General features: G+C 40.3%; 1 protein-coding gene across 1 annotated transcript; it reads left to right on the forward strand.

Annotated features, from left to right (window-relative positions):
- The first annotated feature begins 20555 nt into the window (after window positions 1-20555).
- On the forward strand, window positions 20556-60294 carry FHIP1A (FHF complex subunit HOOK interacting protein 1A). Its single transcript, XM_075420127.1, has 11 exons — window positions 20556-20657; window positions 22067-22693; window positions 28019-28177; window positions 30185-30271; window positions 43465-43632; window positions 47288-47367; window positions 48825-49012; window positions 49525-50565; window positions 54597-54775; window positions 55066-55204; window positions 59300-60294. Exons 1-11 carry the CDS (start codon window positions 20556-20558, stop codon window positions 59548-59550), a joined length of 3021 nt encoding a protein of 1006 aa, XP_075276242.1. The 3' UTR covers window positions 59551-60294.
- Window positions 60295-65724: the final 5430 nt, after the last annotated feature.

The following is a 65724-nucleotide window of genomic DNA, read 5'->3' on the forward strand; positions in this document are numbered from 1 at the left end:
GGATTTCTTTCACGTGACAGTGAGATATGCAATATCACTCGTTTGAATCAGTTAAAAACAATAAGTTATGTGTGTCACACTGTCTTACGGTACAGAATATATAGTAGAGCGTAGAAAGTAATCTAGATTTTATCAATAGGTCCCGTGAGGCTACTTTCTAAAACTGCTTTCAAACCATGGTGCTGTTTCTCCATACTTTGCTGATGTTCTCCGAGCATCAAGTCAGTTCTTGAATAGTTCTTAATTAAAATAACTTGCTTAAGAAAAGCAGACCCTTGTTATTTAAGCAGTAGTCTCTCTGGAGAGCAGCATGGCCCAAACACTGTGATATTTTGCAAAGCTGGTCTCTCAAGATCAAATTCCACATGAGCCTCTATTATGGTAATCTGTTGTTTTGAGGTTAGATTTGACTATTGCTAGTACTATTAAAATGTTTTTAAGTAAGACTTTGTGGCATTTCCATGCAGGTGAAGAATAATAATACAAGCATGAGGGTGGAGAAAAGTGTCTGCCAGACTTATTTTCCATTAAAATTTAGTAGAAGTAATTAGTTAAAGCTTTCTCTTCCATTGAATTTATGTAAAATGAGCCTATGTAGAATTAAAAAGATCAGAGAGAACAGGAGTTAGTTACACCTGGGCTGGGTTAGTTTTGTGCCTGGATCTTTGTGCTATGACTCTTAGGTTTCCTCTTGGTTGTTTTGAGTTCAGAGAGAGATGTGAAAAAACTTTGTGTCCAACAAATGAAGGGGCTGCAGCTGCCAAAAATTAGGAAGAAATCCATCTGGTTGCAGGAGGTGACCTGAGCTGTCTCTTCATTTTCTTGACCTGTCATTGATTCTGCCATTGGACATGATGAAGGGGAAACATCCATAGTGCAGAAAGTCATGATGTTTCCGAACTGAATCGGTTGAGGATAGCGACTTACACAAACCACTAAGATCTCTGCCGTCATCTGCCACTTGGAGGATGTGGCAGACCGTCACCCAGAATTGCGTCTCTCTCCTAACTGTAAATGTGTTGACTGTCAAAGAACTACAGATTTCTGACAGTGTGTCATATTACTTCTGAATATTTCATGTGCACTATGTCTTACAATCCCACAAAGCAAAATACTATTTTGGGAACGTAAGACGCATATTAAATGAATTTAATCATTATCCCAAAAATGTAATGTGGAAAGTAACTAATATCTCAGTTTGTTCTAGGCACAGCAGGTCAGCCTTATGTCCCATAAATGGGATTATATTTTGTGCTTCTTTGCACAGGGATGGGGATGTGGACATGTTTTTTAAACGAAACTTTTCAGGGTGCATTGTTCTGCTACAGGCTGTAGCCGCCTTCTATGCTCCTCTGCTTTTTTTTTTTCAGTGCTGGTGCCATTAGTTTTTTTCATGGTAATAAATATAGCTGTCTAACATTAAGTTTTTCAGCACATACTCTGCTCTTAATGAATGTGATCATTTACACAGTGTCACTGTAGTATTGGCATGCTAAATAATTTAGTGAGCTGTGGCAGGTAGATAGCTCTGTGGTGTCTGTGTTACTATGGCAATACATTTGCTTAATGTAAATATTAGTCATTCTGACCACATGAATCTCAGGGCTTCTGACATTATTACCTGTGTTTGGGAGGTGGGAATCTGTGTATCTGAAAGAAAAGTTGTTCTGGAAATATTAATAGTTTAAAGATTGCTTTCTTTTTTTCATAATTCCATCTGCTTTCTGACTGAGCTACATAATCTATTGATTGTAATGAACAGCACAGAACTTTTCTCCCATTTCTTTATCATGGTTGTAATGCAACTCTATTATAAAGAAATATATAACTGCGTTCTGATGCTCTAAAAATTCAGCCAACTGAAATGAAAGAAAATAGAATCTTGAGGTCCATCAACTTTGCTCTCAGTCGTAGACTCAACGCGGTTCTAGAAGCACAAGAAATAAAATCAAACTTCGAAGAAAAATTCTTGGGGTATTAGATCTAGTTCCATGGCTTCAAAATGAATCCAAGCGTGGGAGGCTCTTCTGCCCGCTTTATGGGTACTACCAGGTATAGAATTACTTCAGAAATCTGTCATTAGCCAGAAAATTAATGCATAAACAATGTTAATTAAGTTTGTTTCTTAAATGTTTATGTAGATCGTTTTCTAGTCCATTTTTGTGGACTATTTCCAGGGAAAAGGAACTACCTTCTACAAAGTCTTGTCTCAAAGTCCAGCTTATTCCTGACCGTTCTTTGTTAAAATCTGCCAGCATTTCTGAGGCAACAGATAGAAGTGGTAAAAGAATTAGATCATTCACCTTTTCAAAGTGTGATATGGCATCATGATTCATCAGTTGATAGTCTATGTAAAACATCAGTCACTTCAAAACACAGATATTGAATGGAATGTACACCAGTACTATTTGTAACATTTTATGTACTGTTTTAAACCTTTATGTGCTAAACTGCTAAACGTAACATCAATGTTGAAAAGAAGGTTTGGCTGGAATGTGCTACCCTCCATGTTTAGAATTGTCCCCAGCCTTCCTGCTAAACATTTGTAACGCAGGAGAAAAAAGCATGGTAAGCCATTGAATGAAATCTTCAGTTATTTGTGGGGTAGATGATACTGGAGGGTTCTGTGTGCTGTAGTCTGACATGAGTGCTGAGCACCTGTCTATGTTTGGCCCATTAACTGTCAAAAATGGAGATGATAAAAAATACAGCAGTAGCCAAGCACAGACTTCAGAGCTCTTTGTATTTCATGGAAGAGTCTTTGCTAGACTTGCATAAGAGTTCCTTATTTTTCCTATCTTTGAGGTGATAAGACTTCTGCTGTCAGTGCTTGCATGTAAAGTAAAACTCCTTACTGGACAGGAATGCAAACTAGAGTTGTTAGTTGCCTTTCCACGGCAATGTTGCTCACAAATGCTAGTCTGGAATTCAAGTTAACCTAGGAAAATTAATTATTTACCACTTATATCTTTTCTTGACAAGGCTGCCTGTGGGAATACTGTGCTCCTGGCTGTTTCTCTTTTAAAAATATAGTGTGTTTTAGATGCATATATTGTTTGTAGATGCAGGGAAGTATTGAAGCATTTAGATTCAGAAGAGCTACCAAGTATTAGCATAGTAGAAAGAGTAATTGGAGCTGCTTCTCTGATTATTCTTTCAGTAAACAAACCATACTCATAAAATGGCTTGGGCAAAAGCTGCATCTACTGCAGTGTATTGAAGGAAAAAGACTGCAGAGTCGTTCTCTCCTCTGTGGAAAGAACCTGTGTAGAGAGAGGAGCTCCTGTGGGATCAGGCTGGCAGGATTTTCCCTGAGGGAAAGAGGCTTGATGGTTCTGCTTCTCAAAATTAGCAGGTATCCATTTTGAAGACAGATTGTTGGGAGGGATCCACTGAGCGCTCAGCAAACACTCCTTTCCTAGGTTTGGTTTCAGGGCCTGATGTGTGCAGTAGAAGTTGTGTGAAGAGCACGGGGAGTTCTTTTGACGTAACTCACAGTACCAGTAGCTGAAAGGGTCTGGTGGAGCTCATCTGGCTTCATGGTTTTGTGGCACTAGAACCTACCACTGAAGTAAGACTGCTCTTATTTTTTTTATGTGCCTGGCTACAGCTTGGACTTGTGAGATACCAGTGTATACCCATGGATTCCTATAACCAAAGATGCAGTGGAATGCTTCACATCAAGCCATACACCTAATCTTCTGTTTCTGAGCTCCACTGCATTGCTTTGCTTCTACTGCTGCAATATGGCATGCCTGTATTTTAAAGCCAGGCTAAAGAAAGTGGAATGGATTGTGTTACAAGCTGAATGTTTAAATTGGGTGATAAATTGAAAGGAACAAAAGCGCATTCCTAAAAGCAGTTGCATTTAATGCTTCACACATGATTTGCTCAGCTAGTCTCTTTTATTGTCACACTCTTAAGTGCCTTTTCAGTTTTCCCCACAGAAGAAAAAATTCTGGTAGTTCTGCAATGCCTTTTTTATGTACGTAATGAATGTTTGCTTTTGAGTATTATCTTACAAATAAGAAGTGGACTTGTTTTATCTGTAGTGTTTTTATGCTTTTTGTTGTTATTATTTTTGTATATTTTACTTTGAAAAGGTAATGATGGCTGCTGTGCAGTCCTGTGCCTTCCCATGGCCCTCCTCATGGAAGGAGGGCTGGTGCTGCTCTTGTGTTGGATGGGGAACTCCCAGAGGAACTGTGCATCGTAAGCTTGTGCTTACCAGAAATTCTACTTGGACTAGCACATGTGAGTCTTGACACTGGTTACTGTTGATCCACGGATAGCTGACACTTAATTATCCCCTGTCTTTCCTTCTTTCCATAGCTGTCGCAGGAGAGATGGATTGCGGAGATTAAAATGGAAAGAATGGTATAGCCCTTGTCCACTTGTGTTATCCTTAAAAATGATCGTTTTACATTTAAGTGTTTACATTAGATAGGAATGGCATAAAAATATATCGGGTAGTGTAAGGCCTAAATTGTATTTTCAGTATCCTTTTCAGTAAATGATGGTTGTTTTGTAGTAATATGTGTAGTTTTGACAGAAGACGGTGAAAAAGGTGAGTGAAAACAAACAAGTATGGTCTCCAGGCTTTTGTTGTTAGTTTTGTCAGTACCTCTGTGCTTTTTCTGTTAGGGATTAGAGAGTATGTGCCAAGTGTAATGTAATATATTGTAGATACGAAAATAGTTGTCACTTAATCCTTACTGTTACTGCAGTAAGACAGATGCTGTTGAAATCACAGTAACTAGCAATGTTTACCTGCCTGTTGCAGTGTTAGAACATGGCTTTGAGCTTTCAGAAAGGTCAGGAAAAAGGCGCAGAAGGCTAGTGCTTTCTCACAGCCTGAGCTCGACAGGTGTGGGTTTCCAGATGCAGAACACAACTTCAGAGGTACAGTAATGCTAAAGGATGTGATTCTATCATGCTGCTTGGTTATTATAGTTGAATACCACTCAGCATTATAATTGGCTTTACTAGACATTAATAAGTGGGTTTAATATTCAAACCATGGTATTGGAGATGTGTGCCAATGAACCTTATCAGTGGAGCAAAATGTAAATTTTAACTCGTTTATCTCATTAGTCTTTCATAAGGCTGTGCTTCGCAAATCATGGCTGCATCATCTGCTGATTATATTCTCTGATCTGCTAAGCAAAATAGCACTCTAGTAATAGCCATACATTGCATGAAATTCTCCCACTGGTGTTCTGAAACACTTATATTTTAATTCACTTAGAGGGCCTTGATTATGTCTTATCTTTTCTGCGCAATGCCAAAATACAGAAATGAAGGTAAGATGAGAATTCATTACTTGTAGGCCCTTGGCTTAGAAACGTTTTGCCAAGCTGGAGTTTCTGACGGGGGCCAGAAGTCGAAGCGTGTTGTCTAAGTGTGGTGCGTAGGCACTCTGAGAGTTTTTTATTGGCAGTTAAAACAGCTAGACTGTCAACTGAATAATGATGACTTGCTCCTTTAATAATAATCAGAGCTCTCCAAAAGTCTGTTTCACTCATCTGATGGGAGAAACTGAGCTGAGTGATTAGCCTTAGGCTCACATAACAGGGAGGAGAATTGGGAGAGAACACAGTCTTCTGGCCTGAACTCTTGCATGTAGGCAGTTACCACTGTGGCTTGTGGTGATGATTGTGTCCCCAGCATGTAGAGCAAGCAAGAGGGAATTTAAGAGATTTGAAGGAATTCTTGTGGCAAGTCCAGTTAATACTTTTTTCCCATCAAATTTCTCAGTCTTGTCTAAATCCAAAGAAACTTGTTCAATCCATCTAGAAACATTCAGGCTTTGAAGGTTTCCCAATAAATATTTGTAAGATTCAGTGATTGTGAGTGAATATGATTGGCTCTGGTGTCTGAGGCAACAAAACCAATCACTCCACTTGTAACCCAGTTTGGTTCAGGTTTGCTTCTGTGTGGTCTTTATTTTGAAAATTTTACTCTCATCTTCTCCGGTTGAGTTCTTTAATGATTGCACCTCTTTCTAGAGCAATGTTAAAATAATACTTTAGATATCTCTGAAACAGTCTATCAGGAGAGACTCCAGTGTTTAAATGGTTGCTAGAGGTCCATGGTAAATCTCTGTTCTTTTCGTCCTGTGTGACATTGATATTTAAAACCCTTTGTAGTACACTGAGGGATATGAGGTGGGACAGGTGCTGTAGCACTGTATTTTAATAGCAGTAGTTACAGCCCTTGTGGGTCCATAGAGCCTAATGGCGGCTTGTAGTGGTAGGTTTACTATGCTAGTAGTCATCCATCACAGTACTGTGTTTTGTTTTTTGCATTGATGCTATTGATGGTTGAGTTGGTAGATGGATACACTGTCACAGGGAAAACTCAGTTTTTTGCTTCTCAGAGAAGACTGTGGATCTTGGCGCCCAGTCCTGCTGAGTTAGAGGATGGAGAGGCATTGCCACAACCCCATCTGTATATGCTGAATCTAGCAGGTTTGAGTTTTGAAGTGTTGGCAACTTTGGGGACTGGTTCTTTCCAATTAGGTTGATTGTTGCGGTATGTGTAATTGCAGGCAGATGCACTTTTTGTACTGGCACTCCTCAAGAGAGGTCTTCTACCATCTTTCATTAATTTGTCGTTAGTCATATATGTTTGGTTTGGTGCTGACTTACTAATAACACCATTTATTTTCAGTTAGTTTTTCAGCACAGACATTTGATTGTATGCAAATTCTCCCATACAGTCAATGAAGGACCTCCTGAGATGTTCTGTGACACTCAGCAGTGGAGGTTAATGTCCTTCAGAGTACAAGGATGCTTGAGAACAGCAGGGATATCTGAATGCTGACTAGCGGAGAGATGACATATTCTGAAACAGTGTTGAAGTGCTTTATTATTTGAGTGCCCATGGCATGAATTACGATGCAAGTAAAATGGTGTCTGTAGGGAGAGCTGGACTTGAGCATAACACAGAGTAAAATGTGGAAAAACATAAAACAGACTACAGAGATGGCAATATTTGTGGCGACAGTAGAAATACTGTAAGTTTTTTTTCAGCGGAAGGATAACTGGTAAACGATGTAATAGTTTTGCAGGTACTAAAGTACTTTCATAACTGATAGATCAAAACAAAAAAAAAAGATTTGACACATGCTTTCTAATTCTCATAGCCTATTTTCCCTTTTAAATGAGAGGTAGGAAAAAACTCATAAATTTGTATATCAGTGTCAAGAACCATATCCTCAGGAATAAAGTTGGAGGTCTTAATTCTAAACATGCTGTGGTTAAAACCGACCAACGTTCAAGGACTGGGCATACAGACAGACTTTCTCATGCCTCTTCACACTGTTCCTGCCTTTAGTTTGTGCTTCTCCTTTGGACCTCTGTGACACTTGGTATGTTGTATGTGACTTTGCACAAGGCTCAGTTTGCAATTTTGAGTAGCACATCTAGTGCCAATCTATTCTTCCTTCTTTTCAGGAAGATTGTAAAGGTGAGTTGAAAAATTTGGGATGAGGGGAAGGGAGAGGAGAGGTGCTGGATTTCAGGCATGGGACATAAGAGTATGCCCCAATTACTTTTATTAAAAAAAAAACAAAAACAAAAACATGTATTGGTGTACTGTAGCTTCTGCAGTTCCAACAGCCTCAGACAGAAGGGCGGTAGTAGAGGTGAGAAGCAGCAGGGTTTCTGGAGACCTACACAGACACTCCCCACTTTTGGAGGTGTGCAGGCAGGAATGAGAACAACCTGTTGATGGGTGGAACCTGTGCTTTCCCACATCTGTAGAACTCTCCTTACATGTTACAAAATCAGATGGGAGGGGTTCTGGTTTGACTTTTGGTTATCTGCACTGAGAAGCATTCAAGTCAGCCATGCTAGGGCTGACGTCCAACTGTCGTCTTTACTAGGCTTTCAGTATCAATCAGTCCAAGTGTTAAAAAGTTTAAATAGTAATTAAATTTTATTTTTACTAGCTTCTAATATTTACCCCATGTTTTAGTGGATATTGTTCTCCCTCAAAATTTGTGAGGTTCCATGTTTTTCGGAGCACTGCCTTTATAATATATACAGTCTGCATTTGCGATTTAGAAAGGGCTATTATATACCTTCTTTTACCCCCCAGGGCATAAAAGTTGCTAGTTTATCTGTATTCCTCCCCGGACTGGAAAGACACCTCTATTTCTGTTCATTTTTTCCCAAAGGTTCAAAGGCAAGACTTAAAAAAATTACACAGAGTTGTTATGAAAGTGTCAGATTACCTGGATCTTTTTTTAATTGTTCCTATGATTATTTAGCAGTTTCTTTTTTGCATGCTGGTTATATGTCTCGAGACAAGTGTTCTGTAGACTATATACGTTTATTTTTTGCCAGTGCATTGGTATGTCTTATTCAGGCAAAGGTAGTCACAAGAGTGGAAGATGCTGTAACATCATTGAGTTTCCAGCTGCAGAAAATTAAGTCTAAAAGTGTAAACGTATTTCCATAGTAGAGTACACTTGTGTTATGAGATTGGATATTAGGAAAAATTTCTTTACTGAAAGAGTGGTCAGACATTGGAACAGGCTGCCCAGGGAGGTGGTTGAGTCACCATCCCTGGAGGTGTTCAAGAAGCGTGTAGATGTGGCACTTCGGGATATGGTTTAGTAGACATGGCAGTGTTGGGTTGATGGTTGGACTTGATCTTAAAGGTCTTTTCCAACCTGTGATTCTACGAAGAATTAATTTCTACTCTCCATAATGGACAACTTAACACTGTTTACATAACACAATTTTATTCCTGAGAAAGCTGGAGAAGCTTAGAGGGAAAAACATCTACCACCTGTATAAAATGCAGTGAAACTAAATAGACATGGAAATACAAATTTAATAACATAGGAATTTTTCTTTGATTTGGCTTTATACACTAAACATCATAAAAATGCCAAAAATCCACTTTGGATTTTGCTGTTTACTACCATGAGTATTAAAAGAAAGAAAAAAATCAATGTACATATAGAAAGCCATAGTCTGTCAAAGCCCACTCAACTTGCAAATCTGCACTAATATTTTTAAATAAGGGTGTCACTGCAGGAGGAGAGGTTGGTTTTTCATGGATCTGTGCTCACAGTGTTATTTTTTGAGGTTCTTGACTTTGCGATAGGAACTGATATAAAATGAATCTTCAACTTCTGCTTGTCTGCTCTGAGTTGGAATGGAAAGAGAGAGGGATAGCAGCATTTCTGTGCAGTTTCCTATGAGACCAAATACATGAGGGTTTGTGTTCTAGGATTGGGGAGCTGCAGGGATGGGATAGGATTTTGTAAGGAGTGTCTGGTTTGCTTTTTTTTTCCTTTTATTCTTCCTCATCCTTGTTCTTCAATGAACAGTATGCTATACTGATTTGTGAGTTTCATCTTAAATATTAACATTTATTCAGTGATCTTCCCAAATTTGGCAATTGATAGTCATAAAAAGGAAATGAAAAAGGATTTTGCAAGTACTTTTCTCTTTGCCAAGCCTGGAACGTTATTTAGGACAAAGGGAGTTCACTGGATTCTGAAGCTTTCTCCAAGCTAAATTGCAAAAATCTGATGCAAACAATGTTGGTTCACACAGTGTTCTGTTCTTTCTGTTCTTTTTATTTTTTAAAAGGAGGAAAGAAAGACCACAGAAGTATATTTACATTCCAAAGTGTCAGTCCACTAAATATAACATGTTATCACAACCCCCTACCTAATGCCAGGCAATACATAGTACATAGGGTGAGATACGAAAATGACCTTTCAGTCTCATTAGTTTACTAGGTTTGAGAAGTAATTTGTGATGGGCTTCTGCCAGCCTACAGGGCAATGAAACAGTCGTCCTGAAGCTTGGTATGCTTTTGCTCGTTTGCTTCTTTCATCAGTTCATCATGTCACTAACAGGTTATCACTTCAGAGTGTAGGAAATAATGTTGACTTGGTGGATAAATATCTTGGGGTAGTAATTCTCTCTAAAATTTGTAGCTTCAGTTAATTATGTACAAAAAGATAAATGACAGATTCAAATCATCTAGTCAATTATTATAGTCCATATACTATAATGAACATATTGAGAAGTGTGAGAGGCTTTCATTGTGTCATAGACAACTGTACATAAATTTAGGTAGTTAAAACCCTGTTGGTTTTTTCAGGGAAAAAAAACAACTTTGTATTGTGAGTGAAGCCCTGGGAGAAGAAATAAATATGCTTCTAGAGTAAGTATTATGTTAACAACTATGCAATATCTATTCTATACCTAATAGTTTTGATTTTAGGACATATTCTGTCCTCTTCTGGAGCTTTTAATTTGAAAGAGACAGATAAAGAGAAGTAACGTGCATGTGGACAAGAGAGGGGAATTCCATCTGCAAAGTGGAAGTTCTTTTCACAGTGAAAACTTGGTGACAATCCTCTGGGGAAGCTTGTCAGTTGGTTTGTTGGCTTATTGATCAAGTAATCAGGATACTCTTAATGGTGTTTTACTACTGATTCTTGTGATTGAACTATATTTAGAACCTGCAGAATCATCTGAGAGTTTGGAAATTAAAAAAATATGTTTATGGCTTCTTTGTCATGAAACATGGAATGTTTAGAATATATGTGTATTTGCATTTTATTGTGTATTAGTGCTGAAAGCATACATGTCTTCTTTAATGGCACTTTGTAGACTTGAGAACATTATTCTTGGGCTTCTTACACCTACTATAATGAGTAGTTTGACAAGCTATACAAATCACTTGAAAAGTTGTCTTACATATTATTGCTGTAGCCATAAAATATATAGCTTAATCTTGTTTTCTGTAATCTACATATGATAATTACAGGTATATTGATAACTTTTTGCTAGATCATCTTTCTCTCGGGAAGGTAATATTTTCTATCCTGTATGCTAGTGTTCTGAAAATAGGTTTAAAACTTCAGAGTATAGAATCTTCTAGTGCTTTGCTGGTCTCGTTAATCTTTCTGTCAGGAAGGTTTTCTAGATGGGCACCTTAATAATTTTGTATGAATTTATTTTAAACTTTTAGCTATAGATACTGTTTTACCTTTCTCAAAAAAAAACTTTAAAGAAGTTACATTCACTTCAGCATCACAACTTCAAGAAGCCTGTGTTTTTCCTAAATTATGAGTGTGTTGGGGCCAAGTTTGTATGTCACACAGATGTCAGAATTATCTTGAAAAGCAAAATCAATGTTGCAGATTGCATGGATCATTTTGATTTCTTTCTTCCACTAGTGTAACCAGAACATAAAGTAAGTTGTGTTGAATACCTGCTTGCTGATGTGTTGCTCCCTCCCACTCCTGGATAGTGATAAATTTTGAAATAAACCCTGTACAAATTCTCAGTAGAGATGGGGAGGTTGGCAACAACTATTTTTTCACAATAATTCACTTCAATTATGACAAAACAAAATTATTAGTGTAGGCACAGCAGCTGATAACTGCAATTCCCCTACAAATCAAGGAATGGAAGGTAGCTGTCATTGTGACGTGTGCTATGCCCTTTGGGGTTGTTCTCTTTCTCTTTGAAACTTGGTATGAAAGCATATTCACAGTACAGAGTTTTACAGTGAGTTTTGTTTTGCTTGTAATGCCTGTCTCTCACAGTACAACACCAAATGCTTTGGTCTGTGGGCCTCAGACATTTTAATGACTTGGTTTTCTATGGAAACAGGCTTTTTTTGGGTCAGCAATTTTGGTGGTGATTTGGGAATGAACCAGCAAAGTCAAGGCCTTTGAATGGATTTCAGTTCAATGACATCTGCCTTCTTCAGTATGTAGGTGGAAGTGAAGTTTTCTGAGCTGGGTGGTGTTTGATTGGTTAGGGGTTTTTTTTCAGTTTAGTTTAAGGTTTTAATATGCCTTTGGCAGCAGCTGTCTGCTAGTAGCAGACAAGATACCTCGATGCCTGAGTACTACTAAGACTAGAGGGGTATCTATCTTGGATTTTAAGAACCCTAGCTGCTATGTCATGCTTAAGTTTTTAACCAACATAATCTGTGTTTCGAACCAGTAATTGTTACTGAATTGTTGCCTTTCTGTAGTAGGCCAAATGTGAGGAGATCAAATACAACAGAGAAACAGGTTTATTATGTTCCTTACCTCTTTAAAAGGAACAAGTCATACCACCAGAGTTGCAACCTTGGTCTTTTCCCTCCCCAGCTTCAGATTTATGACCTAGGGATATGAACATGTAGTTCATTCCTCCTGGGACTTTGCAAGAGTAACTTCAGTTGATCGTATGCTCTTGAGTTCCGGTGAAATTGCCTGTCTGCAAATGCATGTGGTAGATGAACCTGCCCTGTGGTATATCATGTAAATAGAGCCCTGCTTGAGGAGGTCATGGTCTCCGTCAGGTATTCTGCTCTGTGTAATTACTGTTTTCTTGAGCAATCACTGCTGTTTCTCTAGCTTTTATAACGTGTCCTTTGATAAATCACCTTTGCCGGTTAGCTGTATACCTTCCTAGAGTCACTGTGTATAACTTTAGCCTAACTTACCAATGCATCTTGGACCATACAACCTAACTGGCCTCTCTGTTCTTCTGTTTTGGCTGACCCACATGGCAGAAGTCTCTGGTGGCTTGGGATTTGGCTTAGCCTGTGTCCCAGTGCATGGGCTGCCAGCATGAGTTGATCCCATTGCTTGCCCTTGAAGCACACACATTTATGCCACTGCAGCGCTGCTGAACTGGGGCTGTCAGGTAGACCTCTTGCCTGTCACTGTTGCTGTACTTACTGTGGGGGAATTGCCCATTCATGTGTCTGGAGAACCATGTATTTATTTAATGCTGTAACCTGGATCACCTAACATATAATACCATAGGATTACACAGATCACATGGAGAGGTTAGTGATACCCCAGTAAGTTGTCTGAGCTGGTGTGAATCTACGATAAACACGTGAGTAGTGTAGCTCCCTGGAGATATGAGAAAAGATGAATTGTGTGTGTTTGTGATTTTTTTTTTTTTTTAATTGGAGCAGGTTGACTGTAGATGGGACAGTAAGATTTTTGTCTCATAATAAAACATATTGCATGTAGTTTCTCTCATGAGATAGATCTTGTTAGGCAGTCTCTGTGGGGACAAGTCAGATGACGTTCTTACTTTCATGTTAGCAGGTTGGATTAAATTGTGCTTGATGAGAACAGATTGATACTTTGATTAACTACATTGCTTTACAATTTGTGATGAGTTGTTCTCTGTTAGGCTTTTAAGCAGATAGCTTTAGCAGTGTAAAACATTTTCTCCCACCCACCCATGGAAGGCATATTGTCTTTGCAGATACTGGGTAGAAAACATAGATTGAAAAAAGCTGACTAAATGTGAAACGTTTGCTTGAGGTAAATGAAGGATAGGACAATTGGTGGACTGCAGCATTGAAACATGAAAGAACAAATGAAGAGGGAAGATAATTGTTAATGTATTTTAAACTGTTCTTCTAGTAATCTGCTGCAGCTTTCTTGCTAGTGGAGCTTCTGAAGGTGAGTAGTGCTTAACCAAAAAGAGGATTCTCTGATGCAGAGGCTTTTAACCACTGACATTTTCTCAGTTGCCTACCACAGACCTGCTGTTCTCCAGTGAGCAAGCAGTAATCCATCTGCATTCTGGTGGTGAATGTATAGGATCATTAAGGGTGGGAATGTGACTGTTCTTCAAAGACTTTGCTTTTGTAGCAAAACTTAACACAAGTGGGATGAATTCTTTCCTTTGAAAGGATTGATGTCTTCCTTTGAATCGCTCTGTTAATAAAATTTAAACCCTCTCCCTGATCATAGTCCCTAGAGAAAAGCTGACAAATTTATGCAGAAGGCTTTCTTTTAAATCAAAAATAAACAAATCCTGAACAAGGTCCCTTTTAAGCTGGAACTAAGTTGAGGCATGCTAAAATTTGCCACTTATTTTTCTCCTATCCTCCCTCATCCACTTATCAGAGACTGCAGAGACATGATTGCATAGCTATGCATAAGACCATATAATTTCCCTCTGCTGCTTTGAAGTTGCCTAATTTCAAGGCCCTTTATGCCACACTGATCCATGAAAGTGTTTTGATATATGCTGTTTCTTTCACTGCCATTGAGGCTTCTTATCCATCTCTCCGTTGTCTCTTGTGTACCTGGACTGACAGGGTGGAAATCTTTGGCCAGCAGAGCAAAGCGTACAGTATTTAGTAACAGAGTTCCACTTGTGTTTGAGAACACAGCCTCAGCATTTCAACAGAAGACAACTTTGATAATTAAATTGCAGAACCTTGCAGCATATTTTGTGTCTACCTTACTGTATGAGGCAGTGTATCTTTTGTCTGTATGTTGTCTGGGAAGCCCCAGTCCCACAGACTTCTGTGCTACTTTTTTTTAAATTCAAAAGTGGAACTTTTCAAAAGAGACACTCCAGTGGGAGCGGACTTCACAAGGCTCTTCTTCCCATGTACTTTGCAGTAAAATAAGTACTTCTGTTGATTGGGGAGTTCAGCCCTGTAATCAGCTGTGGAAAAAGGGTTGATGATTTACAGACTTCTGGAGGAAAACTGAAAGCAGATATCCTCCATGAGTCCAATGACTGGGTCTCAATCTCATCATTAATCTAAAGCTACCCAGTGCAGTTGTGGGCTGCTGCTTTTTTTTAAACTGGAAATAGGCTGAGTTGTGCTAAGGTTTTCTCTCTTCCTCCTATCCTCTTCGCTTACCAGAGACTGCACAGACATGGTTATAGACCTATGTATATGACTGTATAACTTTGCTGCTGCTTAGGGAGAGGACAGGTGCTTGTCAGCATGCCTGTATATGCCACAGTCAAACAGATTTGCTGGAAAAAAACCTCAACCAACTAAACAAGCCCATACTGAATGGTATTTAATATGAAACCAAGAAAGTTTATGTGGGTGCAAATTAGTTGCCGAATTTCAAAAGCTGTTGTCCGGTTACACAAAGAATATAGGAAGATCTTAGGGGAGATACTGCCTTGTCTCTTTGAACATCAGTTCCTCATGTGTGATGGGTACGCTGGTGCTTCTTGTCCCACATATAGATTGTTGAATAGATAAACCCTTGGCATTAGGTACCTCATGTAGGAGAGGAGGGATTAGAGACTAAAGTGTTGTCAGTATAGGCAATTGAAATAGCTCTAGAAGGTATATGTAAGTGGACTTGGCCTTGTAATAAGGTTAAACGACTGATAAGATACGGTTGAATTGCAGAAAGATTTACCTGCTAAGAAGGTTCTGTTATTGTGTGGCAGGGTGAAAGTATTAAACTGAGCAGTGGTTTTTGGAAGCAGAATTTTGAATGGACTGCAGGAGAGGTGTATTTGTGCTTGTAAGGACTATCAAATGGTGGAGTAATACCTTGATCAGGATTTAGCAGAGAGGAAAGGCTAGATTATTGTAAACCTTTAACCATGAACTGATTAAAACAAATCATTACTTTTGTTCTTAGTGGCCCCCAAGTTCACTTCTACTCCTTCCTTCATGAATTGGTGTTTTAGAAATTAATTTATTTTCTCACCTTTGGACTCACTATGGTCAGGTTATTCGTCCTGCTTAATTGGAGTTACTTTTACTTCACAGGGAATAATGTGATGTTGCAGTTACTGTGGCACATTTGGTCTTGCAAAATAAACAAGAAAACGTAATGATTTGGTAACAAAAGCTGCTTGCCACAAATATAAAGAATATATTCTCTCTACTGATGCTATAACTAGAGCATTCTAACTTTAGATTGATATGTATCTTAAAAGATAGTATCTCTTCCAATTCAATTACTTTCCTTTTTTGAATAGGTACAGTTAGGATCTACTCTATGACCACTTCAGTTGTCAAAAGCTTTGTATGCTTTTTGAAACACTATTAAGGAGTTTGAAATCTTTGAAGCCTACACAATCTATTAGTGTTTTGTATTATTAAGGTAATCCCAGCATCCCAAGATGCTTTCCAAACTGGAAATATTTGCTTCCTTAAGGGAATTGACTTGATCTTAAAAATATTACTGAACATTGCAGTCTGCGTGTTGCTGTCTTGTTACTTTTAAATTAGAGATGATTAAAAAGCCATAGTACTGGCCACTGTGAGGATAATGTCTGTGTTCTCTCACTACTCTTAGATTTCTGATCTGATAGCTGGGCTGGATGCAGTGAACTTCGCCCTCATCAACTTAATGTTGCAGGCAGGTGGTTTTCAGCTAATAATTTAAATTTGGTATATTTGTTCTTCATTTGATGCTTCGTACAGTCTGTTTATGATGACTTTGTATAGTAGGAGTGAACATTCAGAATGATCCGTTAGACTGAATTTTACTGAGATGTTATTGTTTGTCACCAAGGGATGAATGATCATTTTTGTGATTCTTTGTTATTGGAGGTGTAAGTGGCTTTAAGCTTGTGATTGTATGTATGTGCATCATACTGTTAGGTGCAGGCTTCAGTTAGAGTACGTAAATGGTGGAGATGAATTTGCTATTTTACAGTTTGTCAGTCACATACTCCCAGAGATCTTTATCAAGCAAAGGGGCAGTGTTTGGGCCTGTAATAACAAATACAGTAAATGGACCAGGCAGGATGCATGCAACATCAGCTGGAGGAAACCTTCCTGAAAGTTTTCTGTGGTGGTTAGCAATAGGCATTTCTGGAGTCAGCACACTGAAAGCCCCTGCTGTTCTAATCTAGTGTCATCTAACTCTGAAAAAGATACGATTTGAATCAAAATGCTGGCAGTTGTTAATGACCTGCGTATCTGAGAACTCCCAGTGTTGTAATTTGAGTGTGCCCAAATCGGGACTTGGAAATAGCAAGAAGCTCTTAAATATTGTGGATGAACAGAACCTTAGGGGACTTTATACAGGAGATGAGGGGACACACCTGCTTGTCTTGAAGACTTCTTTCACAAGGGCTTTATCTGTTCCTTATATATGGTGGCTAGACTTAGGATATCCTTGTGTAGGAAAAGATGTTCATAGAACAAATGCAGACTGTAGCAGTCATCTGCTTGGGCAGTAAGCTGCCAACAGAGACAGGACTTGAGAGTTCAGTAATATAGTGGTGCTTATAAATTCTTACACAAATGTCAATAACTAAGTAGCACTTTTGTGGAAAGTGAGCTGTGCTACTGGACACACAAACGTAACTGCAGCTCTGTCACTGGATCTCTTGGCATCTTGCTGTACTTCGAATGTGTGCTGAAAGATGTACCATTTCTGTTCACTTTAGGTCTTCTCATAGCTACAGAGAAGTAAGGCAGTATTTCAGGAATCTGTAATGACCGAAGCACCAGTATGGAACCTCTACCCCAAAAAAGTATGTTTAGAGCGCTACAAGATAGAAGTAGTTATTTAAAGGAGGGTTGATCTGATGAGGAGGGAATGAGTGCTGTCTTGAAGTTTGTGGAGAAGAGTCTAATGCTGGGATAGGAAAGATGTGTAAGAAAAAAAGATCGCAAAGGCTAGGGAGGACAGAGAGTTGGAACAGATTACAGGAGAAGAGAGGGTAACAGGTTAAACAGTTTTCGATTGACTATGTGTGGTACATCCTGGAGCTTTGCATGTGTCTCAAGAGTCTTACATCATTGATCTTTGATTTTTATCAGCATTCTTGAAGAAAGACACTATCTCCCTTATTGTTGTTTACTAGCTTAAATAGTGGAGGCCGATCTGAAATTTCCGATTCTACTCTTGGTATCATGCTGCTGTGCTGCTGACAAGAATTTGTCATGTGATATCTAGATGTGTAATATCAGTTTCTTTTATTTAAATTCTTAAATAATGTGCAAAGTCTATGTTGAAACAACCTCTAAGCTGTAAAGTCAAGCAACTTGTAAATTCCAGAATTGAGCTTGCCTCTGTTTTGTTAATTAAGTTCTCTTGCTGCACCTTATGATACCATCTTTAATTAGACGATCACATTAGTTTTTCCAAAGCTGCTTGCTTCACTTCATGCATAGGACAGATCTGCTCCAAGGGTGAATCAGGGCTGTGCTGTGAAGGATGCTTTTTCCTGGAGGAGTCAGCTGAACTTTTACAGAAATGGGCAGATTTCTGTTTGAAGGAGAGGGCTGATGAGGGAACTGACAGGAAGTGGACGTGATCTGAAGAATAGGTCAATTAAATATTCCTTTGGATTATTAGGTATGGTATTAGGCAACTACTTAGAGCAGGCTTTCTCTAAATGGTGTCTAAGCATGCATCTTGTTTTTTGGTAGAAGCGTTGAGACCTCAGAGCTGCAAGCAAAAGTCACCAGAAGTTGTGCATCGAATGTACAGTGGTATCTACTTAAGTCAGTAACGATAAAAAAACGCCAGATCCTAGGCCTCTGAATTTGGGTTCTCAAATCCACTTGCTACTTTGATCTCTGATTTTTTTTTTTAATGTTGAATTATTTTTTCTCCCTCTTTTATTTTTCCTGTGCAGAAACATCAATAATGTAGAAATAGTACTATTCATTTTTACAGGACTGATTAAGAAGTAGCAGTATATTGGTAGGTGCCTTCAAGTAAACGAGTATATGAACTGACTATTGGGAAGGAGAGTGCTTGAAAGTGTAAGGCCAGTGTAATCATGGAAGAGATAGGCAGGTGAGAAGTGTGGGTGGAGTAGGGGGACAAGAAATAGAGAGACTTTGATGATATTTTGTAAGGGATTACTTCTGTTCCCAGTGTTGGCTGGCTCTGATGAGCTAATTCTCACTGATTTTGCACAGTGCTGTCCAGCACATCTGATTCCAAGTGGTTTATTATCTGGAGAGTAGCTTGTATGGAACGCCAGCTTCCTTCTGGAAGTAGTGTTACCCTAACAGATAAACTGTCCAGGATTCATGCTGGCCTCTCCACACACGGAATGTTTTATCTGCAGAAAGGATGAACTAGATAATGTTAACTGTATTGCATGAGATTGTTTAGAAAATGCATAGGAAATGCATCTTATGTGCTGTCAGAAGCAAGGATTAGGATGGAGGGGGGAGACTGATCATGCAGTTGAATCTTGTTGGATCTTGTTTAATCTTGAGCATGTGAATATACATGTATAGATACAGGGGAATGCAGAACCATCTTTTGCTTTTCAAGAATATAAGCAGAGCTCACATGCAGGGAGCAGAGATGTTTGCAGTAGAGAAAAGTTTTTTTATGTACCAGATAAATTTAAGATATACTCAGAGAATTACCTACTATACTGGCAAAGACTGTCTATATGGCTGTGGCAACTTATGGTACAAAAACTTCCTCACGTATTTCACAAAGCCAATGAATGTCCAGGGGCCCTGGGATCCTAATGAAGACTGGAGAAAAGGATAGCACTTCAAAATGGAATCTCCAACGAAAATAAAAATCTCCTGTGATTTACATGAGCTGTAGGAACTTGTACTGCATTTGTTGTCTTCCTAAAGTCTTTGTAGGTTGGTGTTGTGGAGGTTTGGTTTGGGTGGGGTTTGGGGCTTTTTTTTCTGGCTGTGAGTTTGTTTTTTAGGTTTTTTTGTGTGTTTTGTTTTGGTTGGTGGCTTGTTTGGTTGGTTGTTTTTTTCTGTGGCCCAAAACTGAATTAAATTAAAAGCCTAGTTGGTTTGCAAAAAGGAGAATAAAAATGTAAAGCTCACGGAGGGAAAAAGAAGGTGTGGGGGGGGACACAGACTGTGTGACTTAGATATTGGAGCTTGAGGGAATAATATGTTCTCTTAAGCCTCTCAAATATCTGGAAGATATCTGTCTTTGTTTCATTTTAACTTTCCCCTGCAGGTGTGCAACTACTTTGATACTCAGATATCTAGGATATTAAATAATGGATGAAAAGACTGTTTCAATGTTTGGTCTTACTCTCATAGTCCTTTAATATGACATCTCAATTTATTTGCCTCCGGATACATGAAAGTTTTATCTTTTCTATTGTTTGGTTTTGGTTACTTTGGTATTGATACAGATGCATACTTCTATTTGAATATGGTGTTCTACAGCTGTTTTCAACTATTAATGATATGCTTTTTGACACAAAACTTTAAGTATTTGTAATTATATCTATTCATGGAAATACTGTTTTAAAAAAATAGAGAAATAACCTGTACTTTTTTTTCCCCTGTGTGGTCTATATAACATTAGATATTAAGCAGCTCTGATGAGAGACATGGTCAGATGGCAAAAATGCCGTAATAAAAACCTAAAAATATAGTGAGATATGCATAAAATGTTTACTTCTGTTATGCTTACTTATTTCAGTAGCAGCTTGATTTGGTCACATCTCTAAAGTTTGAACATTAGAAACTATTATCATGAAGAACAGTTTGAGAAGATAGGAGACCATCTCTCATGTTTCATCTCTCATGTTTGAGAACATGCTTTAAAAAATTCTACTCTCAAACTTAGTCAAAAGAAAAAAACTTTTAGTGTTCTCTTTAAGTATGCTCTTTTTTGTTATATGCTATAATTTGATGTGCATAGGTATATGTGTGTTTTTGTTTTGTTTTTTAAACAGATTTCTGTGGATACCAAAGCTTGAAACACAATTATCGGTCTCATCATGATGCTTGAACATCTGTAGCTAACTACAGGATTTTAAAAAGAAATCCAGCATGGCCTAGTTGGCTTGACCTTTGGAGAATTTATAATGTCCTCTGGAACCGGTATCAGCAGAAATCGGCAGGCTCTGAGCCTGCAGGGTGTTGACCCAGAAACATGCATGATAGTGTTTAGAACACACTGGGCGCAGGTAATGTTAATTAGTTTTATTGATTTGAAGTAGGCTGCAGTAATAGGAATTTGCTTCATTCTTTCTTTTGGGATAATCCTGAATTGCTTAGGAACAAATGTCCTTCATGCAGAATGTAGTAGATGACACTGATGCATTTTTAAAACATAAAGGTAATTGACCTTTCAAGGTATGGTTAGGCTTTACTAACCACGCTTTCAACTCCAGATTTACATCTAAATGGGAAGTGGTAGGACATGGTAATAGCTTAGGGAAGGTGTAGATCGTCTTACTGGCTTTCCTAGTGATTCACTGTGGCTTGTACCCTGTTGCAGATCCCTATGCTTCTTTTCCTTTGTGCTGGGTAAGGCTTGCCTATCTTTTGTAAAGTGTATTAGATGCAAAGTGCAAAGCTGTATGCAGTGTTGTTTGTTGTGGATAGATGTAGTTTATGCACTTCAGTATATTCTAAAAATTGTTTGCATGCTATCAGGATTATAACTGCTTTTAGGCAAAGATGTTTTGCTCCGAGCACCATAATATAAGGTCTTACTTGCTGCAGTAATATGAATAACTAACGTTTTATGTAAAATTGATTTCTGTGCTTCTGCTTTTGCTGTTTTTTGGCTATCCTGAGAAGCAAGCCAGACGAATGGTGGATTTCCTGAGATGTTTTGAGAGGCAGAAGAGCCATAGTTCAAGAGTCATCTTTTCCCGCTTAACTCCAGTGATGCTGTCATGTTAGGGGAGATGCTGTTCCTTTGTGGTTTTGTGGCAATTATCCTCCACAAAAAGGCTAAAGACAGTGGTTGTTTCACAGACAACAAGCTTCATTGATTGTGTGCAGAACAGAACTTAATCCAGGGGTAGAAGTGCTGGGATGACAATTGTTACTCAATCCTAAATCTATTTTGAATGTTGCAAGAGTTTTGTGGGCATCAGTGGCCATTTGGTATCATCTAAGATGTGGCAAAGAAAGATCAGCTCTGTGAGCTTCTTCTATTCTTACTACTGCAAATCATCTCATGATACTGATGCTCCAGAGCGTAGTTACCCTGGCTGAAGAGCAGGCCCTTTGATTTTGGTCCTCTGTGACAAAAACTTATTTCAAATATCATTTAAACTCAGCTTCTGAAGGCTAAGGGAACCTAGTTTATCCATGCTTCAGAGAACCCCAAATTTTCAGCAATCGGACAAGTGGCAAATTTAGGTGCTTATTAAAAAAAGAAAAGTGAACAAAAGCATTACATACTGGCCTCATACATGCCAAATGTGAAACTTAAATTTAGAAAGTTTGACAGACAAAAAACTAAAAGCATAAAAAGAGTTTGTGTTTTGTGTCAAGAATTTTGATGGGTTTTTGTTTTCCTTAAGGGGTAAGTGCATATTTTAAAAAAATGCATTCAAATAACCAGTCTGTTTCTCTTCAGGTTCTGAAAATCTTAGAGAAGCATGATCCCTTGAAAAACAGTCAGGCAAAGTATGGGGCAATTTCACCTGATGAGGCCAGCACTGTTCAGAATTATGTGGAGCACATGCTTTTCTTATTAATTGAGGAGCAAGCAAAGGATGCATCAATGGGGCCTATTCTGGAGTTTGTGGTCTCAGAAAACATCATGGAGAAGCTTTTTCTTTGGAGCCTACGTCGAGAGTTCACCGATGAGACAAAAATTGAGCAACTCAAAATGTATGAAATGCTAGTAACCCAGTCTTATCAGCCCTTGCTGCATCACAAACCCATCTTGAAGCCTTTGATGATGTTGCTGAGTTCCTGCTCAGGAACAGCCACTCCAACAGTGGAAACAGAGTTGGTTGTCCTCTTGAACCAGCTCTGCTCTATAATAGCCAAAGATCCCTCCATTTTAGAACTATTTTTCCACACCAGTGAGGACCAAGGAGCTGCCAATTTCCTCATATTTTCCCTGCTTATTCCCTTCATCCATCGAGAAGGAACAGTAGGCCAGCAGGCTCGTGATGCACTGCTTTTCATAATGTCTCTGTCTGCAGAAAACAAGGTTGTTGCAAACCACATAGCAGAAAACACCTATTTTTGCCCAGTAAGTTGTTCTTGTTTTGCTTGATCTTCAATGCTAAATTGTCTTCCTTGTATGCTTCTCATCCTTTTCTGTCATTTGTGATAAAGATGTGTTGTAATGTATTTGTTCTGCTAACAGCTATTTCACAAATTGTAATGCTCTTTAAGCCAGCCCTACTGCCAAACGCAGTCTTGCTTCTTGTTTCCATACCAGCGTCTTGTGCTTTTTGGCCAGCACAAGTGGTTTTTGCAGTCACACAGTGAATTGAATTGGGAAACTGATGCAAGTTACAGCACAGCTGGGTGGGAGAGAAACCTGTGCTGTCTCACTGTGAGGCCACTGTGAGAGTCCAGGCATGAAGGGAGTGAGAAATGGGAACAAGGTGTTCTGAGGCTGTTGTTTTTGGTGGCAGTGCTAGCTTAAGCGGGCTGGGCTTGCCACACTGTAACATCAGTTAAACAGTTCAAAAAATAAGTGTGAAAATAATGTGAGTGTTATAGAAATGTAATATTTTTGCAAGATAAAAGGGAGACTTGCTCTTTGTCACAGAATTGGACGTTTCTATGGTCGTCTCAGGCAAACCACCATCTTGCTATGTTCTGCTCTGTTACAGAACTTGGTAGTAGTGTTGCGTTGTTACACCTGGGAAATCAACCTTACTACATGAATAGAAAACTTTTGCTGTTAAACAAGTAAATAATCTAATTTAACAAAGCTGCCCTACTTCAATTTTCAAGCTAAAGCAGAACGGACATGACAACACCTGCTTCTTCATGCCTTATCACAGAAATCGGTATGAGATCTGCAATGGATGTGTTCAAAACCAAATATCATTCTGTAGAAGAGTTGCTCTTGTGTGCCGGTTTTTGGACTGATTCTTTTGTCTTCTTTCTGGCTTGCATTTTAGTTTAATAAATTCCAGAAAAAAATGAAGGGGAGAGAAGTGTTAGATAGCTACTAAAGCAGAGAGCTTTACAGCATGCTGGAATCCCTGCCCTGAGCTTTAATGCATGGCAGCTATTCTGGCTGTGGGTCTCCATTTACTCAGAGGTTGCTACGTCCTTTGAGCAGTAGGGCAGAGCCAGGTTTGCAGGCTGGAGGAAGCCTACAAATTTCAAAGCAAAACTTCTAAATTCTTTCCTTTGTCAATTGTAAACATTGCATCAAATTTCTTCTGCTGAGAGACTCCAGTTGACCTTGTTTAATAGATGCTGCTAAAGAATATGATCTTGATTCTTAAACTGTCCCTGAGACAGATACCATTATTTGATCCATGCTATAACTTACAGAATTACATCTTCCAATTAATTAAAAAAAAAAAAAGCAGCCTTTTTACACTGAAGATAAAAGCCAGCTGTATTAACCTTCTAACAGCAGGGAGCCGAGATTGACAATTAGTCTAATTAGGAAGGCTTCTTGTCAAAGTGTGCTAAAATCAGACTTTTCTGAACAGTAATGAGACTGGCCAATGTCTATAATAAAACTTTAATGCAATGCAATAGAATTAGCTCGCTAGCACAAAATCTTTTTTGAATTTGAGTGTGATGAGCTGAAGGAACAGGTTTTGTTCTGGTGCAAGACTGTGTAGGTGTCAGTGCCATTGCTGTATATCACTCAGATCACTGCAGATGTGGCCTCAGCTGCACTGCAAAACAGCTAGCGCAGTCCTGTGCTGACAGAGCCACACAGATGTGACTTCTGTGTTGATGCTGTCTGTGGTTCTGGGGCCGAGTTTGTTGGTAGCGTGTAGGGTTTTCTTTACCATGCCTTATTGCATAATATAGACATGCCCTGGGGTGGGGTCTGGCCGTAAATAAATCTCTGCTGCCTCATATACCTGAATCAGTGTTAGATCTGTGCCAAAGTGAATCTGAAGGCTTTCTCGATACTGTTTATTTCAGCTAACTTTGGTCAGTAGCTTTTTAAAACTAGATTGTCCATGGTATTCAAAACTGTAGGTTAAGTAAACTGTAAAGAAGGAAGGGGACAGGCTGCAGTAAGAGACAACAGTAATGAATGTTTTTAACACAGGATGTCTAGACAAATTATTGGGCAGTTTCTTATTTTACAGATATTTTTCTGTTGTATCATTTTTACAGTGTTTTGACCTGAAAGTGTTCTGAATCTGATTGAAGATATTGTCTGTTCAGCGTTACAATAAGAAAATGTTTCTGAAGAATTCTGAGCAGGATAGCATCTCAAAGTCTCTCCATAGAACTTTATATTTGTAAATACCTCACATCTTAGGAAAGCAAGTATTAAAGCAGGAGGAGGTATGACTCTGCAATGTCCTTGAAAAGTGGGAGGCTGCACAGAGATAAAAAGACTATGGACATGGGATGAAAGGGAATTATTAAAGGGAATGAATTGGCCAGATAGCAACTGATTATATATTAACAACACATTTTAATCATATAATGTGTCTAGGATTACAAATCACGTAGTCAGTCAATGTCTTATGTGGGTTAAGAGAAAGTAAATACATCAAGGAGACTGGTTTGCAGAGAGACTCACGACTCGATGGTGAAAAAGAAACTGCTGGAGATGCTTGTAGAAGTAGATCACTACGTAGGGTTGTCTTGACAAATGTTGGGAGAAGGTTGAAAGGACATTGCTCTGGGTAAAACAAAAAATTAAACCAGTCTTGCCCTTCCAGGACATTAACTCACTCATTTCTTTCCCTGATAGATTTTTTTTTTTTATTCATGTTTATCATTTTACTGATTAAAACTCCATCATTTATTCTATATATGTGCATTATTTGCTGTGCTTGCTTATAGAAAGTGAAGGATTCTGTTAGTAATTGCAAACGGCGATCCTGTTTTATACCATATACTTCTATGAAAATTTTCAAATTTTTTTTACCTAAAGAGATGGAATTGCTTCCAGGGAGTACTCTCTGTCTCGGGGCTTTAGAAACATAATTTCGCATAGAACCATTTGTGTTGTAGTTCATAGCAAAAATAAGAGCTTTTTAAACTTTACAGATTTTGGCAGCTATATCTGTCACTTCTTACTTCAGTAAGTCAGGCAAACTAAAGAATTGTTCACTTTAAGACAGAATCACAGAATCACAGAATGGTAGGGGTTGGAAGGGACCTCTGTGGGTCATCTCGTCCAACCCTCCTGCTGAAGCAGGGTCACCTACAGCAAGCTGCACAGGACCTTGTCCAGGCGGGTCTTGAATATCTCCAGAGAAGGAGACTCCACAACCTCCCTGGGCAGCCTGTTCCAGTGCTCCATCACCCTCAGAGGGAAGAAATTCTTCCTCATGTTCAGCTGGAACTTCCTGTGCTTCAGTTTGTTCCCATTGCCCCTTGTCCTGTCACTGGGCACTACTGAAAAGAGCTTGGCCCCATCCTCCTGACACCCACCCTTCAGCTATTTGAAAGCATTTATAAGGTCCCCTCTCAGCCTTCTCTTCTTCAGGCTGAACAAGCCCAGCTGCCTTAGCCTCTCCTCGTAGGAGAGATGCTCCAGTCCCCTCACACATTGACTGAGAGTTTGCTGCTCCTTTTAGTGCAGAATAGTATGTTTTGCTCAAGGTCAATTTCTCAGGGTTAAGGAGTGAACTTCATATGAAGGAGAAACGTGGGTAGTACACAGCTCTGAAAATCAGATTGCTTATTGAGAGGGTAAGTATGCTTTTATGAATAGCAATTAATTTTTAAGCAGACAGTGGAAAATCAAGTGTGCATTAATTAACAGGTTACAACACAAAAGAAACTCAAGTTCTCCCTTCAGAATATTTTCCTTCCTGGAATTGTCTGAAGCCTGGGTTTGTGAGTGTAAGTGTGTATGGGGGTGACGTATAGGTAGTTCTGTAGGCCCAGTAAGATATTCCTAACTTTTTTGCTTGGAGCTCTTCTGCTGTGAGAGAAAAAGCAAAAAAGATTATGGTTATAGAAGAATGTGGTGGTGTGAATAAAGCTTTGCTCAATGGCTTTAGCTTCTTCATTTTTTAACATATTTCTATCATTTTTCTTTATGTGTCTTTATGCATATAAAAAAGTAGCACGGTAAGCTAAAGCAGTGAATTTTCCACAGTATCTCCCCCCTCCCCCCCAATATTTGGCTTCGTTATGTACACCAGAATAAGTCCATCTTCAAAATTATGTGATTTAGGAATGGAAAACATACAGAAAGCCTTTGTCCGTCTGTCTGGACTAGCAATTATAATTGGATGTGCTTGCATATGATCAAAACTTGAATCCCCCTCCATGGACTATTGGTCTTTGACCTGCACATTGTCAATTGTTTGTTCTCCAATACATAAAACAGTTGTGTTTCATTTGAGCTTTGACTGTCTGGCCCTGTAGATGCCAAGTAGCCCTTTGTAGAAAGAGGAAAAATACTTACCAGAGTCTGTTGAATGAAAACTAAAAAGGTTTCCATCAGGTTGAGTCTTAATGATCCGATTAAAATGGTGATCATCTTAAAAATTATCCCAAAGTTGTGTAAGATCATGTCAGAAGGAGAAGAGTTGTAAGTAATATTTAGAAAATTTCCAGCTCTGAAAAACCTTAGTAATTAAAACTTGGTCTGAAACTGCCAATACTCTAGATATATTCAGTAAAATTTAAAAAACATTTTGGAAATATGCTTTTTAAATTGTAACTACAAGTACAATCTTGCGCTTCACCAAAATGTTCTACATAAATCATCTGTAAGCCCTAATATTGCTGGAATGTCTATACAGCAATGTATTTGAGGGGTTTTTATCTCTTCTCTTCCGCCTTCCAAGTAAATGAGAAAGGAAAGTAGAAATTATGAACAGTTCTAATTATTATTTTTTAAGTGAATTCAACTGAGTTCAACTGCCTAGGAATGAAAGTCAACATATATCTGTGGTCTATGTGAGGCTGAACTTAATTTTTGTTGATGAGGGCATTTCCCCCCTCCATTTCTAAGGTTTCATATTTCTGAATGAAATCACTTTGTATAGGCACGTGTAAGCAGTAACATTGAAATCACCAACGACAGACGAGCTGTAGATACATGACAGTGATGGCTTCTTCTGGAAGGGGCAAAAGGAAAGTGTAAAATGATTTAAAAAGTATTTTTAAAAGAACTTATAACTTTGGATTTTAAAAAATATATAAGACAACCTGCTTTTCCCCATCACTTTATCCTAAATACCAGCTCTTGGAAGAAGGCTATTATATGGAAGGCGCTTTAAAATATTCATGTCTTTCTGCCACAGGACTCTTTCAAAAGGAAGTTAAATTAATCTCAGCACTCTTTTGTGTTACTAAAATTAGTAAGAGAAATGATTTGTGGCATTGCCATTCAAGCAGATGGACAGTTGGAAAGTCAACTTGTTTCTCTTTCGGTTTTGAAATACAGGTGCTAGCAACAGGACTAAGTGGTCTCTATTCATCTTTGCCTACAAAGCTGGAAGAAAAAGGAGAAGAGTGGCACTGTTTGCTGAAAGATGAGTGGCTCTTGTCACCAGCCCTTGTACAATTCATGAATTCCCTGGAATTTTGCAATGCTGTGATACAGGTAACGGAGCAGAGTTGGCTTGTCCTTTTGAAGCAGTAGTTGTTTATGTATTTTGGAAAAGTTTGTAAATCATAGAATATTTTTACTTGTATTAGTGGCATGGACTTCCTGATTTACAGTAAAGTAAGTTGCTTATAAAATGGACTCTGTGCTGTTTGTCCTGGTTATAAGGATGAATTAATATGTCTTTGGTTTTCGGGTGACAAATGTTTCAAACGAAAGCAGTAGATTTGTGTGGTGGCTTGATATTTCATTATGTAATTGTGACAATTTTCTGTTTCCCCCCCAAAAAAAGTTTATTGCAGTTTAGTACTACTGTTGATACTAAAAGTAAATTGAATGCCTTAACATGTGGGAAAATGTGGTCTTTGTATATTTAAGCGCTGAAAAACATTCACTGTTTGTCTACGCTCTCATAATAGCATACAAAAGAAAATAGCCTGCTTTGCCTGTTAGCGAGGACTGCAATAAAGAAAGCTTTCCAAGCAGAATTTAGACATCTTCCTAGAAATATAAATTCATTTTAGATTGGCTTGAGTCCGCTCTTTGTTTTTAGTTATTACTTCTTGATTACAATATTTTTTTCTGGCTTTAATCCCTTACTATTTTTTTCTCTGATCTAAACGTAAAATGAATTTTTTGTCTTTTTATATTGTTTTTAAGGCTAGAAAATCCTATAGAACTCTTGTCCAGTGTTTTATTAAAACATGATACAAATTCTACAGAAACTGTGAATTTGTGTTACTTGAAGAAATGTGCTGAATAGGATTGAAAATTTAGTCGCATTTACTGTTAAATAAAAGATATGTTTTAGTGAGACATGTGAAATACAGTCACATGATTGACTATTAAAGAATTGAACGAGCGGAAATAATAATAGCTGTCATTCTTTAAATGCAATATACAACATTTTCAACAGGCATGTTTAAATGTGAAGAGGAGACAATACTCATTTTGGTGTATAAGAGAAATTTTTCTACAGATCCACATTTGCAGGAGGTCATGTTTGATACCTTTTTAAAAAAAATTATATAAAGGTTACCACAGACAAATTGAAGAAGATCACATTATCTTAAAACCACTTTTCAAATAAACTCAAAATGGTTAAGGATCTTCAGCTGACATGGATAAAGCAGTTTCTGACTGCTGCTTGATTTGTGTCTTTATAGTCTTTCTTCAGCTGAATTGAAGGCTCAGTTATTGCAGGAGTTTTTGCTCTGGACATGGAATGGTTTTCATGGTGTGGCCTGTTCTGTGTTGACCCAAAAACTTTGGCCAGAGATTAAAAAGGGACGGTGTAGCCAAGACCTCTTGCTGTTTACTACTCTTTCCCAGGATTGCAGCATAGGAAGGACAACACTTTTTCTTCCCCTTTCCAAAGCAAGACTTATAAATTAAAGGAAGTCTGGGAAGAACTGCAAGTGGGAGGATGTATTTGTGGCCACATGTAGGCTGTGACATTCCAGTCTCTATGTAAACTTCAAATAGAATATATTAGAATGCTTCTGAATGGATTTTTTTTTCTTTTATCAAATTTCTTTTAAATGCATGAATTGATAACATGTTTTCCTTTTTGTGAAAACAAAATGAATGCTTCATTACAAAAGTAAATTTTTGGCTTCTAATAACAGTTCATTTTTTGCCATGGCAAATCCACCTTCAAGTGACCCTGACAAGGTTGCAGGAGCTAAATTTAGAATCTCGAATCTTCCTTTGATGCATGGGTATACACACTTTTCTGTCTATCTGTTCATCTTTGTCAGCACTCAGGGAGACTGAAAAGCCCTGTTCTCTAAATTTGGCAGGATTACTGTAATTAAACGTTTGTATATTTATTTGAAGAAGGAAAATGTTTAAGAATCTGAATCATAGGAAATGCTGGTGAGAAGGACAAATGAACATGTCTTGTTAAATGGGAAAGGGTTTTGGTAGTGGGTAATAGTAGTCTGTGCCCTGTCTTGTTTTAAATCTTACTGGAACTGTCTTTCTCTCTCCCAAACCTCTTAGGTGGCACATCCCTTGATACGTAACCAGCTTGTGAATTACATTTACAATGGATTTTTGGTGCCAGTAATGGCTCCTGCGCTCTATAAGGTCAGTGGTGTACGTAGGCATGACACAAAACAATAATGGGCATTATGGATGATCTCTGCGTAACCATACTATTAAATGTACTGTCAGTAACAACTTCCATATTGTTAAGTTTCTAGGCTAACATTCCATCTTTTCATTCCATACTTTCTATTTACACTATACAGATTACTAAGCAAGATATAGGTATTTCTGAAAACGTTTAAAATTCTTAAGTGACCTGAAGAACCAAAATATTTTTGTTGCGCTAGGCTGATGTACCATCAAAAAAGCAGTGACCTTTTAGACAGCATTTCATCATGGCAGACAAATGAACATTTTCCAAAAAGAAAATGCCCACAAGGAAAATGTTCAGTCAAGAAATATTATGCTAATTTTAGCAGAGCTGGTATTGTTTTGTACTTCCTTATCATAGTTGGTAGAGCTATTTTCATGAAGTGGAGAAGAAATCAAGTTTGGTGTCAATTTTCTAATCCATTAGGGTGCAATTTATGTTGCTTTGAAGAAAAAAAATCCATTTTTCTTTGAATTTTAGGCATTATCCTTTGCATGTCACTGATGTTGGTGAATTACTGTTGTGGTTTAATTCCAGCTGACAACTACACACCAGTCAGTTGCTCACTCCCCACCCCGGTGGGATGGGGTAGAGAATCAGAAGGGTAAAAGTGAGAAAACTCATGTGTTGAGATAAAGACAGTTTAATAGGTAAAGCAAAACAAGGAATTGATTCACTACTTCCCATCAGCAGGCAGGTACTCAGCCATCTTCAGGAAAGCAGAGCTCTATCACGCATAACGGGTACTTCAGAAGACAAACACCATAACTCTGAACCTCTCCCCTTCCTTCTTCTTCCCTCCAGCTTTATATGCTGAGCATGATGTCATATGGTATGGAATATCCCCTTTGGCCAGTTTGGCTCTGCTGTCTTAGCTGTGTCGCCTCACAACTTCCCATGCACCAGGCAGCAGGAGAAGCTGAAAAGTCCTCAACTGCCTAGCAACAACTAAAGCAGCAGTGTGTTATCACTATTCTTCTCATACTAAATCCAAAACACAGCACTATACTAGTTACTAGGGAGAAAATTAACTATCCCAGCTGAAACCAGGATGATTACTTAATTATTTTTTGTTGTTGTTAGGCTGCAGGAAAATGCATTTCCAACTGTTGTAGAATATGTCAATTAACAGTCTTCATTGCCCTGTAAATCATAGAATCATTTAGGTTGGAGGAGACCTTCAAGATCTTTGAGTCCAACCATTAACCTAACACTCTCAATTCCACCACTAAACCATGTCACTAAGCTCTGCATCTATAGGTCTTCTAATACCTCCAGGGATGGTGCCTCAACCACTTCCCTGGGCAGCCTGTTCCAGTGCTTGACAACTCTTTCAGTGAAGATATTTTTTCTAATATTCAATCTAAACCTCCCCTGGCACAGCTTAAGGCCATTTCCCTGGCCCCCTAAAAGAACACCGTGTTTGAGGAGAGAAAGCAGGAGTTGCTGAGAGTAAAAATCCACTAAAAACTGCCAGGAGAGGGCTTATAAATTACCCTTGGAAGGTCTGCTAATTTTTACTAAGCCTGCCAAGCGGAAAGCCTTGCACCTGTTCCATTTTCTGAGAGGCCAGTGAAACACCGTGCCCTGCTTTCTAGTCTAGGACTTGTCTTGGCAGTGCACACAGTTCTTCGTGGTAAGTAGTCACTTACCAAGAAAGTAATAAGCAGTGTAGAATCTTCAATGATCCGACAGACCTCAGATATTTGGGAACTTGGCAAGGGCTGAAATAAAACTTGGGTGTGATCCAGATTAAGGCTGTAGTCTGTCATTGAGATAGCTCACCTCCTTACCTAGCAGTAATTTTCTCATTTCTGTATCTTGACTTAGTCCCTCACCAAGACTGGGAATTAGACTCAGAAGTGAAAAGCTGACCAGCTTTAGGTCAAGGTTATGGATATCAAGGGAGGTATCAGAATGTAGCTGTGGGATTCTAGTCTTAGCGGGTACTGATTTTACCTCTGAAGTACATAAGACAAATTTTAAGTTGTTTTGAATACTACCATGCCGTTGAATTCCATTCTTATTGGTCAGTAAATCTGCTAACTCCCTATTGGGTCAATTGTTTCCCTGTTGATGTTACTTAAATCATTTAAATCATGCTGTTCTGATTAGTTTTTTTTCACGTGATGGATATTTTGTTGAACCTCATTTATATATTTTGAAATTGGGTTAAATCATATTTCTCTTGACAATGGAGATGTTGGCTGCTAACATATGTGAGTTTCAAGCCTAGATCTTTCATGAACCCCACCATTCTGTTTGGTGGCTTGTTCTTCCAGTAATAAACCTTTCCTTGATCAGAGTTAAGTTTGACTTTTTCCTCTTTAAGAATTAACTACTTATGTGTATAAACTTCAAATGCATTAATGGAGAAGATGGATTGCACCATCTAGTGGATCTGATACAAGGCTCTCGTGTATGTGAGACCAAAACTCCATAGTAAAGGAAACAAGTAAATAGAGGTACATTTGACCTCTTCAGTCTTTCTGTACTGTGCCCCACATTAGTTTAACAGAAAACAAATATTTTACATCGTTGGGGAGAGATCTCTTTGTGCTAAGACAGATAATTATGCAGCAACAGCCCTTTGATACATTAAAATAATTTCTAGTTGCCATTGAAAACATTCATGCTGAGGAGTAGACTTTGAAAACTGTATCACTCATGGGGACTTAAGTGTTGTAATTGACCTTTAGGTTAAGAAAAATTTGTGAAGAGCCAAAGTGAGAGAAAGGCCAGATGTGCCATGGTGGTTTTAAAAACAGAAGTTCTTTCATTGAATGCAATACTAAATGAATCTTGATTTTTTTTTTTTTTTTTTTTTTTTCTTTTAAACTCAGTGATGTTGGTTTGGTATCCTAAAGTCTGCCTGTGGCTGAAGATTTTAGTTTTAATCCAGTCATTCCGTTCAGGTTGTTCTGACTGCTTCTGGCTTATGAGTTCAAATCCAATGAATAGTGGAGCATGGTATAAATACCTGATTAGGAAGACAGATCTATGGAGGTTAAAGGGAGAGGTGGTAAGAAGAGATGATAGTATTGGTACATCTTTCTAAGGTGTTCCTATAAATCCTATTTCCAAAATTTAGCTGGTATGGAACAACTGCTTCTGATAACTCTTGGTGATAGACATGGAAGGAAGGAAGGGAGTCCAGACCTCCTGTGGCATTGAAGCCTTAATATTCCACCTCCAATCTGGCACCTGTGGTTCTACCTTTATGCAAAAGTTAGAAGGGAGATGAGCTTCTCTGTCGCTGCTCTTCAATGACTGCTGGGTAGGCAGACTACTTCAGACCTGTTCTCTCTGTACTATATTCTAGTTTTTCTTCAAGAAGTAATGTTTTGGGAGAAAAATTGCTCTGCAGCAAGACACAGACTTGCATTTATTGTTTTTGCAAAGATAGCTCCAGTCAAGAATGTAGACATCTAGGAAAGAAGTCTTCAGTCTTTTCTGTTCTCAATGTGATAGAAGTTGATTTCTGTTTAAAACAACAGCTGCAACATAAATCATGTTAACGTGACTTTCTGCCTGATCACCAAATCAATTTTGGTTGATTCAAGTATATGAAATAAAATAAGCCAAACAGCTGTACAAGCACTATTGGATAAATTGTGTAGCTAATAGTCTTATTATCTTTTAATCCCTCGTGGATTAACATCAGCATCAGTTTGCCTTTGCAACTGATGTATTCAGATATGAGCGAAATGTCTCGTGTGAGGAGGGTTACTCAATTTTAGATTAAAGCTAAGCCTATATTGTAGATGATAGGCCAGTCTCTTCCTTCCTCCTGTGTCTTCACAGAATCGCAGGATGGCTGAGGCTGCCAGGCACCTCTGGAGATTGTCCTATCCAGCCCCCCTGCTCAGAGCAGGGTCAGCTAGAGCAGGTTTCTCAGGGATGTGTCCAGCTGGGTGTTAAATATCTCCAAAGCTGGAGATGGCGCAGCCTCTCTGGGCAGCACTGTTCCGGTGTTTGACTACACTTACAGTAGAAAAGTGTGTGGTCTTTGTTTGCTTTTTTCTTCTGATGTCCACTTGGAATTTCCTGGATTTCAGTTTGTGGCCCATTGCTTCTTGTCCTTTCACTGGGCACCACTGAGAAGAGTTTGGCTCCATCTTCTGTGCTTCTTCCCAGCGTCTCTTTGCACACATGGATAAGATTCTGCCTGAGCCTTCTCTTATCCAGGTTGAACAGTCCCAGCTCTTTCGGCCTCTCCTCGTATGACAGATGCTCCCATCCCATAATCATCTTTGTGGGCCTTTCCGTCTCTTGTACTGGGGAGCCAAGCACTCTGAATGTGGCTTACCACTACTGAGTAAAGGGGAAGGATGCCCCTCCCCAACCTGCTAGCAATACTCTTCTTAATGCAGCCCAGGAGGCTGTGGGTCATCTTCATCACAGGGGTGGATTGCTGGCTCATGGCTGAGTGTTTTTCTTCACAAGGACCTGTAGATTCTTTCTTGGAAAGCTACTTTCCTGCCAGTTGGTCCCCAGTGTGCACTTGTGCCTGGAGTTATTCCTCTCCAGGTGCAGGACTTTGCATTTGTGTTCTTCAACTTCATGAGGTTCCTGTTTGCCCCTCTTTTTCAGACTGTCAAGATCCCTCTGAATGGCAGCACAGCCATCCAGTCTATCAGCTACTTCTCCCATTTTTGTAACATCCTTGCATGAGGGTGCACTCCATCTCATCATCTAGGTCATTAATGAAGATACTAAACACTGTTGGCCCTAGTGTAGACCACATATCGCTGTCCTCTAGCTGGACTTTGCGTTGCTGATCACAATCCTTTGAGCCCAGCAGTTCAACCAGTTTTTGGTTGAAGGTGAGGTTTTTCACCTCACCGTCCACTTGTCCAGTGTGTTCTTCATAATTTTGTCTATGAGGATGTTGTACAAGAAACAGTGTGGAAAGCCTTGCAAGATAAATAATACTAACTGCTCACCAAGAGTGGCCTTAACAGTCAGAGATGCAACCTATGAGGCCCCACAGACTCATGTATGACCAATTTGTTTAAATGTTCCCTAACCTGATCCTGCTCTCCTCTAAGGGTAAGTCTTCCTTGCTTTAGACTTCTGCTCTCATCTTAGGGACCTGGGATTACTGAAGGCAAATCTTGCCAGTAAAGACCCATGTGAGGAAGGCATTGAGTACTGTGGCTTTTTCTATGTATTTTGTCACCAGGTCCCCTTCCCCATTCAGCAGTGAGCACGCAGTTTTCATAGTCTTCCTTTTGCTGATGAAGCCCATCTTCAACTCCAGCTGGGCTTTGGCTTTGCTAATTCTTCCCCTGCACAATCAGGCAGTTCTTCCGTATTCCTCCTGGGTCACCTGTCCCTGCTTCCATCTCTTCCTTGTTATGTTTCAGTTTTGTTAGGAGCTCCTAGTTCATCCATGTAGAACCTCTGTCTCCTTTCCTTGACTTCCTTCTCTTCTCCCAACTTAAAACATTGGACTATCAAAAACACTTTTGGCAAAAGTAGCCAAAAATTTCAGTAAGCAGAATTTCAGTAAAAGTGGTTCAGAATTTCGGTATGTGGTCCAGAGCTTTGAGATATGTTTGTGTGATCTTGAAATGCCTGTAACATTTGTGGAACTACGTAGTAATCTCTGCCTTTTTAAAATTTTTGCAGGTTGTCTCCGTATATGTACTTACTATGTACACAGTTCACTGTGTGAATGAAACAGTACAAGAGTATTGAGGATAGAAATGTGTTTCTGTGAAAAAGTCAGGGGGTGGGGAGACCAACATCTTTTGCTGGGTGTGATTTTTATGGTTTTATCTCAGGAAGCTAGCATGCAGTTGAAAAAAGAATTTGCTAGTTCAGTTTTTTTCCAGATAAAGAAGTCTCAAATTGATTGGGCGGGCTAGCTGGCTTGAAATAACCTGTTTTTCACAGTGAGCTCTCTGAAGGTTGTTTACGTAGCAGATTAACTGAAATGTGCTTAAATAACCCAAACATTTTCAAGTCTGTGACTCCCTAACTTCATTTCGTAAAGATAAGCATCCTAAATATAGTGTGTTCTTGTAGCCTCATTTATACCTGGTGTGTACTAGTCTGTTGTCACTTTGTGTGGGTTGTCCCACCTACACGTGTAAGGAGTGACTGACAAATATGTTCGTATCTCAAAAGCTGCATGTTGCTGAATGGGTAGGCAGAGCCCGGATCTGTATGATGTAGCTAGGGATATGCACTAAGTGCTTGTGCTGGATAGCCACATCTTGTCCTTTGGCTGTCTGCATTTTGTTGTACTTTTTACAGGAGAGTTACCTCTCTTCCTTCTGACATCAGAGTTTCTTGAGACATCGAAAAAAGTGATTCAATTACATTGTTCGGGGGGGGGGTTGTCTTTATGCAAGGACTCAAATTTCTGTACAAATTCAGTTAAAAACAGAAGGAATAAAATAATTTGTCCGTGAAGATACAGAGCTGAAGAAAAGGTTAATTTGGTAGTTTTATTCTTGTAGTAGCAATCCATGATTTACATTTTCGCCCAAACCGTCTTCTGTTCTTTCTGGTGTAAGTGTCTGGGATTTAATAAAATTAAGACTATCTGGCATAATCTGTTCTTAATTTAAGACTGTTTTTTTTTTTTAATGGCATGTCAGTTACTACTTGAAATTATGCTATTCTGTACATTCTACCCTAGGTTTTGGTACTTAGGAAAAAAATACTTGTGAGAAGGTATAATTCCGCTCAGGCACAGAACATGCGATTAAATTTGTGTGACATATCTCATCTCTTGCTTTACTTTCAAAACTAAATTTTTGGAGCTCTATCAAAAAAATATAAGGTCTTCTGGGGACAAATTGTCCAAATAATCAAATCAGGCTCATTTTTTCTTCAGTTAAAACCTAGTTGAAATCCCAGGGTGAATCCAGAATAACCCTACGGAAGTCTTAAGTTTTACTGCTTCTACTACAGGCCATATTGCCTTCTTTTAGTCTTTATATATTTAATAGTAGAAAGTGCTAATTTACCATATTCTTTTAAGTAGTTGCAGAACTTTTGTAGAAGTCTGATCAGTGAAATCCTTTTCAGAAAGTCTATTATACGTATATATTTTGCAGTCAAAACCATGTGCTGGATAAGTAGGAGCCACACTGTGGTATCTATGTTATGCTACCTTTGATACAATTCAGATTAGTTATATACGTCTCTTTCCTGTAAGTGCATATGATTTAATTTGGCGCTCAGAGGATTTGGGTGACAAAGATAGCTATTTGGAATGTCTTGAGTGTTTATGTAATCTGTGTTGTTTCAATTTTTTGAAGATAGTGCTAAAAATTTGACAAATTATATGGTAAAAGCAAATTTTTAATGTCTTAGCTTTTACTGCTATACTACATGGCATTTAATTGCTAACTATGATACAATTATTTTCTACTTGGAAGGCTTGTTTTAATCTGAATAATGGAAAATTGTACCAGCTTTCTAGTGTAAAATGTTGCTGTTGGCCAAGTGGACGGAACCGCTCTGCAGAAGCACTGCCATGGTCCTGTCAAATAAGCTCTGTCAAAGGGACCTCAGTTACATTGTATACTAAGTCATCTAAATGAAAACCTCTAACACGGTATGCTACTGTGATAATTCAATAATGCTTGATGATTGCACAGCTCAGCTAGGGGGAAATGACCTGTAAATTATACTGTACAGATTAGAAGCAGCATATTTATAAATATCCTACAAGACTGTCAGTTCCCATTTAGAAATAATACCCTCTTTTACATTCCTGAAAAGCGTTTGGACAGCTGCTGTAAAAAGATGTAAAACAAATGTTACTGGAAAACTTTGAGTAATCTTACATTTTGGAGAAGCCCATGAATAGCTACAAAACTTAAATCTTAATGTCTATGAAGTGGATATATGTTAAAGGTGTCATTCGCTTTTTGCATCAAACACTGCAGTTGAGTTGAATTTTAACCTGGTATAAACTGAAGTAGTTTATAAACTTAAGCTGAGGGACGTTGAAGCGGGTCTAGTTTTCTGGTTCCCCCAGCGTGCAAACTTCCTCTGTCCCTGACCCCACTTGTCCTCCCTCTCTTTTGCCAGGACAGCTGTTCCTATGGGAACCTGACTGAGGTTAAAACTCGCCTTTATTTCCTGGATAGTTTTAACCTGAATCAATTCCCTGGGCCAATTCACTGTGCGGTGCAGTGAAACATGAACCCTTCCGCCAGTATAAGCAGGGGACAAGAAGTTGAAAATGAATAGAAAGGAGAAGAGAGTGGCAATGGTTGGATTTTTTTTATTTTATCAGTGAGGTGAATTTACTGAGGTTTAAACTGCTCATGGATCTAGAGGAGAAGTTTGAATAAGAACATTCATGGTCTCTTCACAGGCAATATGAAATCCTTGTAGGAAGGGAAACATGAAGGAAAGGAGGAATCATGATAGCTATATTCCTGTAAGAGGGCATGAAGCTATAAATTAGAAAATATATTGCGTGGATCCCAAGGGAAAATAGCCAGTAATAAAGAATCGGTGCAGTTGGTCTAACACGGTGAGTGTAATGTATTAAACTGAACTCACAATGACAGTAATTTCTGGCTCTTTGCTATTACTTGGCACAGTGACTTGTAAAAGCTGGATCCCTTTACAGTGTTCTGCCTCACCATCTAATCAGTCATCAGAGGAGCCGAGAAAAAATTTGCTAAAAATTATTACATAATTAGAGAAAGGTATTACAAGGCTAAAAGTAGCTTTCTCTTTTTCAATAATCTCTAATCAAATATCTGTCTGGCTATGAAGACTCTCAGGTAGTCTCTTTTGTAGCAGATTACACCTTCAAAAATATCTGTAACAACTGACTGTTGTCTAGAAAAACATGTGGATGAGTTTTTAAAATGGTATCTTTAGATAATCTAGACACTTTAAATTCATATATATATAGAAAGAAATAGTCAAGCAACTTTTAATTGTTACAGCTGTGGATAATGAAAATAAAAATAGTAGAATACTGGTCTGATTAATGCACTGGATGTGGATTTTTCATGTTTTTCATTTTTAATCCTACAATTTTAGGAGCAGAGAGATATCCCTGGCCTTTTACCATTAGTAGAAAGGATCTAACGCAAGGGGTGCTACTGGTGGGTTTTTATTTTTGCTGTTGTGGCAGTGTTGAATTTTAATATTGATGAAATATCTTTATCAAAAACATAGCTTGACATTCACTTACTTAACAAAGAGCTTTTCTAGAAAACTACCTTGTCTTTATTTTATTCAACTCCCTTTGTTATGGTCTTTTTCTTGATACTTCAGCTGTCAGAGGTGAAGAATTTTCAAATTAAATATCAGATTTGTGGACGTGTGGAAGTTTTGGCTTCTTTTGTATCCTCCTTTCAAAGATGTTCAGTTCTCAGGGCTAGCTAAAGGCTTAGTTGGACAAATTATACTCCAATCAATGTTTACAATGATACAAAGTTTTTGTAAGCTGCCTCAGGATTTGACTGTAGTGGGCATGCTTGAGAAGGGTAGTAAGTGTTTTATTTTCTGGGAACACTTGTTCTTTTATTGCTTACCTAAGTACCAGTTTGGATTTCCCTGCTTCCCCAAATCTGTCTCATGAGACATTAGTTTAAGGAGAGACAACCAGCGGGTAGTCTGGATGAAGCTTAATAGCATGGCTTTGGTATCTTAGAAAACAATAACTGCACTGAAAATAATAACTGCACAAATTGAGTGAGTCTCACTTTCAACACTCAAAGTATTATGTGTACTGCGATTTGTAGAAAGGGTTTTACAGAGTTAAAAGGGGTTTTGCCAAGGCTGGGTTTTGTCTAGTGTAACTGATGTCGCTAATGTCCTGCTGTAGTTAATTGCAAAGAAAGTGAGTTCTCTAGAGGCTCATTCAGAGCAGGCTAATGTATCCCACTGAGTACAAGGAAAATTAGCCTCATGGAGCTAAAATTAGCCCTTTTGAATACTTCTCTAGGTGCCTCAAATCTGCAGAAGTTACGCTTCCTGTCAGATACGGTAAAAAGGAGCAGCAAACTCAGAATACAAGGTGGCAGAATAAGTTATAACTGAAAAAGCACAGATGTCTGCTTGCTGGCTTAACTGACCTTTTTCCTAAGCTGCATACGTGGCTTTAATTTCAAATGCCGAAAAGTAATATTTTGGTGTGATTTCCTCCTGTGAGGAAGCAGAAGGATGGTCTCTGTGCTGGTGCGTATGGACAAGTTGCGCACAAAGGCGCACTGAGAGGGTACTGGAACTTGTAGAACATGATAGCATTAAAATAGCTTGTACGTTGTTAACTTGCCTGCTTCGAGTGCTGCACAGTTCACTGTGAAATAGATCTTAGCTTCATTTATTGCAAAAGTTTGAAGGAGTGTTGTGGATAAGACAGTGCATTTTCATTGAAAAACGAAAAAAAATTCTTACAAATTCATTTAAATCTTGACAAAACGTAGTCATCTTCCCTATTCCTCAGAAAATGGTTAAGCAGATTCAGCAACTTCTTTACCAAAAAGAACTAAAAAATTAGCTGTAGGCGCCCTGCACAGAAAAACTCAATGCAAACGATTAAGATTTAACAAGGTTCTAAATAACTCCTTTGTGAACTATTTGGGCTTCATTAATCATTGGTTGGTGCTTCTAGCTCTGTATAGTGGTATCAGTGATGGTAGACATGATGTCTTTTTTTGTCTAGTTCCTAAGCTGTTAGGAGCACTGAACGTGCTCTCAGAATTGAACATTTCTTTTCTAAAGTGGTCTGTAGCTGGCTTTCTGCTGCTCTTTGTTTCATTCGTGATACGCACTCTGAAAAGCATATGGGTTTCTCTCACTGATGCAAACGCAGGATGAGTTCTCCAAAGAGCATCAGCTTCAGAAAAAGGTCACTGCCCTTGTGAATCTGCTGGCTTTTCTTGCTTTCATTTACAGCTTCAATATTTTATACATCTACATAGGCCCATTCCTCTGCTGTCAGCAAGCATCTGTGAAACTTGCAGGCCAATAACGTGCTTCCTTTTGCCCATAAAGGATGAAGGAGAAGTGACACAGAGACATAACGATGTATTACTTCTGTCTGGCCTTTCCTTGGCAGAGGGTTTAAACTCTTTGATGAACTGTATGCTATCATATGATGTCACATGATGGATTTCTTGGGCTTTGCTTTTTACAGTTTGGTGCTATAAAAAAAAAAAAGCCAGTTCTCAGGGCAACAGTCAACAGCTTTCATCAGAAAGTTATTCTTTTTTACCCCACAAGTCCCCACAGCTTTTGGCTGTTGCAAAAAAAAAAAAAAAAAGAATCTTGTCTGCAACCAGAAACAATTTCCTTTGTTTCACAACCCTGGCTGGTTTGCAGGCTTTTTGGTGGTTGAAATGTGGCACTAGTCCTATGGAATAGTGTGTATGTGCATAGGCGTGTTTGTTTTATCATATTTACAGTAATACATAGTTTGAGTTAGGACTGTAGCCACAGGGCTAATTCTAGCAATTCGTAACTTTGGGGTGCTTAGCCTAGTAACTTAATTTTTTTTTTTTTTTTTTTTCACTTGACGCCTGTAGGGGAAGGAGGAGGAAGGAATTCATAAACTATATTCTGAGTTGGAGTATATGTTAATAGATACTATTTTCTGAAAGAACTGTATTCTCATTTCTAGTTTTGATAGCACTGAACATACAACTACAGAGCTAGAAAATATGTCTACCTGTTGCTTACTTAGCCTCACGAAGTTCACAGATCCTGTGAAAGTGGGCCTCATTCCTTTCCTTTCACTGTTACATTTTAGTACTTGATTTTTCACCAGCCTTACTGCAATAAACCAAGAAGGTGAACTTATTTCCCATCCTGGTGAAAAATTTGACTATTGCTACTTCACTGATGCTTTGTTTCGAATGCTGAAACGAGCTAGTAGCCGATGGTGTAGCTGAGTGTTAGAATAAAGCCTCCGAATGAATGTGAATCAATGACCTTAACTTTAGAGCTTCCCTCTGCTCTCCTTGTTGGTGCTCTCTCTCCGTAAGGTCTGCAGGCTGCATGCAGCATTCCTGTGTTGTGTGTAACCAGCCAGAAGCAGCTTGTGATCTTAAATGCTTTAAAAAGAACGTTTGCAGCATGACATGACTGTGTACATGGCTAACATGCTGCATAATGGAACTGGGATTTTAATATTTACAGCATGTTAAGTAAATGCTGCCCTTCTGAGTATTTGTTAAATCCTCTTAGCTCTTAAGTGACAGCTTTGATTCTTTTTTTTAATAAAATCAGACTTTTCATTTATCCAGCTAAGTTTGGTAAACAAAAGATGTTTAATGCTTCCTTTCATGTGGGCCGATTCTTGTATTTAAGGGTTTATCTTTGTGCACTTAAGCTTATTACGTTCCTGGGTAACTATTTTTAAAAAGCTGACTTTGCAACAGCAGTCCATGGTGCAGAGGTGGCCTTTGGAATTTTTTGTGCCTCGCCAGTGCATACTCTGAATAAATAAGCTTCAAAGGATTGCCATAAGCAGAGCAGAGTGGGTTATGGTATGCAAATATCGCATGGGTATTTGAATTTGATTTTGATATACAGATAGGCAGTAGGGAGGATTTTGGGTTTTGGTTTGTGTATGTACGTATGTCCATACTCCTTTTAAAAATTGAGTGAGATAAGGAATTCTGCTGTGGGAAAATAAAAAGAAGGAAAATTGGGCCAAAATTCTGGATAGCTGTGGGGATTTTTTTCTTTAAAGCTCTAGAACTGTGAGTTTGTATTGTGCTTTGATTATGCTCTGTGATTTATTTTTAATAAAGTGGTAGATGCAGGTATTCACAACATCTGAGAATGCTTCTGAAGGATGACAGAAGTGTGATACAAAAAAGCTGACACGGGCAGAAAGGTGGTGGGGAGCTTCTAGCATGATTTGGCTCTTTGTAATTTGGTACGTGTGAGATTTGGGGTGTCAGTTTGGGGGAGGGCTTTTTCCCTAGGGAAGCAGGGCAGGTAAGGAATGGGTTCAAAATGCTTGCGAGTCATTCAGAAGCATGCTCTTTGCAAAGCTGAAAGCAAAGACCCCAGTGGTGTTGTGGCAGTGTTATGTATGGAGAGCTTGGAGTGTTTGCCAGGTATACAGTTGCAGAGGATGGATGGATGGATGTTTTCGTTGTGTGCAGTATATTTGTATTTATGCTATTTTTGCTTGTAGGTGACTGTGGAAGAGGTGATGACTACTACTGCATACCTGGATCTCTTTTTGCGTAGTGTTTCAGAGCCAGCCCTCCTCAAGGTTTTCCTCCGTTTTATTTTGCTGCACCGACATGAGAATGTGCATATCCTAGATACTCTTACTAGCCGAATCAACACACCATTCCGGGTAAGACGAGCAGGAAGGAAGTTCAGGTACTCAGCATGGATGTAGGTTAAGTATTTAAATGGGAGATTCCATATACTCAGTGGGTATCTGTTTAACTAGGATATTTTTCTGCCCGCACAAATTGTGTGATTTCTCCACCCCCTCATTTTTTTTTGTGTGTGTGATGACATTTAGCTATCCCTATAGTAAGCTGATAAATGTTTGAGGTGGTTTCACACATACAGGAAACGGGAAAGAGATGAGGGCTTCTGGAAGTCTGGATTCTGTTAGAAGGTTAAAGGTAAATTTGGAAGTATTTTTATTCTGGAGACTGCTGAATTAGTGCTGCCGTAGATAACTCACCCTGGGACTTACAAATGTACTTGTGATGAGGAGCATTTCTGATCTTTGGAGTTTTGCCAAGCAAACAGCATTTTCAAACAGTCTTTGTGTGAGAGGGTGGGAGCCCTATAAGATGTCTCTAAATTGGTCAAAGTTGTGAATTGCAGGATTGCCAAAATATTTCTTGGGAAACAAGTCTGTATTGTTGTAGCATGTTTGCTTAACTGTGATGTTGCCTGCTTTCTTCTTTGACTGAAAGAAGGTGCTTTCTTGCTCAAATGATCAGATTGCTGCTTCCTTTTCTTTGCCTTCACTCCCCTGTGCAGTAAGGTTTATCTCATAGTTGCAGTGAGCCTCTTCTCAGTCTAGGCACAATGCACCACGGTGGCTGGAGAGCTAGCTGACAGAGATAGTAGTTACCTTTGCTAACAGTGGGATCTTCTGCCAGAGAAAATTACTATTTGTTGCACTGGACTACCCGTCTGAGCCTTGCTTGGCTGGCAGTCTTGGCTGGATGTGGTGTGGTGCACAGCTTCATGGATGAAATAACGAATATGGTTTTAGTGCAGGTACAGGAGAAGCCAGAACACCAGCATGTGCATTAAATTTGTGTATTAGGGACAGTAGCTTCATCTGCAATTTGTTTTGAAATGCGAGTGTGTGCAAATATGAATACGTGCTGCTGTTACGGCATCTCTAAGATGGATCAGCTCTGAAACTGAAACAGCTTCTGTCAACAGAATTGCAAACGCTGTTGTCTCTGCTAATCATTAATTACTGTTCCATAGGCAAACAGGATGGGAACTGTAAAGAATTCTGCAGCCCTGAGCCACTCAGGATCTCAGCCAAAATGGTTCTGTGATGCTAAATCACAGAATGCTAAATCACAAATGCAAAAGCCAGAACTGCAGGCGTATGTGTTTCTGTAGCACAAAAGCTGCCTATGTTGTTATTGATGAAAATACTTATTAATAATTCACAGGGTTAAACTTGTACAGAGAGGTGGCCAAAAGGACTTTTAAAAATACTGTCCTCTTTGTCTCCTGAGCATCTATTAAGTCTTTTCTTTTTACAAAATACAAAACCAGAGTAACTTTACTTATTCAGATGATTCCTGATTTGCAGTATGGTTGCAAAGACAAATGAGAAATGTTTCCCTATATACTGAAATTTCCTAAATACAGGAAAATTTAAAGCAGTAGCAGTTTTTTTTGAACTTTCACAGTATGAAGAAAAGTTAGACTCGACTCTTAGTAAATTTCACAGAGGAAATGAAAATTTTCGTCTATCCCCTGGCTAAAACACACCTTTCATGCAAGGATCTGGCTTCTTTCAAAAGCTTGCTGTGAAGCTCTTCAACTCCTATTTGTGTTAAGAATTCCAGTTTTGGTTATTTCTTCTTCTCTTACCCTTTTACTTTCTCCATCTATTTCTGTAGACGTGAGGTCTTGGACTAACAAGCGCGTTGTGTTGGCTTCTGGTACAAGCAGTGGACGGTGGTGGCAGGGCAACAAGTTTGAGCTCCACTGTGCTTCACTGAAAGCCAGCTCATGAGCGCTCCCTGGTTCTCGCCTCTCTGCTTTTTGCCTTTCTCTTGTTCTTTTCCGGGTGTTAGTTCAATCACCAAGCTAGGGAAGGCAATCAAATAAACTTTCGCTTTTCAGAGACGATCAAGTGAGGTTCAATTAAACTTTGCTGTTTAGCTCTTCCACAGATACAGCTACCAAGTAAGGGAAAACACATATACGTATATATGTTTTTCAAGAAATATATGTATTCATCTGGTCTTGGTCACCATGGGCAGCCAGTCATATTGTAGGGGAGCTGAGTCACTCGTCGGAAAGAGAGAACTGGAAATGGTGAAACAAAGAGTGTTTTATGTTCTTGAGAAAGCATGGGCTGGAGAGAGGAACATACCAGTGTGCTGCTGCAGAGCTAGAATAGAGCATTTTAACAGTGGGTGTAAGGAAAGGGACTGCAGAGAAGAGGAGGAAATTCTGTAGCGTGGAGGAGAAACCATGCCCAGGCAGGATGCTGGATGTAATCCTGAATGAATTGCAAAGGATGTTCAGTGACTGAAAAAATGAGGTAGGGAAATATCTGTAGCTTTTTCCTTAATTTGTTCTAATCTGTTCTTTTGTTAGCTACTGAAAAGTGCAGTTAATTTCATGTATTAATTATTTGAGTTTACATGATTTATATAGGGGGAGACAAGATTTAAACACCAACTTCAAACTCCAGCAAAGGGTCAACTTCTGCTAAATAATTCTTACAAGAGTCAAAGTCAGCTGTGAGGTACTGTTTCTAGGAGAGAGCAGTGCAGGAGAATGTGCCTGAGGAGACATGCATTGAGAGGCAGGGAGATGATGGTGCTGTGAGCCGTGAAAATCAGCGAAAGCTTACGGCTCGTGCTTCTACCATGCTGGACATAACTGCGCAGTCTAGCAAGCATCTGGCAGGTAGAAATGTACTGTATGATGGCTTTGAAAGTGGTGTATGTCTAACTGGTAGCCAAAAAAGCCTGTAGAAAGCTATGTTTCTAGTCTGTCTTGCAGCCAGTATGAAAGTGGGATGCCTGTCACAGAATGGGTGTGATTTTTGTCTCTGCGGAGTGTGACTACTGAAATACCTAGTTATGGGTACCAGACCTTTGCCAAAAAGGGAAGCATGCTATTCCAAGGAGGAATCCTATTTTTCTTTCCTTTCTCCTGGTCTCATGGAAAGGATCTTCATGGCTTGCTACAGTTCCCAGCTATTCAAGTGACATGAAGTGGAGGGATTGTGAACACTTCATATGGAGTAGATTCTGATAAAAATGACTTGTTTAGTCCTGGTCTATGTCAGTACATTAAGCTGTATGTATAGAAGCATTCAACTTCTTAATGTGTAGAACACTACTCATTCCTTATACTGAAAGCAACAGAAACTTGAGGTGGTTTATAACTTTTCTTTCAGAAAAGACCTTTAGTTGGTTCAAATTCTATGTCAGCAGTAAAAACTAACACACTGCCTTGGAAGTTACTGGGTTCACTTCAGTCTGAGTTACATTAATAAATTTGAATAATAATAAAGACTGGTAAATTACTGCTTTTTTAATAGTTTATTTGAAGGAATATTCTGGATTGTGTTTTGTTAAAATGTAATGTCATGTGTACAGCTCTAGACAACTTTAAAAAAAACAACCCTTAGGCATGCTGACAAAATGAAATATCATACTAACAGTGTCTCATAAAGCCTGACATTCTAGCAGAGCCATTTGGTAATGTAGTATGCAGGGAAGATTGGAAAGGTACAATTTCCAGGTGAAAAACTGACAACATTTATCATTTTCCAGCTCTGTGTGGTCTCCTTGGCATTGTTCCGAACGCTTATTGGTCTGCATTGTGAAGATGTGATGTTACAGCTAGTTTTAAGGTAAAGCCCAAACTCCTTTTTCCACTCTTCATCCTAATTCTGGGATTAGTCTCTGCCTACGGATGCAGAGCTGGATGAGAGTTCTCCAGGAAAGCAGAAATCCAAGCAGCTACAGAGATAAGAATATTTATGATCCTGACAAAAATCTATCAGACCTGAAGAAGTGTGATTTACATCCCATGATCTTCAGGAGCAGGAGATTTTTCTTGCAATTTATTTCTGTATAAGTGAAAGAAGAGAAGCTAAGAATATATTTATCACCTCCAAACTGCTTATTCCCTGCTTCGAAATGTATAATTCTTCTCTCCTGCATGTGTTCTCTAGTGTATTATACACTGTGATACAGAGCTTATAGACTTGTTTGCAGCTTCCACCTTCTTTCTTGTTGTTTTCCACCTCTTTGCTTCCTCTCTCACTGAGAATACTACAGGTTCCTGAACTGTTGTAGGTAGGTTGTTATGTAATGTACTGAATGCATTGATTATTTTTTCTTCTAACTGATGATTATATGCATTGCATCAGAAGACTCACTGATATTTTAGTGCGTGTATTAGATGAGAATTTATAATTTATTTGGAAATGTTGGCGTAACTCATTTGGGCCTTTAACACTGTAGATCATACGAATGCTTCGGATACTGTCTGTCCCTCGACCCATAGGCAGTATGGTGAAATTCCCTATAGCTCTGGGTGTTGTGCCTGGGAATGCTGTTAGGACCTCTGTGAACTCAAGTATGTTGCCACTGTAACAGCAGTAGCGTGCTGTATTTAATCTTCTTCTAGTTTATCTAGGGAATCCTTTAGAATTTGTTTGCATTTTAAATGGCAAAACATCAGTCCAGTTAACACTGAGGCTCTTAACATGCTCTTAAAAAGTTGAACTAAAGTGGTCTAAAGAAGACTGTGCTTCCTCAATTCCTTGTACCTCCCATAGCTTATGCCCTCCACTGGCCAAGAGCTCGGTCTTGCTCTAGTGCAGTAAAACACCTTGATGACCCTTCCCTCCTCTTTGCTGGCTGCTTGCCTGGTACATGTAGACTGTCTCGCTCTGGATTTCCCGGGAAAACAAATAAATTAAGGATTCTGAGGCAGAACTCATTCATAGTGGGACCCAGCCACTCTGCTGGCCTTTGACATCTGCCCATCCCACACTTCCTCCATACCTTCTTACAGCAAGTTTGCTCTGACCTCCAGAGGATTGTTCACTTGCCCATTCTGATGCAACTGATCTCCTGTCTCTGCTTGTCTTGACAGTTCCTCATCAAACCGTAGCTTCACAACACAAAGATTCAGGGTTTCATGCTCTTGAGAGGTTTAGAGTATGGATCACTGTCAAGATTGTTATTACTGTTTCTTTTAATTTGGAGAGGGCAGGAAGGTGGAAAGGGAACCTTGTATGTTGACGCTGTCTCTAACATGAAAGGACGATGGAAGTAACGCTGGACACTGGTGTTTCAGGTATCTCATCCCATGTAACCACATGATGTTGAGCCAGCGGTGGGCTGTGAAAGAGAGAGACTGTTATTCTGTATCTGCTGCAAAACTGCTTGCCCTGACACCAGTCTGCTGCTCCACTGGGATCACCTTGACACTTGAAAGCCAAGGAAAAGATTATGTTCTATGGACAAAAGCAGCACAAACTACAGGTAATTGGTACTCAGGGGAAGACCAGATCATGAACTGAGTTTGATTTGGTAGCGGCTCATGGGAGGAGGTGGGGAAGGATGGGAAGGGAAGGAAATGTGGTGGGCAACAATAAACTGGACAAGCCTGGACTGAAAAGCTTATTTAATTCCTTCTATGTGTCTAGATCTATTGAAACCTTATTTTAACAGCTATCCAACTTGAATATGCATTCATGAAAGTAATGTACGGATACATGACTGCAACTCTTGCTGCTTCAGAGTGGTCACTGTTGTTTTAAGGTTTGAGTGCAGGCAGTTGTCTCGGCAATCTTGAGTTACAGCTCTGTCTTGTCACTAGGAACAAGTCATGTATGTGTATGATCAAATCTCTTAATCTTTATGCTTTAATCTTCCTGCCTTATTGGATGGTTGGGACTAAAGACTCTACCTGCCATGTCTTAGTGGCTGCCATGCTAGAGAACTTCTGGGTTGGTTTATGATGTCATGATAAGAGTAATCTTCTTTACTTCCAGATTCTGGTAGACGCTCTTCTGAATCTGCTTGCATTGTGGAGTATGGAAGAGCTGTGGACATCAGCTACTTACAGTACCTGGGGGAAGCCCAAGAAGCCATCCTCCAGTGTATGAAAGATTGTAAGGTTTGGTCTGCCTTGTATGATGGAGTAAACCCTGATCCAGACACCTTTATCCAAACTCTTGCTGAGGAGAACAGTACAGATGTGGAACACCCCATGTTTTGGCTCCAGCAAAGGACACCTAGCATGTGTAGCTCCTCTCAAGTGACTCCACATGGTGAGAAGATGCAGCTGGAGCTAGAATGGGATGATAGCTATGACACAGGGATTTCTCCTGGTTCTGATGCGAGTTCACCGCAACCATATGATGACCTGGGAAGCACAGAGATGCAGCCACCTGCAAAGCCACCAAAACACATTCAAGAAATGAAGAAAAATGCCATCATGCTTGTCAAAGGATCTTACATAGAGGAATCAGACTTTCAGGATGATGTTATGATTTACAGGTTATGTGCCCAGAAGGATACTCAAGATGATGACAACCCGAAGGAAAAAACTTTACATGTAGCCAGAGAACATGAGGTCCAAAGCCAGACTGTAGTCAATGGGCCTCTTGCAAAGAGCCAGCTGGAAACGGACTTGGATGAGCACAGTAAGAGAAATTCAAGCTTGACTCAAGATGTAATGAAAGAGCAAATAAACCAGAATGTGATGGAGATTGATCCACAGCCAGACATAGAGTTGAAGCTTTCTCCTCAGCAGGCGGATTGTAACTTAAGTGTAAGACTGCTGAGCACAGATGGTGAGGATTTCATTGCGCAGTATGACAAAATTATTAAGGAACTGGATCCAAACAGTGCAAGCTTGGAGGAGCAGAAGTTGGATACTCCCGACCCTGTCTCTCCTGCAGAAGAGGAGGAGGACTTTGAGAATTTCTCTGCAGGCACCCCTTCTGCGGAGAGCATGTCATCTCCCTTTGGACCAAAGGAAAAAGTCTCTCCCAAGCATGCTGCGAGGAGCCAGAGCGCTCCATTTACAGGTGGAACGTCCTGTTAATTACATACATAACAAATACAGGAAAGCATGGCGATCAGAGGTGGCCAAGTGAGATCACGCTGTGCGGCACGCAGCATGAGCATTAGAGCAAGGAGCAGTTCTGGCACGGAAGAGGGTATAGCCCAAATAGCTGAGATGGTCCAAGGAGAGGGAGAGATCCCACGTGAAAGTAGAGCAGAGCAGTCAGTGTGGTGACGGCAAATGGTGGTTGGTCAGGGGCTTTTTTGGCTGCTTTTTTTGGTAATTGTTTAAAATCTTGAGCGGGGGTTACGTTGTTTGCATGCGAGAGCTCCATCATTCTAGAGAAAGCTTTTGCAATGGAAAGGGGTTTGGAGTAACTGTTCTAACGGACACAGCCCAGGTAAGTACTTTGTTTTGATGATCATACTTTGGCTCCCCAGCTCAAGAAAGATGAGGAGCTACTGGAGAGAGTCCAGTGGAGGGCTACGAGGATGATGAGGGGACTGAAGCATCTCTCCTATGAGGAGAGGCTGAGGGAGCTGGGCTTGTTCAGCCTGAAGAAGAGAAGGCTGAGAGGGGACCTAATATATGATTACAAATATCTGAAGGGTGGGTGTCAGGAGGACGGGGCCGAGCTCTTTTCAGTGGTGCCCAGTGACAGGAAAAGGGGCAATGGGCACAAACTGAAGCAGAGGAAGTTCTGTCTGAACATGAGGAAGAATTTCTTCCCTCTAAGGGTGACGGAGCCCTGGCACAGGCTGCCCAGGGAGGTTGTGGAGTCTCCTTCTCTGGAGATATTCAAGACCCGCCTGGACAAGGTCCTGTGCAGCCTGCTGTAGGTGACCCTGCTTCGGCAGGAGGGTTGGACTAGATGACCCACAGAGGTCCCTTCCAACTCCGAACATTCCGTGATGCTGTTTTTCTGGTGGCTTTCATCTCTGATGCTGTGGGTGTGGTATGATGCTGCCATTTTTTTCCTCTCTGCTATTTCACGTTGTAGCACGAGGTGGCAGCACTGGTGCCATGGCGGTACGTGCCTGTCTCCATGTCTGCCCCGGCATCCTGCTCCTCCAGTGTCAGGTCAGCCCGCGGTGCTGGTATGCGCCTCTGCCTTGTGCCAGGCAGCAATTTAAGCTTGATCTCTGCAGACTGTCCAAGCCATTCGGGAATGACAGTGCTGCCGGAGGTTAGAGTGGGCTTTTGATCTGTATTTGTACAGCTCCTTGCACTGTGGGCTCCTGATTTTTAATTAGGTCTCCTAGATACCACAGTAGTGCAAATAACAAAAAGTAAAAATATAGGAAGGTTTCCTCATCCAAAACAAAACATCTATAAGATGGCTTCTCGTTCATTTGAAAGGATGGGGAAAACCTTCATTTGTGTCCATTGAAATGCAGACCTTTCTGGTCAGCTGTGGCTAGCATGCCTGGCACTGTTTCTTAATTGAAAAATTCAGCCTGTTTTTCAATCAATTTGCTATTTTTGCTGCAGTGGCAATTTCCTTGTACCAGAAGCTAATCGCATTCAAACCTTTCTGTTTCCCATTATCTGCTGTCAAATGTAGCTCAAAAATGTTGTCCCTGTCTCTCAATCTTCATCTAGTCCCTCTCTCCATTTGTTCCTTTCAAAAAAACCAACACCAAAACCAACCCCCCTACCAACCCCACAAAAAAACCCACAACCAAGCAAGACAAACTATAAAAACCCACAAAAAGCCTTGCTGTTTGCTCCCCATCCACAACATGTTTTACTCTTAGGCTGTTTACCTCCCTTTCGTGGAGATCTTTGTGATTGCAAGTAAGGAGGTGGTCATAACAGTACCTGGGAAATGTTGAGATTGCAGCGTCTTTCAAATATCATAATATATTTCATTTTGAATGCTATAGTATGTTTGTAGATGCGTGTGGTAAGGATTTTTGGTTGCTTTCACTGTTTTGGGATGCTGTCATGAGATGGGGTTCCTCTCTGCAGAATCTTACAGCGAGGCAGAGGTTCCCACACGCAGTGTCAGCAGTGCAAAGACGCTCTCTTCAGGCCTACGGATCTATGAAGTAAATGTCCTGTTGGTGTCTATGTGCAATTTAACAGCATTAAACACTATCATCCCTATTTTCCCCTGAACAAGAAAGAATGTGGTGTTCAGGAACAGGAATTTTTATTCTGCCTCCCCTGCCCATCAGTGCGTGACTTCATGGCCACATAGAGATGCATAGTCAGGAAAGGAATAACTTTTTGACTTCCCGTCTGTTTACCCTATTTCTTACAAGGCTTGCAAACTCTGCTTAGTTCCTCTGATTCTCATTCCAATAATTTCTTGGGGGAAAAGTCACTCTACCACTGAGAAAGTTTTTAATGTATCTTGGTAACCTCTCTTGCAGTGGCATACAGCACTTGTAACAAGTACTGACTTCAGCTTTACTGACTCAGCTTTGAAGTCTGACCTAGAGGAGGGGAAACGGTGATGTATCTCAACTCCTTCTCCTGCGATCCCTCTTGATACAGTAGAGCTTCCACTGTACTATGGTCCTCAGGAGCTCTCTGAAAATGTCTCCATGAATACGAGAGGGCAAGCAGTAGGTTATATTTGGACAGGAGAAACTGTATCTCCCTGAAAGGTTTTGGGGCTGCTCCGCTGGATACCCGGGCAGGGGGCACTCATGCAGGATGCGATACCAGCCTTCAATCTGATGGCTGACGTGGTGGTTGGAAGGTAGCAGCCACATAAAGCCTTGTCAGCACTGGGCCTCCTACCTTTCCCCTTGCGAGCGGAGCTGTGCTGGTGTTAGCCATGATAAATGAGTCTCGAGGGAGTGCTTGCTTTGTGCTCACGGTCGCTATAAAACATGATAGACTTCCGCCTTTAGCGGTGCTCTGTTAGGTAAAGTGGCGATGTAGGCACTTATGATTTGATCCTTATTGTTGTACTGGCCCGGAATTGCTTTGGCCTCTGCTGTAGTCTACAGCAGGCTAACTACACCCAGGTAGCTCAAATGGCAGCTGTTCGCTAGCTGAGGGGATTATGGCCACCTTCTTGACTCCAGAAATACTCCTGGCATGTGTCTTGTGCCGGGGACAAGGGTGGAAGATTCAAAGTTAGCAGTGCTGTAACTGCGTCACCCGGGAATTCTTCTGCGTGGTTCCGCTCGCTTTTACGCAGCCCGAATAGCGTGGTGGGACTGGGTGTGGGACGAGGGCTGTTCCTGAGACTTTACTTGTGATTAGGTGAGTCTTACAGACTGCCCAAGCATCTCGCTGGCTGTGCTGTCTAATGATAAGTATTTGGTCACACTCAGCCCAGCAAAAATTTCTTAAGCTTGAGCACTAAAGGTTTATGTACTTTCGTGGTAACTTTCTTATTTTAGTCGTTATCCTGCAGCATGAATACACAAACTAAAGCCACTATTTATTGGTGACATTTATATGATAAAGCCTATGTCTACCAATAATTTTGTTTGTAAATCTGTTTTAATGTCTTTGCTGCTTTGTGTGACTGTTTGCAGTACTGAAAATGCCTTTTCTTGCAATGTGAACTATCACAGGTCTTGATTTTATGTTTAGAGTAGCATTTTCATATTTTCTTTAGAACACCACATTTTTCTATAAGACAAGAAAGCTAGCTATAGTTTACTTTGTCCAGTCCTTATGTAGAAATTAGCCACAGCAAGAGTAAAAAGGGCAGATTCTGTTTGCACTGAAGCTAGTGGTACCATTCCGATTAACTTCAAGGGGAATAGAACAGTAGACGGTAACACACTAGGCTAGATCCTTATTGGCACACGTAAAGTAGAATAGTTACCAATGTTAGACGTGCCATTAATGGAAACTCACTGGCCAGCTACTGAAAGTGCTTCTACTCGTGAAAGCGGTAACACCTCTGTTAGGTCTATTTTGTCCGTTCAGATACAGTTTGGGTTTTCTCCCTGCTGGCTTCAATTAGGATGTAGGAAGTAGAATTTGCTTGGTTATGTTGATCAAAATTCCTTTTAAATGACCGTTTCCTGGATTCTTCTTCTGTGACAACAAAAGCATTGGTTCCTTCTTCTTTGCTTGCAGGACCATTCATCAGCGTAGTGTTGTCGAAGCTGGAGAACATGCTGGAGAATTCCTTGCATGTAAATTTGCTGCTTATTGGGATTATTACTCAGCTGGCAAGTTATCCGCAGCCTCTTCTGCGCTCCTTTCTGCTCAACACCAACATGGTGTTTCAGCCTAGCGTGCGGTCACTTTATCAGGTATTTGACCACGAGTGTTAGTTGTGCCTTATTGGAACAGTATTTCTGGTGTCTCACTAAACCTTACGTTAGCTCTTTCCAGTTCCACCTGTTGCTTTCCCACCTGTCTGAGAGCCTCTCATCTTGTTTTGGTGTTTTAATTACATTTGTGCAAAGACCTGGAAATTCTGTATGACCGTAGCTTTTGTCATAACTCTATTTTAATGCAGCTAGAGAGAGCCTGAGTATTCAGTGTGTGGCTGCACTGGGAGGAAGGGAGGAAGACATAATTGTTACTGTTGTTTTGGCAGGTGCTGGCATCTGTGAAAAATAAAATCGAACATTTTGCTTCCATTGAAAAAGACTTCCCAGGTCTTCTCCTGGAGGCCCAACAGTACTTGCTTTTTCGTGTGGACACGTCTGATGCCGCGGAAGAATTGCTAACCAAAGGTAAATGTTAACTGCACTCGGAGGAGTGCTGGGTGGAATGACTCACCAGCTACCTCTCTCATTTTCTACAGAATGATTAAAAGTAGGTGTGGTGCGTTGTGAATGTCATTAACCAGGTGTACCCTCCTGACTTTAAACTGATGATGCTCAGTAGGCCACAGTATATGGATCTATTTGGATATGCTTTGCTCTTTAGAAGTTTTTATTTGCTACAGAAAATGTCTGTTTAAAGGAGTAACAAAATCAGCTCTTGGCTTGCTGTCAGTTTGGCCGTAAACAAACTTGCTTTCAAGGCATGAGGTGAGACGGCATATGTGCATGATTTCAATTTATTTTTAGCCTGACCTTCAGCTAGTCATTGGTTCTTTTTTGATAAATGTTAGGGAGGACAGAAGTCCAGAATGAATTGGTTTCTGCAGCAGCTGAATAAGGCTTCATATCATGTTTTGGACTACTACTGAAGGAGATAGATATTAGCCAGAAAACTTTGATTGTGCTTTCTTGAATGAAAAACAAAACAAAACAAAAAGGGGTGGGTGGGGTGGGTGAGGGGTATAAAAGCCAGGACACTTGAAGAGCAGTGGGGAGTTAAACAGGTATCACCCCAACAAGCCAGCTTTCCAGGGGACTTCTGCATCATTTGCTGCTTGTCAAGCATGGCGCAGGCTGCACTCGTCCTGACAGTTACCAGTATTTACACTGCCATGGGGGAAGCTAATAAACATAAGCAAAATGAAGTGGTTTACATTCTAAGAACCTTCCAGATGCAGCCAGGCAACTGGTAGAGTTGAGGTCCTGCCCTGGGGACATGCTTCTTCCCAGCTTGCTGCTGAGCAGGCCAGGTTGGGTGCAGGTTTCCCTTAAAAGCCAACTTCCCACGTGAAGGGAATGTGTCAAATTTGGTGAGAGCCGTGACCACAGCGATTAAGGGCTGACTTAGCAACAGGGTTCAGGAGAGGCTTCATTTCTGGGCGTGTGCTTACTCATCATTGAGAGTTTAATAGTTACCCATTCTGCCTGTATCTCTGTGAAGGTGTTGATAATTTCTTGGATTTCCAGAGGTGTGGGACTTTTTATGTGCCATTTTAATGTGTTTTCATTTTTCAAGGCTCTGAATAACAATTTACCTAGCTTCTAGTCAGCATGGTATGTGTTTCTAAGGTTTGCAGTACATCTAGTCTGTAAAATTACGATCTTGCTAAGGCTGCTTCTTGAAGAATTAGTCTGTGGAAGGTGCCTGCTGTAAAGGAGCTGTGTATTGCAAATGTCAGTAGCATTTTAGGCTCTACATTCTGGTGCCATAGATTAGAAAGCCTAACAATTAGATGGTATTGTAGCTAGCGTGTGGGAGATGAGATTGGGAAGCAACATTCAGTGTCTTGTTTTTTCAGGTGCTGGCAAGAAGAACTTTCGTATAATGCACTCCTGATGGCATTTATTTATACTTCCTACTTTACGTCAGTTTTCTGTGGGCTTCAGAATTTGCCAGGTTGACTCATGCTGGTCATTATTTAGAAATCTGAAACAAGTCTGCGCTTAGTCACCCTGTTGGTACATTTTGTTCTGTGTTGTGGCAGCCCCTGTGAAGAAGGCACCTCCTGACAAATAGCTGGAGAGCACACACGTCTGGATAACTGCAGACTCAGTTGCCAGCAAGACTGGTGATGCCAGTAATCAAACTGTAATTCTTGGGGCAAGTTGGCTCACTAGTCCATCAACCCGCAGTAGTTCATTATATTGATTAAGAAGTGCAAGGTAGGAACTGCTGCACTAATGGTAAATGGAAAAAAAAAACACCTCCCAGTAGGACTTCTGTGCATTAGCTTGAACGCCACCCGTGAGCGTCATGCACATGAGCTGTGCTCTGAGGGGTTTTTCCCCAGGCAGAAGTGGTGAATAACCCCAGAGTTTTCTCTACAAGTCTGAGCATAACTGGCCTCCTACAGAATTCACACCTGAAAAACGGAAGCCAGACTTACTGGGGAACACAAATGTCAAACCGAAATATTCCAGAACATTTCCTTTCTCTTGACAGTGATGGTCTCTGAAGGTGTTCGAGCGGAAGTGGGCAATTTGTTATTTTCCGCTTGCTGTAGTACGTGGCTTCCTTCTATAGTAGCCTGGGTTCTGGTTAGAGATGTAGAGTTGTCATAATGTAGATCCTATACGGAATGCTGCCCTGCTTTCAGTGCTTTGGTAAAAACATCTGAAGAGCACTGGTTTTCTTGGTTTCTCAGTTGTATGATTCAGTTCTCATCCTGACCCTAGAAAGAAGCGGGCAATCCTGGTCAAAGAAATAAAACCAAATCGCTTGTCCCTAGAACAGCTTTCTGTGCTCTTTTATTTTCTCTATGCTTTCCCCCGCACAACCCCCCCTCCCCCAGCAGTTAAATCTAAATCAAAATGTTTTGGGGGAAATGTATTGATTTCAACACTTTTTGAAGGGAAAGGTTTGAAAAAAAAAAAAAGAAAAGCTTTGTCAGCATACTAGCATTCTGGTTATATTGGCTAAACTATTTTAAAAACTTGAAAAATTATAAAACATTTTGATGTTAGAAAATCTAAAAAAAAGAAAAAACTTCAAGGGAAGCTCAAAATTTGATCTTTTCATTGTAATTCATAATTTAAGTTGTTTTTCCTTCCACAGCCAGAATTTTCCACGGAACTGAAATTCCTGTACTCTGTCTCTAGTAGATAAAAATTTGTAGAATAACAATATGAAAGATTGATAAGTCTGGAGTTGGAAAGGTTTTCTGAAACTCAGGAAAAGTGCAACTCTGTTAGATGATTAAGATGGAAATTTCTTTCGAGTATTTGGAAGTGCACAGTAATTCCACACAGCCTGAGGGGAACTACAGGAAAGGAACGAAAGTGCAGAGCTGGAGAGCAGGGGGATTGCTCTGCTGCGGCAGTTGGGTGAGGCGTTCGGCTGCAGGTCCTGGCGTTAGCGACGTGGAGAGGTTTCAGAAAAGAGGAGGTGTAACCTGAGACTGAGTTGGTTTAACATAAACTGCGTGTACTGTACGGGAAACCTCTTCTTCATGCAGCAGTGTAGCATTTGGCTTATCTGCAGTGTGTGAGTTAATATGATAGTCCTTTAGGGGTTTTTTAATGGTTTACTTGTACAACTCATGAGAACATCCACTTGTAAGTTCGACAGGATTTTATCTGTCTCCACTTCTGGCCTCAATGACATTTTGTGGCAGTGAGTTCTGCAGGTTAATTTTTCTTTGTAAAGTATTTCCACGAGTGTTAAATTTTGTCACCTTTTTAGTTTCACTAAATTAATTACCATCTAATTAAAGTGCGGTTCTGCTTCAGGTTGAAACAAGGAGTAATTGATTGAGATTTAAGTGCTACTGTCAGTGTAATTCCATGCATTCTGATGCTTGAGCCCTGGTCCTCTGAACTCTGCCAGCAGAGATCGTATAGCAGAGCACACGGTGGTTTTCGCTTGCTCTTTTTTTAATGTTTAGTTGCTTTACAGAGAGTTAAAGGTAAGTGTAGTTAGTGGGGCCTACAGCAGTAGAAAAATAAAATTTTCAAATGTTTTTTTTCCCCTTACTTTCAAGCTTGCTTCAAACTCCCCTGATGATGTGATAGTTCAGCCTCAAACCCATTTACGCGATGATTCATGGGGAGAGAGGATAGAGAAATGGAGAGAGAGAAGTAAAGTCCAAATGGTATTTTGATCTGGGGGAGAGCTAGAGCACAGTGTCATTTAAATTGAGACAAGCATGGTGGGTCTGGGTGGGTAGATATTATCTGCTATTAGATACGGTAAATCCATACTACTCTTTCCCTTGACTCCTCTTCTGCCCACATACTTGCTCTCATTAGGGCTGGAACTGAATAATATATAACCTGGGGGGAAAGACAGCTAGTAGAAAACGCAGTAGAATCAGGCCATGCAGAACTTGAAAATGCTGGATTAGGGGAGTATCTCCCTGCACGGTCTGGGTACTGCACACTGCAACTCTGAACGCAATGCTTGTACGCTGGGTTTGAGCACTACAAATACTCTGTGTGCTTAATGTACTGAGGCTTTCCTTTTTCTTTTTTCTTTCATCCCCCCTCCTCTTTTCCTGGCTTTAGGTAACGTCCATCAGAGCAGCAACGCAGGGAAAGGAAGGAACCTCTCCGAAGCTTACCCGGCTGTACTCCAGTCTTTCCTGGGACAGAAAGGAAAGAGAGGCCTGGCTCATCCCAGCCTTCCTGCGCACGTGAGGAATGCCGTACTCGCAGCTGCCCTTTTCCCAGAGTTCCTGAAGGAGCTGGCAGCTCTTGCCCAGGAACATTCCATTTTATGTTGCAAAATACTGGGAGATTTTGAGGATTATTATTAGTGGGTTTTTTAAAATGTGTTTTTAAAAAAGCTTTTGGAGTTTTAAACAGATTTTTAATGCAAAGCTGCTTACAAAAGAAGGCTGTACTTCAATATTTCCTGAAAATACTTGATTTGGAGGGGGAAGAAGGAGGCGAAATGTTATTCCACGTTACCTTATATTAGGCCTTATAATTTCCCTCTGTGCTGCATAACTTATTTGAGAGATTTCTGATACTGCTCTTGCTGCAGCTTCCTACTTCACCTCCTCCTCTTTACACAGCCACCCTTCTTTAGTGTCATTGATTCCTGTTGAATTTCGGCAATAGACACTTGTAGGTTGGCTAAGAGAGGCCAACGTTTTAGCTTTTTCTGTTCCAGAAATACGCTTCTGGATAAGCTGTTAGAAGACAGTTTGCTGGGAAAAAAACATTGCCCCATGGGGACAGTCCAGGGTGTAAAAATATACACAAAATATGCACAAAATCTCTTTATGTGAAGGGTGGTGCTTCCTCATGTCTCTGTCCCCTTCCTCCCTTCCCTTCCTTTTCCCTGAAACTGGGTTCTTACGAGTCTGTGTCTGAAGCTCTCTTTTTAACTAGCAGCTCAGGTTTTTTTGAATTCAAGTGATCTTATGTGTATTAAACCCATGACTAGCTGAAAGCAGGTGGTGGGCCCTACACATACCACGTTGCCTTATGCTGCAGACAGATCTGCAGCTATCAGCTGTTGGTCTTTGAAGTCAAATGAGCTGTGTAAGTGGATGTGGATTGCAGACTGCCTGGAATTTTCCTTGCAGTTTCTCAGCATTCTTTGATAACTACTGCGTTGCTACCTAAACTCTCCAGCATGCCTTATTTAATAAGATTTGCACAAAGTACCAAACAAAATGTTTCTATGCAAGCTGTAATTAGTATGTAGTTTGGTTTTATGCTTATTTTAATAAGCTAAAGGTATTCAATATCTTTCAGTAGTATTAAAAGGACAGCAGGCTGTTTCTGTTTCTTTTTTTAATGAAAAAGGTCGGCTTGCTCCTGAAAGCCGTTCCATTTTATTGTTAATTTTTTTTGGTTATGGGAAAGTTAAATACTGTTTGTTTACTTTTAATTTAGGTGTTGACTTTTCCTTATATTGCACTTTTGGGGTGGTGAGGGGAGGACCAGACTATTCACCAGCTGTAGAAAAGGAAGGAGTAACAGGGAGAGCTGTCTGCTGGTGACTAACTGCTTGAGAAAATTCTCTTCTGTGAGTAATGGGCTTCATTAGAAGAACCCAAACATGATGAATCGGTGCATCACCACTGCGTTTCATCTTATCTTAGTGGCATAATTGTGCTTCCACCGTGCTGTAGTTGGCTACATAAAGAAGCGCTTAGTTCAAGAAAGCCTTAAATCCCTTTGCCCAGCAAAGAAACTATCAGTGACTTGGGAAATCTGAAGAAACAGAAATCAGAAAGAAGCACACATTAGTTCTCCTGCTCATGGTAATGCCGTGATGTGGGATGTTCCAGTTAATCGCAGCCTGATTTTGAAACGCACCTTCTCAGAGATTGCAAGAGAAACAAACACTTTAAAAACAAAAGCAAAGACACTTCAAAAGATTCTCATTAATTACAGGTCAAATTCCTGTGGAATTTGCAGTGCAATTTAAGGTCCCAATTCCTCTGGATGCTTCTGAAAAGTTGTACCTTTAATCTACAAGCTCTGGGACGCGTTCATTGTGTCAGACTGCTGTAGGCTACTCCAAGGAAAAAAGTCCCAAAGCATACCTCTGGCAAAATCACCTCAGGAACTTCTCTGGGTCCATCTTCAGTTGTTTGCTGTACAGTCTTCAGTTCCACCATGGCTGGGGGTCGTGTTGCTTCCTCGCTGACTCTCTGGTTTGCTTTCACTTCTAACTTTATTTTTTTAGGCACCATTGCATTGTCATCCTGTAAATTGCCTACTGACCTCCACACGGTCCTGTTTCACCTCACAAGCTTCCTTGGAAGCTGAAGCCAAGGCAATGGATTTTCTCTTAAATCTCAGTTATCCAGGTTTAAGAGAGCTCTTTCCTTTTCTTTTTCCCCTGTATTGTTGTTGTAAATGGGCGATAAGCAAATGAAGATTGTTTCTTTTTTTGTTGAAACTACTTCTAGGAAATGGTGGGTTACTTTCCCGCTCCCACTATTACCAGTAGTGCTGTCTTTCACGCTGTTCTCGCAGGCCTGGCCTGAAGGGGTTCAGTAGCGTTGTGTGGGGGAAGTGTTTTAGCACTGCGGATGCAGGGGCAGCGCTTCCTCTGCTCCTCACCTCTTCTGATAGGAACTTTGTGTGAGCAAAATAAAAAGTACCAAGTGCATGTCATCAGCTAACTTCTAGGGGTTCAGGAAGAAGTGCTAAATTGCAGAAGCAATCCAATCCTTTTTCTGAAGGACTTGGTAAAAAGGAACGAAAAAGAATTTTTTTTAAATAAAGAATTCTGCAGACCAGTGCTCCAGGCAGTAAGGTTACTATGTGAACACCCCCTTCCCTGGTTTTTATTCTAAAATAAGAATCTTTATTTGCTGGGTAGAAGGGATTTCTTTTGAGATTGTTAATTTTAACTGGTGTTTTCAACAAATGTACAAGGTCACGACAGTTTCATCTCAGCAGGTCTATTAAGCTACATGGGGATTTTAAGATGTGGACTGTTCAAAAAAAGCATCTGTAAATTTGAGGAAGGCGAGGATTTACCTCATAAGCTGTAGTAGAGCTTATGCTTTACATCCAGTAGGATAATTTCAGCCGTTGAAATCCAAGGAGTCACGTGGAAGACTTCTTGTTGAAAGGTCAGAACTGTGTTGGTGCACAGTGTCCCCTTGTAAAGGGGAAACGCGGCTGTCGGCTCCCCAAAAGGAAGAGGTGGATGAGTGCCGTCGCCCTGGCTCAGGATTGTAAAAATGGCGATAATACGTGTGACTGTGTATTACCAGGTTCGTGCGCGGCATCAGACTTGCAGCTATGCCTTAGTTGTGATAGGAGCAGTCTGTCCAGCACACAGCAAAAATAATATTGGCAGCAGTTGCATCTTCCTGTCTTCCAAATGCAGAACCTGTGACTGAGCTTGAAAACGTTGATCATTTGAGATTAATCACCTCTGTGTGCGCAAGTTCTTCAGCCAAATGCTTGTTCAATAAGCTTCTTCCCTCCCGTTAGATAATGCGTTATCCTGCCTCTCACCAGTGATACGTCCTTTTCCAGAAAACCCCATGTGCCTGTGGCCCAAGCTGTGGTCCAGCTGGTAGGCCCTGGAGGACACGGCATTAGGCTGCTCTTTTGAAGAGTAGGGAAGTGCTCAGTGGTCTGGATTTCCTCACGCTCGCGCGTGTCTGTGACTGGAGCGGTCCCTCTTCAGCGCATTGTCTCAGCATCAGTCGTCAGTGAAGTGGCTCGAGGCTGGCAGATCTTTTCCAAAACCTGCAGGTGGTGGCTCAGTGATACCAAAGTTAATTCCCAGTCTCCTGCGAGATGTTTCACACCGCGTTTCCGACAGTGCAGCCTTTGCGTGTGTTTTTAACCTGCTCTGCTGTAGCACGGAACCTTTACAGCAATTTCAACCTGTGATTTTTTTTTTTTTTTTTTTTTTGGCAACCTACCTATAAAGTGAACACTTTGTCTTAAAACAGTTGCAGTCATGCTCTTTTACCTTTGGCCAGTGTTGGATGCCCTGTGGGTTAGTCTCGGCACACACACGCAGGGTTTGTATGAATCGGGCTAATGCACTCGGCAGCTTTCATCCAGAACAGCATCACCCTGCGCATGAGCTGATCTTTGGACATGTCAGTTGTAATTCATGGGCTCTGTCGTTGGCCCTAGTTACTGCCTGTTTGTCGTTGTATTCTAGGCATCTTTCTTAAATTTAGTCTTTTCCATGTGTGCCCTAAAGAAAAATATGGGATTTCACATGAGATCAAGTTGTTGGTGTTGCAGTTTTGGATGTGAAGGATGCGCTGCCTTCTTTTGTCCTAGTAACTTCTGACCTTGGTTTGGAAGAACAGAAATAAGAGATTCTATTTGCAGCTGTGTTCCGTGGAGGTGAGAAAACTCCCAGTAGTGGGCACGGGCTGTCCCTCCCACCGGCACACCCAGGTACATCCTGGAGAGCCTCCAGTTCATGAATTACTTATTTCCTCGTTCATCAGGGTTTGTCATTTTGTAAAAAGTCTGACGAATTCAGCGGTGTCCTGCTGCCAGGCCTGCTTAGTGCATTTGCCTTCCAGATGCGATTTGGTGTCTTTCGGAGGATCAGTAAATGGCCTAGGAGGGGAGCGAACACGGTGAGATGGGGGTGGACCTCGGACATCAGCAGGGGCCGCGCTCCAGAGTGGGAACAGGGCTGGCTAGACAGCAAGCCCGAACAGCGTTTCTGCCACCAGCGCCGTTCTCGCTGCTCTTTGGCCCGGGCACAGTGCCGAAGCGGTCTGTTTGCCCCTTCAGAGAAAAACATTTGCAAACAAGCTTACTGCATCCCGCAGAGTCCAAGGGTTTAAGTTCAAGAGGTTAAGTTCTATTTACCAAGAGAAGTACACCATCCAGCACAGCGCATACGCATTCACTACCCTTTTGTGCACTCTGCTTGTGCCTCACAGAAGGTTTCATGCTTCAGGAAGGTTTTTTAGCTCCTCTAAGCAGCTCTAAAATCTGAGGGTTGGGAAGAAAAGGATGGGAGCGATGTGATTTGGTGCAGTTAAATTATGTCATTGTATCATTTGGATTTGTAGCCAGAGCTCCTGTTTGAGGGCAGCTTGATTTAATAAGCAATTTACTGTGCTGTATTTACTGAAATTGCTGTGTCATGCCTGCAGTTTTTATGACGGCTCCTATTACGTTTGTAACATTTAAACTGCATCTGCGGTTATGAGCAGAATACTGGGATTTTCCTCTTTCTTTTCTTGTAGCTCAGATAGCTCTGGCACAGCACAGTAATGTTGCTGCTGTGTCCAGATCCGATTTAGATAATTACAGTATGTTCCTCCTCGCACCTTTTGAGCATTATCAGCAGAAACGGAGGGTACATGACACTCAGGCTGCTTACGTTAATGAGCGAACCAAAGGTAAAACGCTGCCGATTAGCAGAGGGCACTTGCCTCCATGCAAAATGCAGTACCAATTTATATATTTGCATTGCTCTGGTTTGCCGAGGACCAGAAAGAAAAAGCTCATAGCAAACTTGAAAAATGAATACGATGGTGTCCTGTGGTAACTGTCCAAGTGGGTAGTGCTGCTATGTAACGTTTTGGGCCAGAACTCTGCGAAGGAGGGTAAAAATTGCTCCTTGTTAGGGTGGTGTCAGACTTGCATAAATAGATATTCCGATAATATGGCGGTGGTGCCAGCTGTCTGACCGCAGCCAGCCACAGAATGCAACGCTATTTCAGTGGCTTTGTTGGCGGTGACAGCCCAGCTCTGACTAAATGCACTTTATTTTTTTAGGGGCCCCCAGCTTTTCTAAACACGCTGTGGCCCAGCATCAATGTACATCGTTTGTTATATGCTCAGTTGGAAGCCTCTTATTTATGAATAGAAGCATTACTTGGATTCTCAAATATGTAGGTACTTAAAGTGGCATTTTGTTGCTGACTGTGCAAATCTTCTTTTTGTTCATTGATTATAATGGTTCTTGTGTGGCAGTTGGATTAAATTAAGACTGAAGTCTCTGGGCTAAAAGCCCTGATGGAACTTTTGTGCAAAGGCTGCATTTCTCAACCAAGTAACTTTCTCTGTCGCTTCGGCCGACTGCCCGCGTACGGTTACATATTGTGAACTAAATACCTGCAAACTTACACTTCTGACGGAGCCAGTTCCATGGCAGCTGTATTTTATTGCAGTCTATGTTAAAAATAACTAGCTTGGATTTAGACCAAAAAATAACATGGATGAGTCAAATCCAAGGCAACTAAAGTGTGTCCAGCTCAGTGCTACTGTGTCAGTTTAGCCAGAGCTCAGATGAAATGCCATCCTGTCCGCAAAGGAGGGAGCGGCTCTGGGTCTCGGTATCCCTTACTGAGGCGTGAGCCAGGGGCTCCTGTCTCTCGAGGCGTCGCTTGGTGTCCAAGCGCAGCTCTGACCAGTGTCTGTCGTAAACTCCGGAGTCGTAACATCGGTTTCTGAGCTTCAGGGTGAAAAACCTAGCAGCCTCTAAGGCCAGTCTGAAAACATGGCCTCTCAGGCTTTAG

This window comes from Opisthocomus hoazin, chromosome 5 (genome assembly GCF_030867145.1).
Source record: "Opisthocomus hoazin isolate bOpiHoa1 chromosome 5, bOpiHoa1.hap1, whole genome shotgun sequence".
Lineage (NCBI taxonomy): Eukaryota > Metazoa > Chordata > Aves > Opisthocomiformes > Opisthocomidae > Opisthocomus > Opisthocomus hoazin.

What these genes read in the sequence shown, in the direction of transcription:
- FHIP1A (XM_075420127.1), top strand. Translation starts at nt 20,556, where the DNA reads ATGTCCTCTGGAACCGGTATCAGCAGAAATCGGCAGGCTCTGAGCCTG. An exon ending in TTTGCAATGCTGTGATACAG is followed by an intron (nt 28,178 to 30,184) that starts GTAACGGAGCAG and finishes CAAACCTCTTAG; the next exon opens with GTGGCACATCCCTTGATACG. An exon ending in GCGTGCGGTCACTTTATCAG is followed by an intron (nt 54,776 to 55,065) that starts GTATTTGACCAC and finishes TTGTTTTGGCAG; the next exon opens with GTGCTGGCATCTGTGAAAAA.